This window comes from Papilio machaon, chromosome 5 (assembly GCF_912999745.1).
Source record: "Papilio machaon chromosome 5, ilPapMach1.1, whole genome shotgun sequence".
NCBI classification, from domain to species: Eukaryota; Metazoa; Arthropoda; class Insecta; order Lepidoptera; family Papilionidae; genus Papilio; species Papilio machaon.
The window spans coordinates 722,216-794,304 of NC_059990.1; the positions used below are offsets into that span (position 1 = coordinate 722,216).

The window sequence follows — 72,089 nt, forward strand, 5'->3', positions numbered from 1 at the left end:
TGATTTATTTGATTAATTCAAGCAAATAAACATCATTTTATGTCTCTAAAAGAGCCCCTAAGTATAGATATGACAAACTTAATATCCACTAAAGTTGACAAATAAAAAAATATGGATGCGGAATATTTCTAAAGCAATATAATTAATTGAAAGAATATGAGAACTACTTTAAGTTTAACAGGTTTAATTTTTCAAAAGTAAACTATCTCGCTGCAGCCTTACAAATCGCTAAATTATGTATAAGGGGACTCCTCTCTGTAGTCGCGCTCTGTGATAATTTGATTACGTATGCATTAAGTGCATTTCCATTTCCCCATGGGGCGTGCGTCTGAGATCTCTTTTAAATCTCCTAACGGCCTGTCTCGACTGTTTGATTCCGCGGAGTCGCAACCTGAATTCTAATGCGATGTTTTCCACACATTTCTGAAGTATTTAATGGTAATCTTTTAGAAGTATGCTTGTAGTTTTATTTTTCTTAAAGGTCATCCTTTAAATTATATATCTCACAACCATTTAACAAAGAATTAAGAAAACATTTTGAGTCCTTGGTGAACTTTATTACTTTATTTTAAAGTTGGAAGATGATGGTGATAAATGGCCAATAAGAACAAATGAATGCTTGTAGTAGATAAATTATACAAGTATTGCATCACTTGGTTATTAACATGTAATCAGCATACAAGCTCACAACTATACTCACCCCAGACAGACGCTGCGACGATTATGCCTCGTGCATTGCAAATGCTACGAGTTCGAAAACTGTCTTCACTTTGATAAAATGAATCGACATGTTATTGTGTAATTCATATTCTTGCATTTTCAATATTTCTTAATAAAAACATAAGTTTTCTTTTAAATAGTTGACTTAACAAAATCATTAATGTAACCGTATTTTTAAACGACTTAAAACAGGAGATGATTCTTAATTCGTATGTTTGTTTTTAAAAAAATAAACCCAAAGAATTAATAAAACAAAAAGCAGAGTAACAAAACCAATATCATCTTATTTAAAAATGTTTTAAAACTATTAAAGTTACTGATCTTAAATTATTTTCTTCGCTTCATATTTACAGGGGATTAAAATTGTTAATCCCTAGTCGTAAATGTTTATATACAAATAGTGAAAATTAATCGCTTCCGTTTACAGTAAAGACAGTTAAGTTACTCCCTTCCGTTATAACTGTTTGGCATGCTATGAAGTCATTATTAACCGATGTCATTTAGCTATTTATTACAACCACAAAAAAAGACTTAATTGCTCATATTCCACAGTTTGGTCACGAGACATTACTTTACGACATTACGATAAACGCAACTCAAATATTCAAATAAATTTAATGGTTGATGGTGGTATTAAATGTAAAAACATAACTAAGTTAATATATAACATCTTAGGTGGTCTTATGTTACTTATATTATAAACTAGCTTTTACCCGTGACTCCGTCCGCGCGGAATAATAAATAGAAAACGGGGTAAAAATTATCCTATGTCCTTTTCCTGGTTCTAAGCTACCTGCCCACCAATTTTCAGTCAAATCGATTCAGCCGTTCTTGAGTTATAAATAGTGTAACTAACACGACTTTCTTTTACCTATATAAGAAGATGCGTATGTTTCGATGGATGGATGTTTGAAGGTATCTCCAGAACAGCTCAACGGATCTTGATGAAATTTGTCACAGATATAGAACATAATTTGAGAGAACACATAGGCTACTTATTAAGTTTTTTTTATAATTCCGCAAGGACGGAGTTGCGGACGACAGCTAGTTTTCTATAAATCCACGATCTAGCTTTGTCTACACTTGAAAAGTATTGACTATTTTCATATGATCTTGGTTTTAAATTTCTAACTTAGACTTCACAGTGAAATTATAAACAAAATCAAATTAAATTGATCAACTGAATTAATTTGTAAGTTAACATTACCATATCCTTAATGAAATAATAAAGACAACTTTAATTTTAACGATCATGGTAATAGTTTTAATTTCGTCGGATGCAAGTTTAGAATGTAGCGTATTGTTAAATTTGATTGTACTGCTGTTAAACTTATTAGTTTTTATTATTTTAATTAAACTATTTATCGTTAGTTTCCGAGATCAAAATCCTTATATAAAATATATCGTCATCCTTCTCGTTATCTTTTACAAAACACAGATAAAATATGTTTTATATGGAGATTTTTTAGTCACAGAAACCAACGATTAGTCAACCCTTTTACAATTTAGAAATATATAAAAATCTTTTAATTTTTATGCAGATTTAATAAATAAAGATCTGATTGAAGAATACGGACTTAAACTTATGTACGGCGGTCAACAGGATAAGTGGGTGGCGACAGGCAGGCAAAACGTTAAGGTTTTATAACCTTGTGTGCCGACCCCACGTGAGTGGGAAAAGGCCAGGGATTCAATTCAACACCATGTTTGAAGAATACGGTAAACCGTAAGTCCTCACTTCGGCATTACCGAATATAACATATTTTCATCTCTATTATTTTCTTTGAATTATTACAGATAACAATGTTTTAATGTAGAAATAGGAAGCTATTTATTCCTTATGATTTTTTCTTATGTATTAACTTGAAATCAAGCTATTTCTGCTTATGTAACGAAGAAAAGAAGGGAACGGATATTGAATGTAAACAATTTCCGTAAGCTTTCATGGTTGAAAGGTTTTCATTGAATAAAGCCCGCTAGAGACGTTCAGTTTTAATTGGATAGTTTTTGTTGTACAGTTTGACTGTTAAAACGTCTGTAGCGAGCTTAATAGTAAAATAAGATCATTAAAGTTGTAAGTATTTTTATTGTATAATTTATACGATAACAGTGTTTACAAAAACGTTTATTTTTACGTTTACACTTAGGAGTAAGCACACTTCACTCACATGCATGGATGCTCTTAGCTTAGGTACGAGTACATATACTTATTTCTTATCATTGTTACTTACTGTTTCGAAATAAAAATTATCCGGGAAATATATTTTATACATGGTTGTATTAAGTTTAGAATTTGACATAATTTCATATTATGACCATTTTTTATACAAATTGCACAAAATAGAGAAATGTCGTATATATATTAATTCGTTGAAGTCAGAAACGAGTAGAATGAATTGAATACGTTAATATTCGTGTGCAAATTGAAATCTGTATGTTTCCTTGTTTCACGAAACACCCGCATCCTAACTTTAATTACTTGCTAAATTAGTTTTCTTATCAATATTTGAACAGAATTAATTTTGTAACATCCTTCCTCTGCTCGCTCTACTGATGCTGTGAACTTTTTATTATTCGAATCTGTTTGTCTTTTAGTTATTTACGCACTTTATTAATAGTAAACACATCTTACTACTATTATAAATGGAAATGTTTGGATGTTTGTTTGAAGTTATCTCCGGAACGGCTTAATAGATCTTGTTCAAATTTGGCATAGATGTAGAGCATAGTCTAGATGAACACATAGGGGGGCGTCCATAAATTACGTGAGGTGTTTAAGGGGGGGAGGGGGTCGAGTCAAATCTCATCTAATCTTACGTTGGAGGGTGGGGGGGTCTCGGCAAATATCACGCAATTTTTTTTCTGATTGAAACAAAAAAAAAATTATACTATTTTGGTCCATTTAATCCAGATTGTACATGCATAAGATTTAATCTTAAGCGTAATCGTAATACGATAAAGATCATTCACTAATTCGTTCAATAGAAAATAATTTCATTCATACTTCGACGTTATACATTTACTTACTATCAAACCACCATATTTGTTTTATACACTGAGAGAAAATTTTATTTAACAGTAATAAAAAAGTTTATTTGGACTTGAAAAGAAAACTTAGTTAATAGTAATAAAATTATATTCCATGTGAATAAAATCATATGGACATGTTGGTTCCAATAGTCTCTCTTGAGACCGTGCATGATTCTCCATGGACTGAATTAGAGTAGATACTCTTTTTTAATCTAAGTAGTTACGATTTAAGTATTCTATTGTTAAATTTTTATTACACTTATAATTAAACTCTCAGCAACATTGATTACTAGTCATAACTAGTCGTAAATGAAAGCACGAAGCAAATTTGTTTTTTTCTTTTTACAATGACAATCCAACGCGTTTACGTAAGAAACTCACATTTTGAAAAATCTCACGTGAGATTGGGAGATGGGGGAGGGGGTTGAATTAAATCTCACGACATCTCACCAGGGGGGGAGGGAGGGGCAGAAAATTAAAAAAAACACCTCACGTAATTTATGGACGCCCCCTAGGCATATATTTTCTTTAATTAGGCGTGGACGGAGTCGCGGGCGATAGCTAGTGTAACAATAAACCTTATCATATAACAAACAAATGTAGGTTAATTAGAGTCAGGAAAAATTAATTGACACGTGATTAAGTCATTAATAGAGAAATTTTATTCTGAAATTTTAGTGAGTTATTTAGCTAAAAATAAATCCTGTGATAAATAAAAAGATTTATTTTATTGTGAAATATGGCTTCGAATGCATTACCACTGTAACATCGGGGCGCCTGCTGCGAGAAACGACATTGAGTATATTTCAGTGAAATTATTTGATAAGTACAACACTTTTACACTGCGATGGCACTTTGAAAGCGCCAAAATACACTTCCAATAGGTCGTTAAGTATTCTAGTTCAATTTTCATCTGCCGTAAAATTTAAGTGTCCTTCAATTTCGTTAACAGTCTACATTTTTTCAATAAAAAATTTAATGATTGAAGAAACATTTCGAATAAATGTGTAAATAAAAAAATGAAAATTCTTTATTGGCCAAAAAACTAATTTCACAAATTCAGAAGTGCTCTGTCTCCTGAAGTACTCGTAGTAATAAATGTGTTTTCGACAAAAGTCCAACTCTTATCCTTAATGTTATTTCAAGTAAGTTGATATAATTTATGTTGAAAAATACAATCAACATTAAAAAATATTTGCAGTGTATTTGTTTGCGTGTGTGAGTGTGATTTACTGTGCTGTAAAATATACAAAATAGCCCGACTGGTACTGGTTGCATTTCGAAGCCGATAGTGTACTATTTTTTATTTAAGATATTTTGTTATTGTTTTTTTTTCATAAAATGCATCATATTGTTCAAGTAGCGAACGTATCACCAACTCAAAGGCCGGCAACGCATCTGCGATTCCTCTGGTATTGCAGATGTCTTTGGGCGTCGATGAACACCTTGGTGTTTCCGATGCTCGTTTACCCCCTTCTCTTATACAAAAAAATAGATAATAAGTATTTCAATGATTTTGGATGATTTTACATAATTACAATCATAAACAATGGTAGAACATAGAGTAGAAAAACTTAACATTTCTTTATTAAACTGTATGCCTAATCAATTTTTTCTTTGTGTCACTTTTGCATTTCCTTTCTACATTAAGGTTGGACCTTATCTTCACGTTTATCTTTATGACAACCGTTTACCTTTACCTTTGTACATGAAAAAATTAGGATTATTTTATATACATATATGTACACATATGGAATGTTTTCGTAATAAAACAATAGAAATACTTCAATGTTTTATTCTCGGTACATTCAAAGCTTATGCAGGTGCCTTTAGGTTACACTTATTATTATTATTTACATCTTATTGAAGTAACAGCAGCGGTAAGTTCACACTTTGATATATAGCAGTCAATTAATTATTAGAAAATGATTTATGTACCAGAAAAATTACAAATATAGTCTTTACATACTTTGTGCTTACACCATATTTATAAAGCAAATATATATGAGCATTGTTTAGTAGAATATTAAAGAATATTTTAATAGGATTAATTGCACAGTATCTGATCAAAACAACTGTCTTCATTTTTTTTAACAAAATGGTTACTGTCCAAAATACCACATGGGATTGACGTTAGTAATGACATGTTTTATTATATTAAGTATCAACAGTTGCTCGCGACTTAATCGGCGCAGAAAAAAAAAGCCCAAAATGCCCACGTGCAAATACCTTCCCGTCAAAGTTCTGTTAAAATCGGTCTAGCCATTTAGGAGATTAACCGAAATATACGTGGCCTTGTGGACAGATATTTAGACAAATAGACAAACATTTTTAAAATGATTTTTCGTTATCAGTACGTAAATACGTCATGTATAGGTACATAACAACTTTTGACACATAATAATCAAAATTAATTAACTGAATATCTAATAACAAATATATACTACGTAATGGACATTAGATAGTGAAAAAAGAATCTTAATAGAAAAAAAGGAATATCTGAAAATCAAAAAATTGTAGAAATTGAGAAGATGGTAATAATGAGAGCGATTCTTTGTATCCATAATTATATACATAACTAACGCTAGCGTTAAAAAACAGTGCATCGTGATTGAAACACACCGACATATTCTCTGTCAAAAATATAAGTTTTCTTTTTCATCACTACAAAATGTTATTTTTAAATTATTTATCTATCTAAGATTAAATTTAGATATTTCGAAAATAGATCCTAGTTTTTCAACTAGTGTATTAACAAAAATCTACGTTTTTTCATCCGATTTTGTACTTCAAAGTCTTTTTGAAACTTTCACAATATATGTACTAATCTGTTTACGAAATATCTAAATTTAACGATAACCTTAAAATAAGTTGCGATATTGTCGGCATATTTTTACAACTACCATCAATTATTTTAGACTCGGTATATCCAATTATCAATAGCATCACTTCAGTCAGATATACACAATTCATCACAATATAATTAAAATTATATAAAGCTAGATTTAAAACGTTTTAATTAGAATATGCTCCGATAGAGGGGCTGTGAATTTTGGTATCATATTATTGCCTTGAGAATTTTTTTCCTTTCTATGCATAGAACACCTTTTACCTTTATGTCCAATTTCAGATTTATTATGTATTGTCTTAATTTGTGATGTAAGTGAGGGACCACGTTTTTTTATTTTGCACGTTTTGATATTACACGCTGCACTATTTGTTTTGCCATTGCTAAGATTTTCTTCTTTTACGCTCTTCTTGAATGTGTTATCATTGCTTTTTTCAAGCAAAAGAGCTTCTTGTAAATTCTGATTCTCTTGGTTGACAGATCCCACTTCTATGACTAGCTGAGTATGGTCGAAGCATTTTGTTGACTTCTGCCAAATAGAAAACTTATATTGTTTTACATTTTACAATAAAAAATTACATAATTTGACCTTTCTTAAGTAATAAATTAACTGAATAGGACAGAAAACTAACTGACAAAAATAGAACTGAATCTCAAACCTTGAATCGATGAAAATTCGGTCGTTTTTTATACTTACTATTGGATTCACAGCTTTGCTATAGATCTGTACTCGTCCCTCTAACTCTATTTTAAGCCGCCAATCTCTTAGATACATGTGCGCTGCAGCCGTACTGGGCCAGCCTCTCCTCCATGTATGCCATCTTAAAGTAAATACATTAAAATAAATATACATACAGACTTAATTGTAATTTTAATGTTTATTCTCAAACCTTGTCAAAAGTTGTAAAGTCCTCGACTTCTGTCCCTGCCTCCTGAGCATCAAAGCCGCTGATCGATATGAAATGAGGTCGCCTCTTATCAAACTTTCAATATTTCGTGTTTTAAAAGTAAGTCGCATCGCTTCTAGGTAGTACTTTAATGCTATTCTAATAATACCTGCAGGAAAAAACAAACCTTAGACCGCCACATACTAAAATAAAAAGGTTTATATCTGAAGTAGTCAGTAGGAACATAATTCTTAAGCAATACAAAAAATCTTCAGATTTCATGTTATACTTAATCTATTATTCTTATATTTGTTACTCGTACATTTTAAGATAGTAAAAATAGTTTATTGATTTTTTTTACGAAGGGGCCTAAAATAATGAAGTAAGAAATTACCTTTTTCTCGTAGCCAGTTTCCATATAAAACGTAATATTCCCAATTATTAGGCTCCAGTTGTACCAACTTTGATAAAACCTTTCGCTTTTCCAGTTCGGGTATCATCGTTAGTAGCTCAACATGCGCCTGAACGAATTGTGGCCGCAACATCACGCATTTTTCTAGCATTTTTATTGCTTTATTTGTACGTCCACTCTTCCTATGTAAAAAGAATTATATGAACTTGTATGCTATGACTATTTAAAGTAAATTATTACTCAGAGTCGTCATTTTATCATTATTAATAACAATATAAGAGACAAGATGTACTTGTTGTAACTTGAGGAGTATATATTAAGGTAATAATTGACGAAACATGCATCTCATGCTGTGCAATCTTTTGTTTTATTCATTACAAATGCAAATTTTTAGATGGATGGATGGATGGATGTTCGTTTGAAGGTAACCCCGGAACGGCTCAACGGATCTTCATGAAATTTGGCATAGATGTAGGTCATAGTCTGGAAGCACACATAGGCTACTTGTTATGTTTTTTTTAATTCCACGCGGACGGAGTTGCGGTTGACAGCTAGTGTTAACATAACTTTACTTTTTAAATGTTAATATAAAGAAATATAGATATAGAATTACTATGAAAAACGTGTGTAACATTCTTTTAAAAATAGTCTACATCTGAGCAGGTAAATGTTTCATTGATGTAAAGTCAATTCTCACATCCTCAGAAACAAACGTATAATTACTTTGACATTACTTGTACAACTTCCCGAGATTGTAGTGTGCGTTCACGTGGTGCTTGTTAAACTTGATGGCCTGCAGGAAGTGGTGCTCCGCGTTCTCCACGCCGCTGACTAATGTGCCTAGGTTGTTGTGGGCGCTCGAGTACGTCGGCCATAATCTAATGACAGATATTGCAATGATTTCAGATTGTACTCGATGCTGTTTGCAATAGAAATGGTAAGGACACATTGCTATGTTATTAATTAATATAAAATGCAAGTAATATACTTTTCAAGCTGAATAAGTACAACATAATAATAATACAATAAATATTATATTTATGTCTAGTTCTATTTGAATTAATTTAATTTTCTTCTAAAAAATATTGCATTGACATTATTGCAAAATAAATTTTTAATAGCCATCGGCGTGTGGTGGGTCGAGCGTGCACGATGTTCTGCGGTTTGATCGTTTACGGAAGGACTGACCGAGCTCATATTGGTGTTATCGCTTCGTTAAATAATCCTGCTGGTTTCTTGTGAAAATTATTACGCTTTTATTCACATACAATCTTACCACATCTTTATGTTTTCGGATATTTTATTATGGTTGGTTTATAGTTTTAACACTTAACTTCATTTTCCCTTTAGGCGTCACAAGTTTACACTATATAAATCCCACAGAAAGTTAGTTGAAACAGTTTACTAAAACTTCTCAATACCTAAGCTAAACAAAACAAAATTCGATAGCAATAAAACAAAGATTTTACCTCAAAGCTTCTTTGTAATGTTTGATAGCGTGGTCTTGCTGCTCAGTCTCGCGTAGGAAGTTTGCGAAGTTGTAGTGCAGTTTAGCGTTCTGCGGCAAACTCACTAAGTCCGACCTAAACAAACAAAAACAAACAAAACACATTTATGTGGTGATTTACAACAAAATCCGAGAGACCGTGAAACGTTGTGAGGTGTAAATCGCAGTAAACGTTTCGAGTAACGCTTGATGTTATGACGACGCGGCTAAATAATGTTTTGTGTAAAACGACCAGCAACGATACTCTAATGGGAATTATATTACTTAAATATATTTATTAAAATGTTTATATGCAAAGTATAAACTTAAATAAGTAACGTGTTTATGGTAGAGATTATTAACGTACTACGTCAAATACAACGTAATACAAATGTATTACGTAAAATACAATATTATTTAATTTTGAAATTACGATCGACTCGTGAAATAACATTTCTTTTCGTAACTCCAGTGACAGTTTTTGTCGGTATAATTTTATGCGAACAAAAAATCTGTCATGTCATATTTAGATCGAGTTGACACATGTCAGACAAGTCTTATGATTATTTCGAATATATTCGAAATAATAATAAGGCGCAATTTTGTTCATTGACATTCGAAATTTCGTTATTTGTCATTTCTTACATGCGTATGAAGATATTTTATCATTATTATTTAAGATATTATATCGGACTTCTATCTTTTTTATAACATATGGTCACCAGATTTCTAATATAGAAGTGACGCTGCCCATAAACATTTGAAAGAAGTTAAATTCAAATACGTTACCTACCTTCAATAGACAGAAGAGGGGACGTACAGAATAAGGATATTTACCCTCTCTATAATTCCTTTTCACCGTCATAACCCCTCCCATCGTATCCTTATAAGAAAAGGGTAAATACCTTAGCAATGTTGCTCGATCTTTCCATTCAATGTTCCTACGACAAGTTCTTGCGATACCACTGCCGCCCAGCACAGCTAGACCGACGACCAGAAACACTTTAGTCCCAGGCTTGGAGCACCACATTAACTGGACACCATACGCCGTGATTATCACGCTGCCAACACTGTTACAAAACAAAGATACTTAAAAATGTATAGCAAAATTATGTAAATTACTTGCTAAAGCATATAATTTAATAAAAATAAAATTAAAATAAAAAATCTCACCACACCTAGTTTACCAGACCCCAAGACTAAATGATGAACAAAAGGAACTGTTAAAAAAAGTAAAAAAAAATTAAGAAAATATAAGAACATTAAAATTGAATGTAGGTTTAATATAATATCATTCTTCATTTCGTTGGAATGAATTTTTTTTTGTCCCAGTGAAAGCTACGAAGATAAAATTAACTTAAGATGAAATGAAAGATCAAAGTACCGCTACCACTTATAATCTAAACAGCCTCGTATCTTTTAAGTTAACTCTTAAAGTAACGTCTTATATACTTTTATGTCATGGAGACTTTTAAATAGATCAGCATAAATATTATTTTTTTAGCCATTTAAACAAATATATAATAAAATTGAATTAATAAAACCAAACTTATCAAAAATTAAAAAGAGTAAAAAAACATGTAAAACTTAATAACTTAACACCACTTATATAATAAATACCTGGGTATATAAAGTACTCTTTCGGCTATGACAAAGCCGACTGTGACAAGTAAATTTGAGGCCGGCACAAAAGGTACGACAAGTAATAATACACCAATGACAGCGGGCGTGTGCCGGTGGATCTGAAAATGTAATATTTATTAAAACAATTCCAAAAGGGTTGACAGAAAATTCCAATAAAATCAAATCAATGTACACACACTCTCACACTCTTCAGGCCCGTAGCACAGAGTTAATGCCGGTTTTAGCGCTACCAACTCCGTATGCGAGATTGCTACGCCGTCCCCTTTTTTTTACCATGCCTTTTTGATATTTAAGAGGGTTACGTAAGACTATGTAATTCGAACACCTGAGGCGCCTCTTCCTGTTCAGCGCTTTGGGTGATCGCCCAACCGAACCCTACCCTAACGCCTGTACAGCCACAGCTTAGTGGGTCTTTTGTGGCATCAATGAATGAAGCAATCATCAAAGTTGTAATCTTCAGTAGACTTACCTCAATATCAGCTATACAACGATAGCACAGGAGTAAGAGCGCGCCGAACGCGGCACACGTGAGGAAGTTCCTCGGATCCCAGCCACTGGTGATGAGAGGCACCGAGCCCATCTGCCAATCGTGACTCAATGTCCAGGGGCAGAGGAGCAACCACCAGTTGAACGCAGCCAGGTAACAGAATGTCATTAATCTAAAAAAAAAAAAAAAACTAAGTAAACAGCCATACCATGACGAAGATAAGACAATGAAGATATTTTCATATTGGAAACAATGAAATGATTTACACAATACTGAACATAATATCGCTTTGTTTTTTTGTTGATTTTTGAGTGCTTGATTTAAGCCAAAGCTTGTGTTAGTCAATGTAGAACATTATATTTGGACACAATTCGTATGCAATAAAATTTAACTAGTACTGTAATAAAACATGAATGTTCATTTATTGACACCTTAGCTTTAAAACTTAAAATTTACCTGACAAAGAAGCTAGGATGGAAAGCGGCAGGATTATCTTGAGGGGAAAAAGAAGGCCACGTCCCTTGCAGCAGCGCGAGTCGCAGACATACCAGCAGTGCTAGCGACACCAGCACTTTGAACGTCCGCACCGACAGCCCCGTGCACTTCTTCTCTATCTTCCAAGCAGTGATCGACCTGTTGGTGTCACGGTATAATTAAAATTTTCCCTCATTGGAATTATTTAACAAATAGTCGCCAATACTTTTGTACTAAAGACATAGTAATTGTATAAACTGTCAAGTTGATCCTAGAATCCTAGTGTAATTTTGGCGACATTTGCACAGCTATTATAAAGCCATTTTCATAGTAACTTATTCATATTTTACTGAATAAACTTAACACTTTTGCATCGCTATTAATCAAAATATTTTTAATTAAGTTTTGAAAGAAATCCATTAAAGAAAAGTTTAACGAGAAATCCCCTTCAGCATTTGTATTGTTTCTGAAACACGTTTTACCACGACGGCGTTGGCGAGGCGAGGCGAGGCGAGGCGAAAGCGAAGCCGTATGATAGAATGCATGTGGACCAATGAGAAGAGAAAAACTTTAAGACATTCGCAACAATGCCTTTTAGAAAGCTTCTAACGGAGGAATTTTCATTAGAAAATGTGTGTTACAAAAGAAACACGAATGAATAAGCAATGTACATGTTACATTTTACTGTTAAGGTTTAATTTTTAATTCTAAGATTAGATACTTTGAAAATGGAAACTTTATTAAGCAATTAAGTCAATAATTATGTTTATCATATATTTGTTTTGCTAATAAATAAAACAAGGCGTGTATAGCTGACGAGGAAAAGGCAGAGAAGTACTTGTAGAACACAACGGAAGGCCTATGTTCAGAAGTTGGTAGACAAAAACTGATGATGATGATGACGTATAATATTAGCATATTTTATTAGATAGATAGAAGATATTAGTAGATAGTAAGCTAACAAATATTCAGATCATTAGACACTTATTTTGATGACCATACAATGACAAAAGGCAAACGCATGTATAAATAGAAATTACCTCATAATAGGGCTGTGAATTAAAAGTAAAATATACCGTTAAGACATAAAAGTATGACTTCAATCTAAAGCTCTTAATACCAATCTTACCTCTTCACGAATGGCCAGCATCTATAGAAGTCGATAGCGATGTTTAGCACCAGTATAGTAATTCCCGTCTCCTTGGCGAGCATACTCAGAGCGCCCAGAAATACGCTTAGCCATACGCCTTTCTTTCCACTCGTTGGTCTATAAGCAAATAAGTACTTTTTAATATGTTTGTTATGTTATATTAATAAGTATATTAAATAACTGCGCATGTTAGTTAAATGAATTTACTTGAAAATTACTTTACCTATGGTACACTAAAAGTGATGAAAGAAAAAATATGCAGGCCAGCACGTCTGCTCGTCCAACTACTCCAGCCACCTGTCAAAAAACATAATCTCTTTGTAGTCTTTTAGCTCATGGAAATTTAAAAACAAAATGTTTTAGTCAGTCGCTTTCCTTCAACGAGGTCGAATATCGTAAAGCAAACTGTCACTTTATTGTATTTTGTACGTCGAATTACATATTACTGAGATGGGTAGGAAATAAACGTTCTCATATGTGTCTTTAGTGTTCAACTTACTGCTTCAGTGTGTACAGGGTGTACCGCGAAAAGTAGTGCAGCGAGGGCGGCGAAGGGTCGCTGCAGACGTGCTACAGTGACGCAGGCGCGTGCAACCAGCGCGCAGCACGCCGCGTGCAGGCAGACATTGCACGCGTGCCACCACCAAGGCCGGAAGCCCCACAGGGCGTGATTCAATCTGAGAGAAGGTTCGTGAACTTAGTACTTTGTAACATTTCTTTAATACATTTTAGGAATTACAGCAATGTAACTAATTATTATATTTGTTAGAAATAGATTTAATTTTAAGTGAACTAATATAATATAGTAACAATATATGACCACCAGTAGCCAAATTTCCTAATAAATAATCTGCAAATCCTCGGACAGATACGCTTGGTATTGGCCATTAACAAGTCGCAGTCAGATTAGCTCCACAACTATCTGTGTTGATTTGTGAACGGCGTACTGTTCTCTGAGTTACATATTCGAGAGTATATCAATAGTCTATTTCAGATGAACGTCTATAAATGGTAAACAAAAGATAAACCTCTTTTTACGCAAAACTTATTTTGATTCTGATACTTAAGTTCGTAGAATATTTGTAAATATGTGATGAAATAGTTCAATAAAGCTACTATAAAATGAAAGCACACTGTTGCTTTGATGTTTGGGATATAAACTGCGATGTTTATTTTCTCTAGTCTAGTCGAAGATCAAATACGGGTATATACTGACATCGCGGCAAACAAACATCAAATGCAAATATGTATAGTCATGACCAACTTCCGTAATATATATAGTAAAATAAACAAACATTCAATTTTAATTAAAAATACGGACCGTGTTTAATAAACATATGCATGAAATATTTCAATCAAATTCTCAAACACTTGTAAAACCAGACAAATATACAAATATAATTCTATATTGATATTAGCTGTCGAAATCAAATTAAATCGAATCGTATGTTTGTTCAAATGCAAATGTTTGTGTATTGTACAAAGTTACCAATATAAAATGTTTATAATTAATACATGATTGAATCACAGTGTTATTTAATTTGTAACAAAACAAGCGATTTGTTCAAATATTAGGTCCTTACATATGAAATTGGCGTTTTGTATGGGAGGAACAAAAAGTCGAATATTTTTTAATATAATATATTTAATTAATCAAAGTATGAACCATTATTTTCTATGCACTTTTGCCATCTCATAGGTAGTTCATTGATCCCTTTACTAAAAAAAACCAGTCGGACGGGAATCAATAAAATCTTTGAAGGCGATTTGGACTCCCCCATCGGAGTTGAATTTTTTCCCTTGCAAGAAGTTATCCAAATTTCGAAAAAAGTGGTAATCTGTTGGAGCAAGGTCCGGGGAGTACGGAGGATGTCTTAGACTTTCCAATTGAAGCTCTTCTAATTTAGTAGCCGTCTGTTCCGCAGTGTGTGGTCTAGCGTTGTCGTGAAGCAGCAGTGGCGTGGAGCGATTGACCAGCCTAGGTTGTTTAGCCGCTAGCTTTTCCATCATGGTTTGCAATTGCTGACAATAGACATCAGCCGTAATAGTCTGGCCAGATTTGAAAAAACTGTAATGAACAATACCGGCACTAGTCCACCAAACGCTTACAAGTAACTTTTTTGGGGTTAATTTTCGCTTGGGGCAGGATTTGGCTGGCTGGCCAGGATCCAACCATTGCGCTGAGCGCTTCCGATTATCGTAAAGAACCCATTTTTCATCACAGGTAATGATTCGGTTTAAAATACCTTCATTATTGTGCCGGTTTAGTAATGTAACGCAACAGTCGACGCGCGTTTGCCGGTTTGCTTCAGTCAATTCGTGAGGTACCCACCTTTCAAGCTTTTTAATCTTCCCAATTTGCTTCAAGTGAATTAAAACAGTTTTATCACTAACATCGCAGCCTGCAGCTAACTCGGACGTGGTTTGCGATGGATCCGCTTCCACAATAGCCTTCAACTCTTCATTATCAACTTGAGTCTCAGGCCGTCCACGGGGCTTGTTCTGCAGATCGACATTTCCAGAACGAAAACGTTGGAACCAAAAACGAACTGTGTTTTCTTTTGCAACACGACCGCCATACACATCATTCACCCTTCGAGTCGTTTCCGCAGCACTAGTGCCACGGCGGAACTCGTACTCGTAAATAATGCGATATTTTAAGTTTTCCATTTTGTAAAATGAGTGACGCAAACAGAAAAAAACAGAAGAAAAAAAACAAATGAATGACGGTCATCGAACCACAAATACATGAGTCTATAGCTGTACAAATTTGAATTTGGAATTCCTTACCAAAGAGGAGAAATTCGTGATTAAAGTGGCCAGTACGAAAAACGCCAATTTCATATGTAAGGACCTAATATTATTAAAGTAAGTAATTACATGGATTTTTTTTCTCATCGTCATTTGTTTTTATAAATCCGATAAACTATTCAAGTGAATATCTGTTCAAATATTTCATAGTGAAAACCAAAAACACATTGTAATAAATTAAGGTTTCGACTAAATTGTATGAACTTAGGCTCTTTGTACACAAGGTAAAATTTCGAAGTTCGTACACAACGTGCATACTTTACCAACTTACCAAAACCAGTTGTTGTTTCACGAAGTCACTACGTCTCAGAGCCTACACATATTATAGTTGTATATCATAAGGTGTCAAACGAGAAAGCGGTCACCTGAATCCGCCTAAATAGCAAAGCGACCGCTGCGCATAGACATCCGCAATTGTAAATGCTTTAACTACCTTTATTCGACAGAGGAGGGGGACGCATAGAAAGCGGATATATCCTCTTCCTATAAATCCCCTTCTCTGTTTAATCTACTTCCCCTTCCCATCCTTTCCTAATAAGAAAAGTGTGGGAAGGGTAAAAGGACTAAAATTAGACCTCCGGCACCACACTTGTCAGACGAAACGCGGAATTACTTCCACTTCACACCTGTCTTCTGTGTGGTCTTGGTATTGTACCGGTCGACCGGGCCAATTCGTGCACCCAACAAATATTGTTATTGCGGGATTTACCACTTTAAAGTATTTTAAAGTTGATATTAGGAAAATAGAATTAAAACTCTCACTTATGTACTTAACAACGCGATTAAGAAAATTACAGCTTTTGCTGAATACTTATATAATTTTTCCCCCAACAATGGTATTACGATGAAATGAAACGTCAAATCCATTTCCATTGAACCTCCCGCGCCGTCGCTGTCCCGCCGACCACGATCCGACACTGCCTTTATACTTTATACGGAGACGTTCCTGATTAATGGAACACTTCTGAAGGACGACAGCACTAAAGACTTCTCAAATATACTTCACCAACTTACAAAGGATTGTTATGCATTGAAATGTGACTTTTATCTCGGATATAATTTAAGTTTTTTTGTGTTTTCATCTTTTAACTAGTCTTATAATCATCGAGTCGATTATTTATGTTAATCAAGTTCAATATTATAAGTATAAATTGACTTGGCTACTAAGTAATCACTCTAAACAGTCAGTTCAACGAACTTTAAAATCATAATGAAATTAAATCAGAAGATTCTCTCAATCAAGACGTACGCAGTACAGCTCTAAATATTGTAATTAATTTGATATAATGACTATGTTAATTTCAATTTTACACAAACCATAACTATATCTTACGTAAAACTCTTACTAAGCAAACAGAAAACAGTCGCGTATGAAGACGGGAACAGCCTTGAAACGCGCACTATATATACAACCAGTGTAAACTCCCGCTCTGACAGTATCGTGTTTACTTGTACCAATCCACTAATGTGTGTTTACATAATTATTCTATGCATATGTGGATAAATTTGTTATTTCGTAACGTTCAAAGTTGGCGATGGAATATGTTATTTTACTGTAAATGTAATGTATAGTTTATATTCATAGGCATTAACGATGTTACGTTTAATAAACATTTTAAGTCATTTATTACTAGATGACCGCGACTCCGTCCGCGCGGAATTAACAAAACGTAATAAGTAGCCTATGTGTTTTTCCAGACTATATTCTTACATCTGTGTCAAATTTCATCAAGATACGTTGAGCCGTTCCGGATTTACCTTCAAACAAACATCGATCCATGTACAAATTCATGTTTATAATATTTTTAAGGTATGAGTAGGTTTAACATTGCAGTGTCCTGAATTACGTTTATACGTATAATTAAGTAAAAGATAGGTAACTTGATAAATACGATCAACCAAGAATTCCTACCTTATCATTTAAATATACAAAAGTCGATAAAACAAAATCACAATTTGTATTTGTTTTTAAATTTATTATTTGTAAAGTTCTCATTTTTGGCTTACACGACAACTTGACCTCAGCTCACAATGTTTTAATGAGGTCTATTTCTAGCTAGAAAGGAGGACAGCTTGCAGATAGAACGGGTCAAGGGATACTTGCAAATGCATATATCAGTAATCTTTTGTACTCCATTCAACAAGGATAAATATTAATAATACTTAATACTTAATTTTGTTAGTATAGATGATAATTTTTAATCAAATTAAAAAACAACACTCTTAAAAATAACGGCAGGAGGCTTACAGCGTTGATATAGCACCTCCTTATTACTCTACTATTTCATACATACTCCAATGTTTTATTTGTAATTTAAAAAATGATCCAGAATTTTTAATCATAGAGTATTTAATAACTGATTAGTAGACTCTTTATCACATAGTAGCTTTTACCCGCGACTCCGTCCGCTCGGAATAAAAAATAGAAAACGGGATAATAATTATTCTATGTCCGTTTCCTGATTCTAAGCTACCTGCCCACCAATTTTCAGTCAAATCGATTCAGCCGTTCTTGAGTTATAAATAGTGTAACTAACGCGACTTTCTTTTATATATATAGATGAGAGACTATGAGATGGCAAAAGTGCATAGAAAATAATGGTTCATACTTTGATTAATTAAATATATTATATTAAAAAATATTCGACTTTTTGTTCCTCCCATACAAAACGCCAATTTCATATGTAAGGACCTAATATATAGATAACAATATAACTAATATGTGAAGAAAATCCTTAAAATATTTTGTTTAAGGATTACAAATAGAAAGCAAAGGATTATTCATTTTTATTTGGTAGGCCGCTCTAAATGTCCGCGCGGGATGTAACATGTCCGCCTGATTGCTTTTTAATAGCCACTTACGTCACCGATAGCACCCGCACAATCTATACGCGCCTTAATATCTTCGTTTCTTTTACGTGTTTCCATTTTTCATCTTAAAGCAAAGCTTCGTTTACTGTATATTGGATTTTACGTCGTAAACTACGTCCAACCTTTAACGACCGGCTCGTATTACACTTAGAAACATTAAGCGCCAATAGCTATTAAGTATTAACTTTACTGCCCGTTTTGCGATATACGAAACTATAATAATCTGTGATCCGATAATTTTTGAAAGCTTATAATCTTCTTTACTCTAAACGAAAATATATACGTTATATAAAACGTTTAACATAAGTTTAGTGCTTTTTTAATTATTTGTAATGTCAGTCATTACAAATAAATTAAATGGTTATTTAATCGTAATTATTCATTACTTGTTCTATAATTCTGAGTACATAAAGTCTACTTGTGCACCACGAGAACTATCAATCGCATCGATATCGACATCTTCTAGTGACACTGGGGGCACAGAGGTACGGAGCGCGGGGGCACAGAGGTATGGAGCGCGGGGGCACAGAGGTATGGAGCGCGGGGTCACAGGGGTACGCCACACGGGCGTCCGCTTGATTGGTTTTTAATAGCCACTCACATCGGTCTCGATGCCGTCCCGTACAACCGATCTCACTTTCATATCTAATTTTCTTCCTTGTGCTCAGTTTGTAATAGTTTCCCAGGTGCAATATCCGAGTATAAGAAACGATATCGACATTTTGTGGAATTTTTTGTTAGGTTTAGAATCGCTTGATCTAGATAAACTTTATAAATAAAAAGAATAGTATTAATTATTGCAGACTTTAATTTGGAATTGGAAAGGAGAATAAAATGTTATAGAAAAAAAAAAAAAAAGCTCGATTAATTGTAGGTTTCTTAGACTAAAACCCCCGTTTATGACAGGAATAACGATATGTTTTATACAGAGATTTTGGGCTCAGAAACCAACCGTAAATAAGGTAAAGTAGCTAGCTAGATGACTTGTTAGTGAAAAATTGTTAATCTTTTACCACAATTTAAATTTAAGTATACAAAGAAAATACCTATACCATCGTAAAATTAACAAAGTATAAAGAGAAGTGTATTTTCTTAACAATTTTATGTTTAAATGAAAAGTAACAGTAATGGGGAAGAAAGGCAGATGTATAAATATGGAATAACTGACATATTTCCATGTTCTTTGTCGAGGCGGCCGCGGAGCTTGACAAATGATACGCCGCCTGTCTACTGACGGCCACTTTCTCCGCGACTAACAATTGCTGGCTGACTACGCCTTTAGATTGAATCAAAAATGCCTAGAAGACAAAATCTGTAGATTTCTACATTTTAAATTAATAAATGTGAAAAAGCGTTTATCTATACTCGTAAAGATTTGATTGTTTGTTTGTTTCTTTGCATTGTCTTAGAAACTACTGATCCGAATTAAAAAATTCTTTCACTGATGGAAAGCTGATGGAATAACTAGATTTTTTTTAATTCTACTCGGATGAAGTCGCGGCCAACCGCTAGTAGAAAATAATCATAAAAACAAATCACAGTTGTCCCAAAAATACGACTGACATCAGTTAAACACATAAATTATTAACGCGATCGTAAAATCGGGAACCGTGAATAAGTCAACTATTGAAGTAAAAGTGTAAAAATGCAAGTTGGCAAGCTAACAAAATATGTAACAATCAGGTTTGGCACAAAATTTTCTTCTCGGCACATAGTAAACAGGATGCCAGAAATCGACCGCAACGATTACACTTATACGGTACAATTTTTTATCATGATATATAGTTATTGCCCGGTAGAGGGCGGGGCGGTACCTGAACATTTATTATGGGGACATATTTGCTCCGGCCACTGTTTTGTCACCTCGCGCTATTTCGCTATTATTATTATTTGTTATAACCATTTCCTAAACGTGTGACTCTCAACAGATGACCGTAATATTGCGTTTTGTATATACAAACTTAGTTAAAACATTAGTAAGAAAGTTTTGTTTTTATTGAAAAGAAAATTCGTAACTTTTTATTGTGGGTGTAAAATATGTATTCAAATTTACGAGGACGTTGGTTGGGATATGAAGAAAGACTAAAGTTATAAAAAAAATTAACCATCATATTTTAGGCCAGTTTTAGAAATTTGCCAAATAAAAATCAAATTTTGTTGCCTTTCGAGGAAAGATTTCAGCAGTAATAGAATTTAACAATGAAAGAAAAACCACTATGTTGTTTAACTAAATCGATTTAATATTTTTTAAAGTAAGAAGATTAAGTGTAAACTAAATTTAACGTAGAACTCCACTGCCGTGACACTTGTTTAATACGTGTCCTCCCTTTTTGCCAAAACACGGACTACAATGTGTTACAAATGTCACCGCAATGGAATTGTACGGTTAGACTTTGTAGGTCCATAGAAACGTTTTATGTAAGAACGTCGTCATTACAAGCTGAGGCTATAATCGCAAGCAAGTATTCACGGTGCTTGACTAAGAATTATACCAATTTTATGAAGCACAGCGCTCGCTGACGACACTAAGCTTACAAATATTTTTAAGGTTCTAAATGTAAATTAACTTAAATATTCTTTATAAATATGGAGGCTGGATTTTATAGCGTTCTTTTTCGATTTGATTACAAATATGTATTGTTAAATCTTTACTAAAACAAGTACTCTTCTTCTTTAGGTGCCTCTCCGACTAGAGAAGGTTGGCGGTCAGTTCTCCATATTTCTGTTTATCCCTTGCGAGGCGAAACAGTTAGGCGGCACTTGCAATTCCAGTCCACTCTCTGATGTTGCGCAACCACGATTTAGGCCTTTTGCCGGCAACTTTTCCCATCAGTATAAGTTGCAGGAAAACAAGTACTACTAAAATAAAATAAATCTTTTATTATGTGAACTTTAGTTTCTTCTTCGATGTAATTATAAGTAAATTCTTACAAATATTAAAAAAAAAAATGTGCGACGAAATAATGTTTTGTTAAATTACAATATCTCATATCTTAGCATCTAGATAGAGGCAATATAATAAATACAAATTGATCATTTTAAAGTTATTTTAATATAAATTTCTTTATGTTTAAATATTATCAAGAAGGGTTATAACTTGATTTACTTTTTCATAAACACAATAAATTGTATAAAAGTTAACTACACAACAGAGTTAACAATGGTGGCTTTGTTAGCTCAGGACGTACACCCAGACGACCAACTTATGCCATTTATAATGTACTCGGCCCTCTTCGGTTGTAAATAAATGTTTGAAGCTTCTCTATTCACTATTCGTACAGCGTTCATATAATTCAAAACATTAATGGTTCTTTATCTATGCATGTCAGAAACATTAATGAAAACTAAAACTATGAATAAATCTTACTAATATTATAAATGCGAATGTTTAGATGGATGGATGGATGGATGGATGTTTGTTTGAAGGTATCTCCGGAATAGTTCATCGGACCTTAGTGATATGTGGCACAGATGTAGAATATAGTCTGTAAGAAGACATAGGCTACTTATTACGTTTTTTTTTCAATCCCAGGCGGACGGAGTCACGGGCGACAACCAGTTGGTTTATAAGGAGAAAATAAAATTAGCCATGATAACAAGTACTCAAGAATTCATATCTCGCATACGGTTAATTCTGAACTCTAACAATATTTCTTATTATCAAAGAATAATTTAAACAAAAATAAACTCCAAGTGGAATAAGACTTTACCATTTGCAAACTGCATTAATGATAAAAAATGCCTTTAAATATTAAAAATGATTGTAATTCATTTTGTTTGTACGTTATATTAAAAGTGAGTTTAAAGTAAAACAATTTGGGATTTTTGGTATTAATTAAAGGTCTATCGTTTAATTTAACAAAACGTCCATTTATTATTTAATGACATGGAGGCCAAAAATAAATTATGCGACAATAATTTATCGGCCTCGGGAACAAATTAATTAAAAGCATCGTAACAAAACCCTTCTCATAGAAACATGTGAAACAACACGCTTTGTTAGTAAAACAAAATCTAGGTTGTACTAACATACTAGAAATTCTATAGGAAACTTTTTTCTACACGGATTAAATTGTAGAAAATATATTTTAATTTATTTCTGTCAAGCAAAGCTCGATCACTGTAACACTTTATATAAATGGCCAGAGGAGAAAAAGTAACATCAACGTTGACTAAACCAGAGAACTAAGTCTAATTAACTAATAAAAAAATCTAACATGATTAATGATGTCTGCAAGGTGATAAGCGTTGTTCAAAAGCAAATGTGTACGGTCTACAAAACAATCCGAAAAGAACTGCAAACCAAATAAACACTGCAAAATTAGTCAATCAGTTTACGCTACACCTTTTCATACCCCTTGTTACAAACCCTACATATATAATACATAGATATCAACAAACCTATCGCGTATGTCTATTAAAGATCAAGTATAAATCCTTCGAACGTGATCTCTTCGAGTAACAGTCTTCTTCGATGGGGGCTCAACGTGAAAAGTTTAGTTCGGCTTCATGACGTATGTGCCGCACTTTATTTCGGCGGCTATGTGTAATTTACAACGCTGCGTATGTATGTCTGTGACGTGCATGAAAAATTGCTCACGCGCTCCAAATCGCTTTCTGATAAGATTGAACGAGTTACAGTTTACGGTATTTCTTTTCTGACGTTGTTAACTTAAGAGCCGGTAAACAAGTGTGTTTGACAAACATTGGTAGACGTTAGCAAAAATAACTGTTGCAGGCCCGAAATACCAGGACTAGGCATAAACTGGAAGCAATTCCGAGTATTTTTTTTTTTTATATCATAATGTGGCAAACGAGCAAGCGGTCACCTGAATCGGCATAAATAGCGAAGTGACCGCTGCCCATAGACATCCGCAATTTAAGATGCGTTGCCTATCTTTAGTCGACAGAGGAAGGGATGCATCCACTTCCCCTTCCCATCCCTTCCTTATAAAAAAGGGTGCGAAGGGAAAGTGGACTAAAATTAGGCCTCCGGCACCATACTCATCAGATGAAACGTGGAATTGCTTTCGCTAGACCCCTGCCTTCTGCGTGGTCGTGGTATTGCGCTGGTCTTCCCGGCCCATTCTGCATCCAACAAATGTTTTTGTTGTGGTAAAAATCCACTGTGTCGTCTGATGATGAAAAGTTTAAAGTAGGGTGAAGAATTTCGCGAGATATTTTCAAGGTAAGTATTATCTCCATAAAAGAATCCAAAATTATCAACTTCCAATTTATAACTGTCAATAACTAAGCATAAATTAAACCCCTCGCTTAAAATGTAATAAGTTACGATTCAGTGATTTCAATTAAGGATATAAAATAAAGTTGGTTGATTATAGTTGGATCTCATTTAAAAATTTATCCGTCTTACCGTTATCTCCAGTTAAGCTGTATGCTGTAATTATGGGTTGTAATCGTTTTTGATATTAATTCAATGAGAAATCGCGTTCCTTATAGGGTCTTATTTTGAAAATATGAATTTTAATGGTCAAATAGTTAAGCGTCTTGTGATAATCATCACTATAACAGAAATAACTCTAATATGAAATATTAATAGATCGTTGAAAATAAAATAAACTTTTTCTAATTTTTAGAAGAAGCCAATTTAGACGAACACAATCTAAATTTAACGATAAACTAAACGAGACCGCTCAATTTGAGAGTCCCTTTAACATTTTTACGGTTTATTTGTGGCAGAGGACCGACCCCTTAAAACCTTTCTTGGGTAATTGAATATCCGTAGAATGTAATACCTTTAAAATTTACCCAATTTTTGGGTCGAAGTCGTACGTTACACTTGTCGAGATGGTTCATTTCATTCATTCATTACCATCGTTTCATTTTGTGCAGCCAAACAAAAGAAAACAGTGACATTATTAAACCATGCCCTTTAACATTTTTATATTGATGTGATATATTTTTTAAGCATCTTTCGATGGCTAGTTCGTGAAATAAAAAGAAAAACTAATATTATCTATATATATAAAAGAAAGTCGTGTTAGTTACACTATTTATAACTCAAGAACGGCTGAATCGATTTGACTGAAAATTGGTGGGCAGGTAGCTTAGAACCAGGAAACGGACATAGGATAATTTTTACCCCGTTTTCTATTTTTTATTCCGCGCGGACGGAGTCGCGGGTAAAAGCTAGTTATATAAAAAACTAATATTAACTAATAGTATTTTGCTAGACTGTAATCTATCTCTGTTGCAATTTTCTTCTAGACCTGTCAATGACAATCTTACTTAGTAGGATTATTATGCTGTGACGTCACACGGCATGACGCTCGCTTATAGCATCACGCTATATCTTATAGTACTGAACAGCTTATTTTAATGCAAATATTGTATACTATATCTAAATGTTTATATGTTTAGTTAGCAGGGCTTATTGTAAGTAGGCGTAGAGGCTTAATTCCACGCACATGTCCCTCGGGCTTCGACGGAGCAACAATATTGTACACCGCAACCCGGTACGTCCGCCGCTTTCATAACTCACAGAAATCCATTGCTCGGGATATTTTATCTACGCCGTTTCACATTTTCTAGCTAACAAAGGTCATTTATATATCTTTACAGTACTCGAATATTATCGGACCCATGTGCCTAGTTGTGGTGTATTTACTTAATTAAAATTGGTAGTAAAATAAAGTGAACAAAAATTAATTAAGACGATAATAATAATAATGTTTTTTTACATTAATTTCAATTACTTTATTGGCTTATCTTATCTTAAAAAAACTTAATTGTTAAATTTGACGTTACAACAATCGTATTTACGTCTTGTTTGTTGTTTAGTTGTTTAGGTGAAACATAAGCATAACAATATCAATACAAAATTTCCGTTAAAAGTTATACATATAAAATAATTCGTGATCATATTTATTACTTAAAGACTTAAAATATGGTTAATAAATACTCGCGTGATTTGCAACAGTAAATGGCCACGTACAGAAATATTATTTGTGCCGCGAGTCGGTACTGGCAGGCACGGCGAACGACACTTTGCCAACAAAATGACATCCTAAATCTATTCAGTACGTTAATGTTGCCCTGGTGTAGGACAGCCTCCTTCTACTCCCCACCCCTTCCCCCGGACAGTCTTACAATTTGCCAATTTACACATTTTTGTCACGACATCAAAAATACTATTATACTTTAAGCCAAATAGATATCTTGCAAACATTTTTTTAAAGCAATTCAGGTGGCATCTTGCTCTTTTGCCACTTTATAATATAAAAATACTAGCTTTTACCCGCGACTCCGTCCGCGCGGAATAAAAAATAGATAACGGGGTAAAAATTATCCTATGTCCGTTTCCTGGTTCTAAGCTACCTGCCCACCAATTTTCAGTCAAATCGATTCAGCCGTTCTTGAGTTATAAATAGTGTAACTAACACGACTTTCTTTTATAAATATAGATAAGATTGGTTGACTTCATGCGTCTTCAATAAGTAATATCTGAAAATTCTATTTAATTTTTATATACACTAAAAGGTTATTGTTTAAACTTACATAACTATAAACAAGTAAACCGAGTGGTTTGAAATATCAAAGCTATGTTGTGGACAAGGAAACAACGCTATATAATTTTGTTGTCCATTTGCGGTTAGTCCCGGACCGCGTTATATCCTTTGTGGCGAGAACAAATAATGTTTAGAATTTAAACTGTTGTAAGAGAAGTCAGCGGAAATTTATTAAATTAATTTTACATTAAAGGAACTTGATAAAACATAATTGTTAGCTAAGATTAAAAGCTTAATAAGTTTCCACACGATACAATCAATGTAGGTGGTTACACATCGAAAGAGTATATTGTATCATATTTCATTTTTTTAGCAGATTTTAAATAATATTATCATTAAATTAAGCAGCTAGAAGCGCCACGCGACCGCAAATTATTGCTATTTAAGCACTCGCTTTGTAAAAAGACACCCGACGGTTCGATGTTGTGCCGCCGACGGAGTTTAGATGTGAGTGCGCTGTTTTAAATCTACACACATCAAAAAAGTCTAAGCAACACATATTATTTCAAGTTATTAATAAATTATTTTATCATTTTTTACCAAGTAGGTAATACTTATGTAAACTTTTTTGATCTATAGGACATACTGGCTGGTTGTGAAAAAAAATCGAGTATCATTTGTTTTTTTTTTCACAAATTCAAAAGCGAATGCATTTGTTCGAATTTTACAGCGTTTTCTTTGCTTATTAAAACTTAGTATTCGGTATCAATTTTAAGATTCAAACAATAGTTAAAAAAAGTTTTGAACAAATTTGAATTTTGAGACATTTTTTACGTTATGAAGCGACGTCATTTGAACGCAGATGAAATGCAGAGAGCTGTAGGAATGTTGCAAGCGGGAAGAACTCAATCTCAGGTATCTCGGTATTTTGGTATCTACAGAAGCGTTATTTACCGTGTTCATCAGCGTTAAACTAACACGGGAGATCCTGCTGAGCAGCACCCAGGTCGAGGAAGGTGTACAACAACACGGCAAGATCGATACATACAACTGACTGAAAGACGCCAGCCGATGTTAACCGCCCGAGAGATAGGTTTGAGGCTACAAAATTCAAGTAGTGTTGTTGTTAGCTGCCAAACTGTGTGAAATCGATTGCATGAGTATGGCCTACGAGCACGACGGCCAATTAGGTGCCCACCGATACGTCACGGGAATCGCGCTCGTCGAAATGAATGGTTTAGGCAACACATTATATGGACCCGGAAACAATGGGATAAAATTTTATTTTGCGATGAGTCTCGATTTGGGTTCTAGCCTGATTCTAGAAGGGTAAGAGTGTACCGTTGTCCTGGAAATACTGATAGACTGAGGTGGCTTCAGGAAGTGCATCCATACAACGACTTAACAATTATGGTATGGGCGGGTATTATGAAGAACAGACGAACTGAGCTCGTTTTTGTAAATGGTAACATGAACGTTGTAAATTACGTTGAGGATGTTCTAAGACCTTATGTCCATCCATTCGCACAAGCGCTTGACTTCGATTTCACCTTGATGCATGACAATGCGCGTTCGCATACAGCTTTGCACACACGGGAGTACTTGGCAAGGGAAAACTTCCTGGTATTGCCTTGGCCTGCACAATCGCCAGACCTCAACCCCATCGAGCATGCACGGGACATGCTCCAGAGACGTGTTTTAAATGACTTGGATGGAGTGACAACAACCCAACAACTGATGGACTTACTAAAATTTCATTGGGAGCAATTACCGTAGGATCACATTAACAGTCTCATCGATTCTATGAATAATCGGTGTCAGCAAGTTCTCCATAACAGAGGAGACCACACTTTGTCTTAATTTATGCAATTTTTGTACAACCATTTAATTTTACTTTAAGTTTACTTGATTAGGCACCTTACTTTGTACTACGTACAAACATTCCTTACTCGTAATTATTGGTTATTAAGATTATTAAAAAGTAAATAAAAAAAAAACAATTGTTGTTTAATATTAAAAAAACATTAATAAATAATAAAAGTACGAAAATACTAAGGATTTAATGCGAAAACACATTGTAAAATTGAAATTTATATGTGTTGCTTAGACTTTTTTGATGTGTATATATATGTATATATAAAAGAAAGTCGTGTTAGTTACACTATTTATAACTCAAGAACGGCTGAATCGATTTGACTAAAAATTGGTGGGCAGGTAGCTTAGAACCAGGAAACGGACATAGGATAATTTTTACCCCGTTTTCTTTTTCTTTTTTTTTTATTCCGCGCGGACGGAGTCGCGGGTAAAACCTAGTTATTTTATAATTTTAAATTATATAAGTACTTAGTAAATGAAATATTCCTTATTGAATAATGTTTTATTAAGCCTGTAGAGGTACGTTCATAAATACCGGAGCAGCATTTAATTGACAATGACACCAAAATTAATTTGTGTATTCGAGAAACATGATCGGTACAAAACAATACCCGTTACGGAGAACACCGGCCAAGCTGCCAACTTGTGTCATTTATTATATACCTGGCTCTTGCCGATGCTCAATAAATATTTAATTTATTTGAACGTTCGAAATTGTTGAGCTCCCCCTTCAAGGATGTTCGTATTTAAATTATTATTTATTTACTTACATTGTTTAAAGGTTTAAAAGCCATATTATTGTATTCATATTATACAAAAAAAAAATTGTATCTGTAGAAAAATCTTGCTTATTATTTAATTTTATCTTAATACAAGTATGCAAGTTACAATAAAAGTGGCAGCACTTTCGCATTTTTTCTATAATCTATGTACCTTTATGTAAATAAAAGGTAAGAAAAGGGATGGAATTGTGTTTCATTTTTTACCTTTTTATAAAAGATTCTTCCACACACCAACTTTTTTTAAGGTTCCTTGAAACAAAAATAAATTTGGGCAAACCGCGAGTGCGGGGTTCTCAACATTTTTTACCGCCTCAAGCCCCGGCGTGACAAATGATCCGCAGCGTGACACGTGAAGGCAACTTGCTGTAGGCATTGCGCCTCTAGTATTATCATGTCTTTTTTTGTACGCTTTTATTAATCGGTTATTATTTCCATAAAAAACATGTTTCGTTTTTTTAATTGCGAATAAGGAAAAAATGTATTCTCACATTAATTTTATCACTCACTAAAATCAAAAATATGAACATTATTTCAACACAAGTCGATACTTATTTGAGATATAAATTAAAAAAGTAAAAATATCACGAGTTGATTTTCCCACCTTAAAAATTATTTTTATATTTTGTTAAGTGATATAATCTTGGCCACACATTATGTTCCCTACAAAGTAGACCAATGTGTTTAGTGGGAACGAACTTTAGTTAACTTCTTGTTTATAACACACTCTGTAGAACTGTCTTCTTGTAACTCTAAAAACTACTGTATGGATAAACATTATAAAATAAAATATCAACTTTAATCGTCTAAATATTTATAACATAAAAGCATCGTAAATTTTATATGAATTGCTTGAAATATTTCTTAAGAAGAAGGTTTTAAATAACAATTGCAGGAGTTTGTTATTTCCATCGCTAAGTACAATTTATCGCTTCACTGGTATTGAACAGAAACGTTCGAAGCGATAGATAAATAAATAAAGAGATCAAAAGAATATAAAGAAATATATAAACGCATTACAATTATTTATGTAAACACTGAGCTGTGTTACGAGAATTCTGTTTTATTTTTTATATTTCTTTCTTATGATATTCGTATTTTGTAGACATACAAGTTACATAGTACGGAGACAAAGAAAGTAGCGTATAAATTCATATTTTAAACCATTTAAAACTTATCATTAGAGTTTAATAATTAAATAAACAAATTAGATATTAGAAAATTTGTTTTACTTTTTAACATCGAATTTGTAGAAGAAATAATATTGGTACAACTGTTTGTTTTTAATTGTTGCACTAAAGTGATGTACTTTATCATTTCTTGCGTGATACTGTATAATAAAATGCGACTGTGAAGAGAGTCGGTACCGACGGGTACGGAGCGACACTGCCTTACCAAAATGACGCGGATGTCAATTGTAAGGAAAACTTTATTTAACATTAACCTAAAACTTTTACAAGTAAGTTTGTTGACTCATGTCTTAAGGGCACAAATCGATAAAATTGTAAGCTAAATATTAAATGTTTGTCAAAATTTAAGTAAAGTATGCGAACTTTTTTGTCAAAATGGACTTCGATATGGCGAAGAAAATATAAAGGAAATAACATGGATATATTAAAATGTATGTAAGTTGTAGTATGATCTCTAAAATATATGTATGAAACATTCTAATATATATTTTACATTACCATAGAGTTAACGGGATAATAAATAGACTTTTCGTTCGTTTAATCTTTGTTAAAATAGAATCTACATCAGATGACTTTTAGTTTATATTCGTTACCTGAAATCAAAGGTATAATTTACCACGTAAACCTAATCGCAAATTGAGTCCTAAGATTTATTATAAATGATTTATAACTAATATAGGACAAAGTTATATACAAATCAATTAGAAAATTACCGATTACTTCCTAAAATTAATTAAGAACGGCTTAACAGGGCGAGTGTTTATTTTGCGGACATCACGGTCGCGTCGCGTCTGGCACTGAAGATGGACCACAACGGTTCCGAAACTAGTCGGTGCCATCACCGGACGATCACACGTGAGTTAAGTCGTTCTTAATTTATTTATTATTATATCTCACGAAAGTTTAAACAATTTGACTACTTCCTTTTTTATAATTAATTATCTATTAGATAAATGAAAGATAATAACGACTCTTTACGGGTATTAAATATTAGCTGCCGCTCGCCACTGTGCCTGCGCTGAATTAATAAAAACTTAATTAGTAGCCTATGCGTTCTTCCGGACTATGTTGTACATATGCCAAATTTCATCGAGATCGATTGAACCGTTCTGGAAATACCTCGTACAAACATCCATTCATACATCGAAACTTTTGCATTTATATCAGTATGATTAATATCAACATTTTAGAAATAACAGCCCGAGCCGAGGCTCCTGAGCCATCGAAACTAGTTACTCTTCAAACGAGGTTTAGGCTAAGCGCCATCTGCGCCCGGCCACCTCAAGCCCGGTGAAACTGTAAATGCCTCCTCAAAGCAAACAGTGACTACAAAAAAAAAAAAACAACATTTAAGTAGAAAATGACACAGAACTATGACAGTACAGTCTGTCTTACTGATAAAGACTATTTTGCCCGATTATGCTCGTAAAGAAACAATTGAGACATTTCGTATTTCCATTGCTCAGAACAATTTGCCGCTCCATTGACGTTGAACAGCGCTCTTCGCTGCAAAAACAAAATACACTATCTTTCTCAGTCATCCTTTTATATTTGCACATTTATCTCTTCAATGTAGTTAGTATTCTACGATTTTACTTTGTCATTGAATTTAAGCCATTTAATCTATATATATAAAAGAAAGTCGTGTTAGTTACACCATTTATAACTCAAGAACGGCTGAATCGATTTGACTGAAAATTGGTGGGCAGATAGCTTAGAACCAGGAAACGGACATAGGATAATTTTTACCCCGTTTTCTATTTTTAATTCCGCGCGGACGGAGTCGCGGGTAAAAGCTAGTTTATTATAAAAAAATTGCATGCATGTCTTATGGGATATAACATATACTTTTGCTTTTGAAAATCCTAATTGAGCATGAGTTATAATTTCGTTAATCAAGAAATCCTTCCACAAACATACAAAAGTAGAACCCTCAGCAGTGAGTAGGTAAAGCGGTTAATTACTAAAGCAGTTCAAATTAACTTTTCAGGTATAACATTAATTAATTACGAGTGTAGTTACATGGGGGAAATTTAATTAGGAATTGTTAAAACAGGCCTCATTTGGCCCACAGACATGTACCCGGGGGTGAGGTGGGAGGTACAATCGCAAACTCAAGTTAATGGAATCTCACTAATTAGAGATTAACTTTGCTCCTCGCATTTCGTATTGTGACGAATATTACTGCGACTGACACCGAATGTCACCTCAAGATGTTTGGAAGAAATAAACGTGCACCAAGTCCTCGTATACAATGTAAATTTTCATGGAGGGAAGAAATTATAATCTCTAGATTAGTCTGATGTAGAACTACACATTCCAATATATCGTTTGTAATGCGTAGTCTTTATAACCGTCGCTTCAAGCCTACGTTGTATTAATAGTAACACCTGGCTGTAAATGTTTGGACATAGACCATAACAAAAAAAAAACTGTAAAAAGAAAGCAATATATTTTCGAAAATATGACAGTGATCAGTAGCTTAACTTTTAACTTCTACGCGAGTGGCTTCAGGGAAAAAAGGGTCGCGTGAGCTCCTTCATTAATTAAGTGTGTGAAAAGAGCGCGATGACGGCCGCTTGTCGGCCCCGTGAATGATGGTAATGGATACGCTCTCACTGAGAAATATGACGCACACCTGAATAACTGAAGCTTTTGAACATCTTTTTACCTTGCTAAAATGTTTTTTTCTTTATAATACAGTGAGAATTTTACGTATTTATTTTTTACCAAAACTTACTGTCTCATATAAAAACACTTTAAGAAAGCTAAAGTTTAATTTGGCTTTAAGATTTTAATTTAATGAAACAAATAATTTATGTACGATTCAATAAGTTTGAGGGGATTCAAATAAGAATCGTAACTTAGGATTCCCTGTCGCACGCATTGGGCACCCCGTCTTGTCCTCGACTTTGGCATGTCGCCAACTGCGTAGCTATGATGTCAACGAAATTATTATTGAATTAATAATCTCGTTTGTAACGCTTAGGACTTAATTTATCACACAAGTTTAAATGAAATGGAACGTTACATAGAACATAAATTTTCACGAAGCGCTTTTATAATATTCAAATGAAACGTAATGTATTTTAAAATATATAAAGTAAACATTCCTTAATTTTTTGTTGACGTTATATATTTGCACATAATTCGAAAGAATACATTATTATTTTAAAGTCTCTCTATTCAGATTCTTGTGGATAAAGAAGTACCAATGGTTCTTTCTACTTTTATTTCCGAAAAGGTTGGATCCATACGATATTATTTTTAAGACAACTTCTGTATCAAATATAGATATTTAGTTTATTGACAATATTATATATTTTTTTAAACAAATCATAAAACTTTTCAGATTTAAAAGCCTGCTTAGACTCATTATTTTATGTTCACGTTAAAAATATAATTTAATCGCCATACAAAAAAAGTGATGTCATTAACATTATGATGGAAACAAAAAGCTCCAAATGATAAAAAATTATCTCAATTATTTACTACATAATGTTTTAATGCGGGGTTGTAAATATTTCAAAGAGTTGTTATATAAGCAGAAGCGTAGCGCCGCTGAAACTAAGGATTTCATTAAAATAATGACAACTCTAGTGTTCTTTACATTCTCTAGTGATCGTTAATGCTACCTACACAGCTCCTTTAACAAGAGGAAATATTATATGTATTACATATATATAGGTAGTACCCTTATTTATCAGAAAAAAGAATAAGTCAAATGTTTATGATAATTGGTATGTAACAAACATGAGTGACAGAAGTCATAAGTTTTAAAATCAGGATTAAGTTTATAATAACTGTGATCATCATCTGCACTACGTGCCCATCGAGGGGCTCGGAGCCTACTCAAGGGTGACTAGGTCATAGTCAACCACGCTCGCTGGATGCGGGTTGTTTGACTTTACACATATCGATGTTTTCTTTTACCTTACGGTGAAACCAACATCGGATAGATGTACACATGTTAATCTAAAATCGAATAACACATTGGTACATGGCAGGATTTGAACCAAGGACCAGCAGATTGCAAGTCAAGTGCTTATTACCCCTGACCCACCGACGCTCAACCAGTCAGTTTAATAACCGTGAAATAGCACTGCCAAAATAACTGTGTTAAAACATACTTAATATCTGTTTTATCAGAGAATATTAAAAAAAATACAATATTTTACTCGGATATTTTCATACATTTTTGAAACGAGAAGATCACAAGGTACTCGTATATAAATAGATATCAAAAGCTTTCAATAATAAATCCAAAGCTTACAACCGCAAACTTACTTATAAAATAGCATGTTCAAATAATTAGATTCTTGGCAAGAAACTCCCTTGATACATAAGCCTCGTATAAATCTTTGATCCTGACTCGAAACGAGCGCCCAAAAACGTGAGGAGCTGCGTGTTTTACAGGCTCTCCTCTCCCAGCCCGAATATAACTCTGCCAGTAAACAAACACGGACAAATTAAATGTTACTGGCCCACTTTCTTTGGAAAATATAAGGGTTTTCATTTAAATTGATAGCGTACACTTGAATAGATTGTTTTATTTCAACTTACTAGTATACGTGCTAAGTCATTTCATTACAATAACTAACAAAGTCGAAAGATTAAAAATAGTTTTATTGTTTTTATATGTTAGTACTAATTGTAACAAAATTTGTCAAAGAAGAAAAATTCATAGATATTACGTCATAGATTATATACATTGTGCGATCTGTTTGACGTAAAAAAGTAATCGTGTTAAACATTGACATTTTTTATCTACTATATTTTTGATATACTTTCCGTTATTAATTCATAAAAAAAAAAGATTAGCAAACTCTACTTTAAATACAATATTATATAATCATAATAATCCTTTTAAATAACTAATGTATGGGTTAATGCAGTGCAATAACATTCGTTCCGAATCACAATCGACCATTTATAGCGAAAAAAAAAACATTAAGGTGTTCTTTTCATTATTTCAGCCATACTGTAAGTACTAAAAAAAAGAATTACGTTTTAGAACATAATTAAAATAAAGATTGTTTATATTTCACTTTTCTATATTCGTAGCCAAGTTCAATGTCACCATTGTTCTTAAATATGATCATTATAAAACCATGTAGATCCGATTTGAATCGTACCGAAACCGTATATTAATATAACTTCACTTCCTGTTTTTCTTGAGAAAGGGAGAAAAGTACATTTGATCTAACTTCAATGTTAAACATTTTTAAAATTGATCAACACAAAGATAGTAAGTATTAAAACTTAATAACAACATTAATGTTACTTATTTTAGTGTATCTTTTAGTACATAATTATTAGTATCGCGGTGAAATATCCGTACCGAGTGGTACCATTTGTCAGACATAATTGACGTCGAATTAAATCCAATGGATGTTCATTACTAGATGCCGAGCTTTGTTAACTTTGTATAGCTCGAAATGAAAGCGGCTTTGATACTTGATAAATTGTTACTTTGTAATAGTGATAGGAAGCGTAAAGCATCCGGAAAGCGATCACATTTTTCTTTTCAAATTTGTACCATACATCAAACGATCAAAATATTTCTAATAACTCCAAGTAAAGCCACGTGCTATCAATAGCATAATAACTCACGTAAAATCTGATCATTTTCTAGATGCTACATATGTCATTTTTTTTTTCAGTTGTCTTGTCATAAATACGAAACAAATAAATGAATTTCTTAAAACTGGTGACCGTTTAGAACGCTATACACGGTAGTATTTATATTTGAATAGCTGTAACCCGCGACTCCATCCGCGCGGAATTAAACAAACAACTTCATTAGTAGCCTATGTGTTTTTCCAGACTGTGTTCTACATCTATACCAAATTTCATCTAGATCCACGCAGCCGTTCTGGAGATAGCTCACAACAAACATCCCTCTATCCATCTAAACATTCACATTTATAATATTAGTAATATAAGATTATCTTTTTTATTACACAAAATAGCAAATGGATTGGTCCTTAGATATAAAGAGTTTTTTTGCTGATAGCTTTTCTAGAAATTTACACCGCAGCCGCTTTCTATGGAAAGGAATACAATAATGTATCAATAACCCTAGATTAGGATTTTGTAGTGTTATTTCGTTTCTTAAATCGATTTTAATGTGAAGCAAATATGTTATAAAAGTTAGCTTTCATTACCTTAGATAGGCTAAAATGGCTCTAAATTGATTACTGAGTACATAAAGATTATTATTGAAGCCCATTCAAACTCTTTTCCAAGAATACTCTTCAGTTCTGTTAATTTTGTTGCGAAATATAATGAAGTAGATTTAAGGATCATTGAAATCGTACGGAAAGGGATATATATTTCTTGTGAAATAAAGTTCTGATTTAATTTAAACATAAGCAACTTCCAGTAAGCGTATCTTCGTTTGAAATTTTGGTAAAACGGTACAACGCTAATCTAATTGTGGGCCGGCATGCGATCGTAATTGTTCGAGCTTTCATGCTCGCTCGATCAATTCAAACATAATATTATCTCTTCTCTCAAATATAAGCGCTTCTATCTTATCTGCAAATGTTTCAACTTAACAATATTCAGCGAGAGCTAAATGTTATATACACATAGATTAAGAATATGTTCGAAATAAATACAAATTCTACATTATTGTAAACTTCAATCATGTGTGTGGAATTTTCCAATATTTTAGACAGAATTTCATTTGTAATAGAAAGGCTTGTGTCTAAAATTGTTGTGGCTATATGCATTTTTTTTAGCAAAACGATTAATGTACTAATATGACTTTAATTGTATGGATGACTTTTGTAAACTATTTGGAAAACTACCAAATTATCTGCGCGTAAAACATTGTCACTTAACAATACCCATGACATAGTTAGAAGTAGAGCGTCGGTGGCTCAGGGGTTAAGCACTTGACTTGCAATCTGCAGGTCCTAGGTTCGAATCCCACCATGTATCAATGTTCAATTTTCGATTTACATTTGTACATTTACCCGACGTTATTACGGTGAAGGATCGTGATGTAACCTGCACATATCTGAGAAGAAATTCAATAATATGTGTAAAGTCAACCAACCCACACTGGGCCAGCGTGATTGACTTTGGTCTAGTCAACCCTAACTTAGGATAGGCTCCGAGCTCCTCAGTGGGGACGTATAGTGAGCTGATGATGATGATGAGTTAGAAGTTGAAAATAAAGTGCATATTTAATCAATTTTTAACAAAGGGCTTTCTCCATTACTGTTTTAAATTTAACTCGATTTTGTAAGTAATTTTGTTAGTGGATTGTTAACACTGTATTCGGCGGTCTCATTTGTTCGTAGGAATATTCTCTCAATTACACGTTTATATTAAAATGTGCGATAACACGGCAGTTAAACGCCACCGGCACGTACCCAAGTTACGGATTTCATAAAACTTGTTTTATTTGCAGCCGTAAAAGAGACATTATATTATATCGTTCCCTATACGCAACGCCTCCGCCGTGATTTCTTTACAATGCCTGTTTTATCGCTTTCACGTGCTCTATACTTATAACTGAGTTTCGCTTTCGGTATACTCCCGTGCAAAAGTGACGACGACACGCAATAAAAATTATTACAACTTTTGTTGGAATACAATCGTGATACTTATTATCTGTCAGATTTTGCCCACTTCTTTACAATGAGGTAACACGAATGTTATTCGAATGGTTTAACAATTTTCATTATGGTATAATGCATGCAACTTGATAAATGTAGTTAGCAAATAAAAGAAAAACAGTTTTTTTTTTTTTTTTTCAGTTCAAACTTCAATCAATGTCACACCATGCTAAGACGAAAAGCACGTAATTAATCAATTAGGAAAAGGTTCAGATATTAGGTTATGTCTTTAATTCTTACAAATAAGATAGAAATAATAAAATTCCATCTAAAATCTACATATTCATTTCCTATTAGAATATTAAAGTAACTAATACAATCAAGTCCAATTTCGATACATATTTAATAATTAAATTCTGAATAGAATCCGAAGTTTCGAACCATAAGCACATAATATGTATTTTATTGTTCCCGGCAATCCCGCAGGATTTCCCGAGCACGACTCATCGACTTTATTGCAAGGGTTAAATGTATAATTCAAACTATTAGGTTAAGCGTACAGTCCGTGCTCTAGCCTAGAATAAAATCCCACTTGATTTACTCAAATAGATCTGTTGTAAAGTACACTTATCGCGAACGGTCATAAATATATGAAGCAGTTAGCAAATGACTCTGTTATTTAAAAATATTACCTCGTTATGGAACTATTTTATTATAGTTGAAGTTGTATTTTATAATATTTATTGTACTTTAAAATATCTGTTGCTCATGATGGACGAATGGACGGATAGATGGATATAAATTAAGTCATAATTTTCTTTTCGTCTACATTAGCTCATAAATGTCCCCATCAAAGGTAGGATAAGCATTTGGGTAGGCTCGAAGCATCTCTTATTGGCTTAAAGCCTATGCAAATAATGTGACTAGGTCAAAGTCAACCACGCTGGCTCACGGGATGGTTGACTTCACACATATCTTTGAATTTCTTCGCAGATATGTGCTGGTTGCATCACGATGTTTTCCTTCTTTGTCCAACGTCCGATAAATGTACATATGAAATTCTAAAATCGAAAATAAACTGGTACACGGTGGGGTTTGAAACTGGACGTATAGATTTCGGCTTAATCCGGTCAAGCGCTGATTTAAATCTGACTATATGTAGACATAATATAGACATTTTGAATTTTGCATTATAATATAATATAATTTGTTTTAAACAAGTATTTAATAGATAAATTACAAATGCACACAGATGTATGTTACATAAAATAATGTTTATATCAAAATACCTTTCCGTAATAAAACCGAAGGCAAACTTAAACGTGGACCGGTATCTGAACATAAGGGATAAAGTAGAGGCTATCTGCTGTACATGAAACCTGAGTGGTCTAAGTTAAACGCTATGAGCGTTTTTCAAATAAAAATTCAAGTTACGTCTTTTAAATAAAAATGTCTAAATTATTGCACAAGTATATTCTTCACATAAATCTAGGTGGATCTTATCTCGAAGAAATTCAGGGCGTGCATAAGATGACTGTCAAATACTGAAACTTGTAGCAAATAAATACTGAAAGTCGAATCAAGAAACCCGAAAAGCTTATTCTTACTAATAATATGAGAAAGATTCTTATTATTATTTCATTAAGATAAGATTTATAACACTCTTTTAACTTGTACCAACACTGTTGAGCAGAGGACCGCAAAGCACTTAGGTATATAATATTTTTATTACTGTCCCCGACCCCGCTTAGAAAGCAAAGGCGGCCCACTAAATAAAATATTCTCCACAAGAACGTTTGTGTTATTGCCTGGCTTACTTTACTGCAGCTCGCTACTTTTTATTTTTGCTCTTGGTCCGTCACAAAGATATTTTTTTATTCTTAGTCCAATACTTAAGTCCATGTTTATGTTGCGCATTTTAGTAAGATTATGTTCAAAGAGGGTTGTCTAGATTTGTAAAACGTTAGGATGAAATAATTTTGTTCGACCATAGCCATATATCTTTTTTTGATTCGGACTTTAACATTAGATTTATTAGTATCTATACTGTTATAATAAAGCGTAAACACACATTTTTAACTCAGGATTTTAGCAATTTCTGCATACTTTTTAATGATTATTTTTGTGATAGAATGTCCTATACTTACGACACGCTTTAAGCTACTCGTATATATTTTTACTCAAATAAACTTAGGGGGGAGAGTGAATTAAAAAAAAATATGCTAGAAAAGGACAAAACTGCCAACCAATCGCAACAAAGTTGGATGGTTGCCATGGTAACAGTAATTCTCAGCCAATGGTTGGAAGCCTTCGTTGTCATTTCAGCATTTGAATTTTGACATTTGCAATTGAATGTTTTACGCAATGTAAAGAGTTTTTCTGTGTTACAATTTTGTATGGAATTCCATGCGGATGAATCCGAAAGCAGCTAGTTCATTATATAATACTATATTAGTAAAGATGTAACCCAAAATTTATTATTCCAAATATATCATAGTATTGGATAAGTTGTAGACTTCATTTTTATATCTATATATATAAAAGAAAGTCGTGTTAGTTACACCATTTATAACTCAAGAACGGCTGAATCGATTTGACTGAAAATTGGTGGGCAGGTAGCTTAGAACCAGGAAAAGGACATAGGATAAGTTTTACCCCGTTTTCTATTTTTTTTTATTCCGCGCGGACGGAGTCGCGGGTAAAAGCTAGTATTATATAAAGCAATAAAAAGGGTATTGTCAAGGGCTTCGAAAGGATATCGATATTTCGTTACAAAACTACGAAGTGAAAAAATGGTTAGCCACGTTAATACGTAGGGTTTGTAAAAAAAGTACATTCAATATTGTTATTGCCTACTTCGAATAAGAGACTATTTTAAAGTACAATCGTTATAAAAACTCTACTATTTACAACTAAAACATGCCTGATCTCGTCGTCTTACCGAAACAGTAGCGATTACGTAAAATAATTAACCTCATAGTAGGTTTGATTTTTAATTAAAGTTTCTTAGTTTTTACTAACAAAGTTTGTAAGCAATGTAATTTTTAGTAATGTTATCATCTACTTAGATTATCTAAAGTATCATCTAGTTTATTCAGTTTTTATCTAGTTTTAGAGATTATTAGTCAAGATCATCTCGAGCGAATTGCGCGCTAAAGTTACCAAAAACCAAGTGTCAGATAGCTGTAGTGAGGCGACGTAAGCGTTGATATTTGACATGTCGAGTGCTGCGCCGATACACCGGCACAGTGTTGATTTTTGTCTCTAACACTAGCGATAAAATACATAAGTGTACTACATAAGTTAAAACATAATTTACAACAAAATTGCAGCGAAAGTAACTTATAGAATTTCTATGTAATCATGCAAAGTGCATATTTGTAAATGTCCAAAGTGTTAAAAGAATATAATATGAAAATAACTCTGAACAATTTTTTTTTTTACTTTAATAAAGTTGAATGTATAATTTACTTAAGAATGTATTTATTAAAAAAAAATAAAATATTTCTCTGAGGTGTTTTAAAAAAAAAGCTTCAAAGTTTCTGTTTTGATTAAATATTTTTAATATCATTAGTGAGTTTTATTTTCTAAATATGACATTTATTTATCTTACAATTTTAATAATATACAGATATAAAATACAAAATACTATAATATTTTAAACAATTTCCGGTTAAATACTCGTATGTTCACCCTACTCTTAACCAGATTGTTGATCCTTGAAAAGGTAATATGAAGTAAATTGATAGGATTAAGTTCTGGGATAAGGATTATCTTGTACCCTGGGAAATCGAATGAACCAATTTTGACATATGTAAAATAAAATCGTTAAAACTATGTACTTGGATTTATGTAGTTTTGGTTTCATGTTATCAGTCTTCTACTGACTTTCTATACATTTTAACTTTATTTTATTTTTATTTAAATTATTATATCTAAGCTTGTACTAAAACATTGGTAAATGCAGTATTGAAATGACGGAATTAAACCCACAACCTCATGTTTAACTATAGCCTATTATTCTGGCGCTAGAAATGTAAAGAAATCGTTTTTTAAAATTTAAAAAACATTTTGAAAAACTTAATAAAGTGAAGATATTGCGGTAGCTAGAGAGACATCAAACACAATGACGATCGATGTCTTTAAAGATTCTCCGGCAACATGAGAGAATAGATAAATATCTGTCAGAGTACAGCCTGCGCCGGCCACGGACACCGAGTGAAAGAACCCTTGCGTTGTCTTTTTTTCAGATTTTACTTTGAGACGATTCCTTTAAAACCAAAGTCCTCAAGCGACGAAACTCAAAGAGATAAGAAGAGATTCCAAAAGTCAATTTAATACAATCTAAGTACATCAATTTATCTTATCAACCAACAAATGCGTGGTTCCCATTCCCAATCCTTGAAATAAAATTCAAGAACACTATGTAACGTTTCGTAATCTGAAAGTTTAGAATAATTTTATGAACGTCATAGAAATACTTCACTTCAAATTTTTTATTAAAGCATTTCTTTTAAAGACTAGCCACAATAAAATTTAATTAAATACGTGGCGGCAGTCTAATATAAATTTAGTCATGCTTCGATTCATAAAACGTAGATCAAAGACCTGAATCCTACACTAGTATAGCTTAAATTTTTATGACATAAAATAAAAATAATATGAATAACATAGAAGTAGGTATATTGAAATTAAACATTCGTCAGATTCCGACTATCTCAGTATAACAGTAGACGTATATCCGAGAGACGCTGCCTCGTCTGTACAAATCGTCTACATTAATCTTAGTCACTTATTACTCCATAAACTTCCTCGTGACGAATCGCTCGCCACCTGAATCAAAGCGCTGGGGATTTTAATTACTACGAAATGTCATCTCTGTCATTAGTATTGACGGCGTTTTGTATTAATTGTCATCTTTAGGTCCTCGATGGAAATAGTTATTTAATTAGATTTAAGAATCTGATAAAAAATTCATAAAGCCTTTTATAAACTTCAATTTATAGAATAGTAGCCTATGTGTTCTACGTCTATAACAAATTTCAACGAAATCCATGTTCTGGAAATACCTTGTAACAAACATTCATCCATACATCTAAACATTCTCAATTCAATATTAATAAGATAAATATTTTATTTCGAAAATTACGTACTGTTTGGAAATATTGTTCCTCCCAAGTAGAGTAAAAGCTTTATAAAAAAAGCTTTTACCCGCGACTCCGTCCGCGCGGAATAAAAAAAATAGAAAACGGGGTAAAAATTATCCTATGTCCGTTTCCTGGTTCTAAGCTACCTGCCCACCAATTTTCATTCAAATCGATTCAGCCGTTCTTGAGTTATAAATAGTGTAACTAACACGACTTTCTTTTATATATATAGATTTTGTGCCGATTCCACGTGATTGGGAAAAGGCCAGGGAGATGATGATTTCTTTACAAATAATCTAATCAAATAAAGTTAACATCAAGAACAAGATCTGAAGTCAAATAGTAAATATAATTCTTAGAAGTTATTGCTATCGAAATGTAAATGATGACCTTCCACCTTAAGTTACCACTTAACGAAATTGTGTCGAAAGCGTTCGTAACGCAGACAAAAACACGTCCCCTCGAATAAGTCTGGACTGGGCAAGTAGCCAAAGAGATCGTAAGCTATACAAACGTATTATTACATTTTCTTTTTTCCTAACTTAACCGACACTTCATCACATTTCTTTGTAATAGAAATTGCAAATTCGTAGTAAAAATAAAAAGTTTCATATTTATTACGATACGAATATTGAAGAATATTTTTACTTACAAAGGCCCTTTGAAAAACGAAAGAAAGTTACTCTTAGTTGCCAAAGTTATTAGAGATCAGTCAAATTAAATTAATACGAAGTTATCTTGATATGAAAACGGACTTGGAACTAGCAACGTTCATCGCACCTGTCTGATGTCAATCGATCGATGTCTCCAAGTAGGTGACGTCTACGATGACAAACATATTTTTATTAAGTTACAACAAACTCTACAATTTGTTAAAAAAATATAACTTAGTTTCAATCGTTTTCTAAGCTGTTTTTCTGTGATTGTGACCATATTCAATTACGCTAACGACTATTAAAATTTTATATTTACCATTAAAATTGGAAACGTGAATGAAATTATAATGACGGTGATGATGATGAACAAATTATCATAATAAGAAATAATAATATAATTCCACCACACCATAGCTTACTGGGATAAATTATCAACGAGCTATGCTAATAATGTATCATTAGGGCATGGATATTACCAGCTCGGATATAACATTTTGTAAAACATTAGGCCTGTGGAACAATATCGATAATTTGCCAGCAATTGGTCCGCTGCCAGTGGTTATTAGCCCGGCGTATCGGCTCTGTAATTACGCTCCGAAGCCCAATTGATCTTATTGTTCCCGCACGCTCCGCGCCGCTCTGTAGTTACTATAATTGAAACATTTGAAATGGATATGAGTCTCTAAGAATTTTTGCTTTATTCTAGCTCAAGCTTTTGTTCTATCTAGATTTTGTAGCTAGAAATGCTAGAGTTAGTTTAACTTAGAATGCAGATTAAGAGTTAACTTTTAAAAAGGCATCTATCATTTTATTCCTTAATGTAAGAATACATTGTAATGTAATTGTTTTAACTAATTATAGTTTCTTAGAACAATTAGTAAATTACTTTTGAAACTACGACGAATAGTTTTTTCGTCGTAACCAAGTGAATCGATCTAATTCGAGCTGAATGCCCCACGTCTAATTGAAATAACTTCCTAACAATGTTGGCGACGAAAACTTTACACGTTATCGGGTTGAATGACAAAGTTTCGTAGCTCATGGAACTATAACCGTAACATTGACGGTCCTGTTCACACGCCACAGTTATCAATAATGTCGCAGCAAGACAGCGAAGCTCTTACATTCGTATGGGATGGGTAGGGGAGAAGCGGGTGAGTTTTTATCCATTCGTATAAGAAAATGTTCTACAAAAGCCAAAGCAACGAAGGTAAAATCACAAGGGATTCCGCAGGCACATCAATTATGGATTTATCTTTCAATCTTATCTGCTATCAATTACGATTATCGATGTTTTTTTTTTAATATAACATACACGGATTTCAGATAAATGAAATGAAATTTTATGTTAGTGTTAAATCAAAAGGCCAGTCAAAATCGTAAGCTCTAACCAAAGTAACAGAAGCACAAAATTATTATGTAAATTTCATGCATTAATTCCTTCGTAATATATAATATTTCTACACCTCAATGATTGCAATTATTTTATTTATTTTACTTAAACATCCTCGTAATTGAAGTAAATATTTTTTTTATTGGGTATATACTAAGGTACCATAAATTAAAGGCAACGCGCCTAGTGGTTTCAGTAGTTTGCTCACGGATCCCTAATAAGATTACGGTACCGTCCCAGAGGCGTTCCAGACCTATTGGTTTTTGCAGAAAAGCCCCCCCGTGTAATCCGATTTCAGTTGCTTACGTGTTTGTTTTCATATTCTCGAGCAAAGTTATAAGTTTTGGGCTCTTGTCTCGCTTTGTGAATAGCTCTATTTTATTTAGCCGTCGCCGCTTTATAAAAGAGGTAGCAATGCCGAGTGACTTATTTAAATTTATATTTTATTCAAAATATTTTGTAGTAATTTGGATAGAGCGTAAACACTTGCTCGTCAGTGGTCTTGGGGCGCAAAATCTTGCGTCGTGGTAACCAACCTTTAGCAAGATAGAGATGTAATGGAGAGTTTGGTTAAGGTTATCGATCGGATTAATTTACACAATAGAGCATTATACTGTATAACTATGTATATATTGAATTGTTAAATCATTGAACGGTACATTACACTAAGGTTAAGCTCTATGGAGCGATGTTATAACATAATTACGATCGCGACTCTATTGTTTTCCATGGAACAATGAATGTAAATCGGCTTTAGAAATCGCTATGCATGACGTCTTAGTATTACATATCAATGTTATGTTTGAATATTGTATTAATAATTCAAATTTCGTAATAAATCAATCAATATCGAATATTACCAATCCAACATACTGAGGTGTCGGAGAGATTATGTAGGAAGCCATATTATAAATTAATTACGAAACCAATACAGTGAGAGTGTCAAATTTTGTTTTAGGGATTTTAGATGAGGCTTAAGATAATAAGGAAGGAAGGAGACGAAATTTATATAATTAGCGACGGTGTATTTGAAAAGTACACTTGATTTTGCTTTAGATTTTCGATTTAGATGTAGTGCTTCTTTTTAAATTTTGTAGTAAAATTAATAAACATGTATTTTCAATATATCAATAACTTTCTCTGAAGATGAAGTAGAAAATAACCCCCTGTATTAAAGCGAATTGATTTTGTAGAGCACTTTTAATTCTTAAGGCTCTGATCAATCATTCGGAAACTTTTTATCTAATATATTTTACATATATAAGTGTGTTTTGAACCCCTCTCTTTCCAAACTTAGACAGAAGAGAATTAATTGTAATGTGAATAACCGAAGTAATATTTTAACTTATGTTCTACAATTATTTTATTATTACTCGGATTTACTATTATGTTTCAAAATGCCACTTAAATTAGCGGTTTGCTACGTTTAAGTTAATACATAATTTATAGACCGACAAAAATTATCTAACCCGATGGGCATAAGTCAAACACTAGCGCCCACTCGTCAATGTCAAAAAATGTTACAGGATTCTTTTTGTAATGTATCTGGTATGTCATGTTTTTTTTCTAATGCCATTTTCTATACCCTTGTAGGTTGGTTGTAGGTTGTACATTTTACACCGAACTTACTCTATCAGCACCTTCTTTGTCATCGGGCCAGATATCCTAGTTTGACTATAAACGAATTGAGTAGTCATTTTTTATTTTGTTCCTTACTTATACAGGGTCTGTCGTAAATAATGGATAACCCGTAAACTGGAGTTGGTCCAGATGTGAAACTGTAAGAAAATCGTATCTTCTTGCCAGGCTTTCTAACCATATCAAAATGGCGTAGCCTTTTATACTTTTTTATAAATTTCGCTACTTTTTCTGCTGCCGACAGAGGGCACATCGAGCATTTAGTTTAAGTTATTGATATTTTTTTTTTACTAAAATTAACCTGGTTTTCTTCTGAATATCCTTAACAGTGGCCCGATATTGTTTGTGTAAAGAATCTTGGTAGAATAAAATCATTATGACAAAGTTTTATAACCATTTATAAAAATACTTGGAACATCAAAATTCTGACCTTAATATTGATCTCGCTCCTGTAACTTAATATTGCTTGTAAAGTACACATTGTAATATCTTTTTAGAATCTAGGCATACTAGACAATTTATTAAGATCATGGGCAGCTATAGCGCAGTACTTTTTTTTTTCACAGTAAATTATCAAAAGTTGACATTAAGAAAAAAAAATTATTTAAAAAAGAACTTAAAATTACCATTTTGAAAATGTTTAACGTTAAAAACACCTAAAGTTGTACTAAAATTAAATAATACACGTCTTCAGGAGTATAATACTAAAAAAATCACACTGAAATACCTAAATTTGATGAAATGGCAACGGAATGAATGAAAAAAGTAGCGAAATTTATAAAAAAGTATAAAAGGCTACGCCATTTTGATATGGTTAGAAAGCCTGGCAAGAAGATACGATTTTCTTACAGTTTCACATCCGGACCAACTCCAGTTTACGGGTTATCCATTATTTACGACAGACCCTGTATGTAAATTCTAGAGTCAGTTTTTTTAGAGACTAAGGACTATTTATGTGGCAGTTAATTTATTCGCCATTGATAAAGATAACATAAAATGCGCTAGAGTAGAATTAACAGATTTATGTCCACCACCAGTGAGAGCATATCCCGCAAAAGTGCGAATTGTACGAGATAAGAGTGAATCTTTGTGGGCGAGCGGCGAGTGGTGGCGTTATCGTAATTTATTAGTACCCACAGGTGCGGCTATCTGGTGCCCTCGCTCCTACATATACGTGACACATCGTCGTATTCCCTAACATATCTATACGACCTAATACTGACATTTTTCTCGTCAATTTTTTTATAACTCGATGTCTAATCTATCTACTCGCAGTGCCGTTAAATAATCACTAAGTCACTAAGTATTACAAATTATCTAAGTATTAAAAAACTATTTAAGTACTCTGAGTCAGTTATACTAATTTTATTAGGCCCAGAAAGTTTTTTTTTTTAATGTTAAGAACAAAATCCTAATTTAAATACTAGTTGTATTCATATTTTCTTTTGAATATAAATAAGCTTGCTATTATAGCATTATAATATACATAATGTGGTATTTCAGCATTTGGAAGTGGCCGTTATCCTGTTTGATATATTAAATTCGTTGTCCGCACACGCAGTGATAAATAGACTTGCCACGCGGAATATTTATGTGTGACTTTAAGAAGGAAGAAAAAAATGGGGTACATCAAAAGGTGATAACGAGCAAACGGCTTAATTCACCTAAATTGCAGGCGCGTTGCCTACCTTTAATAAATAGAGAAGGGGACGCACGGAAAGGGGATACTTCCCCTTCCTATGCGTTCCTTCTTTCGCCAAATCTACTTCCCCTTCTCATCATATCCTAAAACGAAAAGAGTGGGAAGGGAAAGAAGACTTACATTAGGCCTCTGACGCGCACACTCATCAGACTGTACACAGAATTTCTTTCACTTGACGCCTGTCTTCTGGTCGTGGTATTTCACCGGTCGACTCGGCCCATTCGTGCACCCGACAAATAATTTTGTTGTTGGGTTATCTACCACTGTTATTAGTATAATTTAAGTAGAGGGTCACATTAAAGTACCAATATTTATTATAGTCTGTTATTCTAGACTTTTAATCTATTTACTGAGAGACATACAATGTGGTAGTCTAATGTTAAAAGAAATTGTTAAAGCTCAGTAGTTTCTTAATCACAAACTTACAAAAATACTTAATTGGCTTTTTATCCATGAAACTATGTACATCGAAACTCAAGTACTTGAAGAACTGAACCACATTAAAGCCATGTTTCCACTAGAAGTATGCCCATTTTTACGTCTAGTTAAGTCTAATTAAATGTCATAGTACATTAGACTTAATCTACAAGCTTGAATAATTGATGACGAAGCTATACGTTATCTTTCTAGGTTGCGAAAATCCAACGGAAATCGCGTGGAAAGTAGCATGACTCGTCCAACTTCCAGCATGTCATATCCTCGTTAATACTGATCCCTTCATATGTACAGATTATACGCGCTGATATGAAATATGAAAGATATTTACAAAATTCTTGAGAAAAACCAACGAGACGTGATAGTTTAGACAGAGAACACAAGTCTTGCGTCATCTCTGAACGTTCATAAACTATGTGCATCAATTTCGTACTTACTAATTCCCTATTAGATGTAGTATTATATTTTTAATATTGTACTTACCGAAAAGAAAGCGTGGTGAGCGGCCGATAAGATTTGTGGCTACTGGGATCCGCCATAGGAGTGCCCCAGAAGTCGTTCAACAGGAGTTGCTTCAGAGAATTCGTGCCGATGACGTCACCATTGGTCACTATAGCTGGGATGTCATCATGCACGAAGTCACCATTCAAACTGTTCACATAACTAAATACGGCAGTGGCCGTCACCATCACATAGATAGCTAAATCACTGTTGCACAAACTCATCCCACGGCTCTCCTCGCGGACGGTTGGCAGCGAACGCCTCTTCATTTTCGGGCTTCTTGTCTTTATTGAAACATTCCTACATCTACACATTTGTTTTGATTTTTGTGTTGTCTGTTTTGTTGATGGTCATACCTGTGGAAGAAGAAAAAGAGTATTAAACTAAATAAGTATTAGTAAGTTTTTAAAAATGAAACAATTTCATATGAGTTTAAGAGACGTCGAAAGACGATGCAATGTTTTTTAAAGTTCTGAAAGATATTTACTTAAATGTTTTATAATATTTGGCACGAGTAACGTTGCGTCACCTTAGCTAACACGACAGCTTACATGCCAGGCATGCTTGCAGTCTGCGCATACCCTGTCATTAATATTGTAAGCATGCTAGCATGCGCCGAGGTACTGCATTATCAAATATTTTGCATCACTGTCACAACTTCATCCTATTACTCGCGCTTTGAGAGTACTTAAATTTTTCGTGCCTTGTTTCTTTTAGAATGTATTATACTAATAATATAAAAATTTCATTGTTTGTTTGTATTGAATAGACTCCGTAACTAATGAAGCGATTTGAATTTTTTTTCACAGTTGCGAAGCTACACTATTCCCGGGTCACATAGGAGATATTTATTAGTAGATTTATTTTATTTCGCGCGGACCAAGTCGCGGCCAACTACTAGTATTCTATAAACTTGATTTCATACTTGTAGTGGTGACTATTATCTTCTTATGAATTTTAACTTTTAAACTACGAATATAAAACTAAAGTATTGCATTTATTTGAATCGGCTTGTTGAGTTGCGTATCCCTTTACATTACGTCTGTTTTGCTAAATTTAATTTCAACTCAGAAAACTAATTCCACGCAAGAGAGAGCGTGTTAAGTTTCTAACGAAACGTATACTCAATTGTATATTGTAATAAAGGTTTTTAAAGTATTGCATTCATCATCAACTTGCTTAAATGCACATATCTTTTGTTTTTGTTTTAATACTTTAATTTAATCATCTATCTATATATATAAAAGAAAGTCGTGTTAGTTACACTATTTATAACTCAAGAACGGCTGAATCGATTTGACTGAAAATTGGTGGGCAGGTAGCTTAGAACCAGGAAACGGACATAGGATAATTTTTACCCCGTTTTCTATTTTTTTTTTATTCCGCGCGGACGGGGTCGCGGGTAAAAGCTAGTATCATATATTTTTTTATTTCTTTTTAATATTGGAACAATTAAGGTTTAGGAAACCCTTAAAAAGAATTACAATTCATTAACTTAATGGAATTAATGGTCTAAGTTAAATTAATATTACAAGCGTATAGTTTTTTTTTCTTTTTACACAATACCGGCAGCAAACTTATACACAAACAAATTGAATCATTGTTGAGTTGTTTTAATGAAAACAAACTATGTATAGCGAAGCCCGCTCGTATAATAACAGGTAAGAACACTCCAAGGTAAATCGTAGGGCTAGTCATGTTTACTAAGCCGTTCCGAACTTAATTATTAAGGCTGCTTAATTTATACGTAGATTTAGTAAATTTATAGGCTATAATTTAGTCAGCTTGTTTACTAACTTCGTCAAATTAATGAGCACCTCCCGCTCGACTCCGCTTTATGATTTTATTACAGCGTCAAATAGTTTCAATGCTAAGTAGCCTGATTGTTTTAAGCTTAGAAATACTTTTATTTTATATTCAAAATAATTGAGTTGCTTCTTTTATTTAATTGTTTTTTTTAGTTGTCCCGTACAACAAAAATACGCCAATAGATTAGATAAATCGTAACAATTATAAGAGTAATTAAATAAAAATGAATAGATAAGAATTGTCTTTACCTTTTAGTTACCTCCTGTTATATGGCTTCTTATACAAATATAGAAATCAGATTATAGCCTTAATACAGTTCAATTCATTAATAACAAAAGATGTAAATAAATCTAAAAATATTTAACGCTATAATAGCGCAACTCCATGCATACAGGAATACTTTAAATGAGAGCATATTAACTTTGCGTATATTTCATTTAATAAAGGAAAATATCCAGTGTAACCACGTTCCCCGCATATTGGGTGCCGCAAATTCGACATATTTATATTTAATGCGCGGTGTGGTTACTCGGCATTTTTTTCTTCAGTATGCCATAACATATTTGAGGCACGTACTACGTTCCTGGCTCGGCCAAATGAAAATTCATAACGCCCGATATTACCGACGATATTGAAAAGTAGAATATTTGTGTAAAACTTATCTGTAATGTAAGATGAATTTACTTATTATATTCCAAACTTATATTAACCTTTAAAAAGTGCCATTACTACCCATTCACTTAATCATTCATATGTTCGAAATACTGGTGTGATTTTTATATTATAAAATATATATTTATTGGCAAATTAGGTTAATTAGTACTTAAGTATTTTTACTCTACTTATTGCACCTTCAATTTGAAAAAAAAAATACAATTATACAAAATTTATCACTATCTTTTACCTCAGAGTAAAAATAGTAAATATATTTTTTTAGAATAGAGTTTTTTTTTATTTGAAGTTTAATGGCGCTCATATTCGATGTAAACCTAATTAATATCTGTTTACGTTGCTTCAATACACATGTTTGGAAAGCGGCCAGTTCCGCTCCATCTCTCTCAAGACTTAGTGTTACCATGCCACGTAAATTCACTATACTACATGCCTTACGGCTGGTTCACACTTGGTGTTTTGATGTTGGTAACACGCGGAAGATCCGCACAATCACTAATAACCGCAAATGCACCTCAAACGCGCACTTGAAGACAAGGCGCGCATCAAAATGAATACATTATGGTAGTTAGATTGCGCTACCCAAGTTTGCTCCTTAAAACACCTAGTGTGTAACGGCTCTTATTCTAGAAGTATGTGTATTCGCCTTAGTTAGGATCATTTAATGTGGTGTCGGATTACATCATGAATACTACTTAATGGTAGTTAGATTGCGCTACCCAAGTATGCTCCTTAAAATACCTAGTGTGTAACGGCTGTTATTCTAGAAGTATGTGTATTCGCCTTAGTTAGGATCATTTAATGTGGTGCCGGATTACATCATCTCCTTGATCTTATTCCACTCACGTGGGATCGACGCACAAGGTGTTATAAACCTTAATATTTTCCTGTTACCAGTCAAATTTGTGACTATTAACTATTCAACTGATATAGTTTAGTTCCATTATACTAGATGTTGCCCGCGACTCCGTCCGCGCGGAATAAAATAAAACTTAATAAGTAGCCTAAGTGTTCTTCCAGATTATGTTCTACATCTATGCCAAATTTCATCAAAATCCGTTGAGCCGTTCTGAAGATACCTTCAAACAAACATCCATCCTTCCATCCATCTAAACATTCGCATTTATAATATTAGTATGATATAGAGTAGTAATTATTAAGCAATACTATAATTATTTCTTCACCGCAACTACATACATATATAATCTTGTGGCTCATATATTCAGCTATTTGCTAGTCACCCCTATTAGGCACATAAGTGATGTCACAGATAAAATCCACATATATTTAAATTTCATGACAGGCGGAGCACGATGTCGGCAGACCTTTCAAGGGTTTGAATGTGTAATAAAAAGTTTTAGTACTCGGCATTGAATTTTATGACACTTGCGTTCGTATTACACGTTACAGGCGATTTTATATCGATAAAAAGTCGATTCCAACTTGTACGACCACTCAATTAGATGTAAGTAATTATTTTTATAAAATTGTACATTTCATGCCAGTACCTACTCTCTATTAAATAAAAAATCAAAATATTTGAAATATACACCAAACTTTATGTTGCGAGAGAGTTTATTGACCTTAATTTAGTCGTAAGGGAATTGAAATATGAATTAGGCTCTTATATACCTAATGTAGCTTAACGTGTTTATGTAGATGTAACAGTAGTATGGCACTGTTTATTTATTATTATTCCAACGTATTTACTGAAACAAAATTTCGTAAAACAAAAAAAAATACATAATTTTTTTATTGAGAATCGAACCTTTGTTTATCAAAATATTTGTTAGCTATTCTAATTGATGTGCTTATGCTCTACTTTGTAGGTAGAATTCAACAAGTTTAATGCCCACGTTCTTATCGACAAAATGTCACTAAAATAACATCTGAAGTACGATGTGTGTTCATGGAAAAACCATTTTATTAAAATTTCAATTAAGCAAATTAATGTTTTTAAATGAAAAAATAAAGAAGTAAGTTATTTTATAAGATTAATATTACGTGTAAAACAGTTTACCTAAGGTAATCCCTAAACCATAGAATAAACTTAAGGCTAGATCAGGGTCTAGATTTCTCGTAAACCAACGAGAGATTGGATAATGGGTCTGCTATGAGTTTGCTTGGTGACATATCTGTTTGACCAGCAGTATTTCCTTAAAACTAATAAATTTAAACTCTATGAAAGCAAATAAAAAAATGTGTATCCAAAATTGCCACTATGACCCCCAATTTTACTTTCGGCAATCAAAAGGTTAGTGTTCTATATAAAAAAACTAGTGTACATACCGCGTGACATCAGTTCACAACATTAACGAGTAATTTGCAACAAAGTGACGAAGGGAAACGGACGATGTGATTACTGAAGGCGGAACCACTTGACTCTACCTCAGGGGCCGTTACCGTTGGAAAGCTTCTGTTAAGTGCTCCTTCAAAGTTTTTGTGTTGTAAATGCAATGCTTTTTCCTGTTGACTCGTTGCGTATTAGAATTTATTTTATTTCCATACAGCATTTTAAGTCAATATTTTTTTTTATATAATAAAGTGGCAAATGAGTATACGGCCACCTGAATTCGCCGAAATAGCGAAGCGATCGCTGCTCAATTACAGATTTAATTACCCTTTAATCGACATAATGATAGAAAACAAAAATTAAATTAAAATCGTATTTCCAAACCGCTATGACTTAGGGTCCTTCAAGAAGCGAGCGTATCGCCATTTCAAAGCCCGCCAACGCATCTGCGGTTTCTCTAGTATTGCAGATGTCCTTGAGCGTTGATGAACACCTTTGTGTTCCCACTGTTCATTTGCCCCCTTCTCTTATATAAAAAAAAAAGTTATAGTAAATAATTCGCAGTTGATGTCAAATCGGGGAAATCATTTTTGTTAAATTATTCTGGAAATTCATCGTATCATTAATTCTTAATTTTTAATGCGTAGTCATTTAGGGAAAATAATACATATTAAATTACATTTTATTCCTGATTGAAGGCTATATTGTTATATGTAATAGAGAGGAGCGTCGTATCCGGCTTAATGCGGTACCTTACGGGCACCGTAATTGAATCTCTGTGCCTCTCAGCCACTCATTGTTACATAGATCGATCAGTTTCATACTGTAACAAGAATTTATAGCTAGGGAACTGATTTAAGCTTATCACTTTTTTTAACTATAGGGAAAAGGTAATGGAAATCTTGTACAGACTTTGCAATATGACGCGGCAATAAATTTGAGATGTTTTTATAGGTGATTTTTTTTTGTGTTGTATAAGACATGCTCAAACAAATTTTATTAAAAATGTAATCTGATTTAAAAATATTTTTCCTCAAACTGGAGTAATCTATACACAAGTATGCGAAGTTTTGAATGGAAAGAGCTTAAATGGTGCTTAATACATTCCATCATAAACGCTACAGATTTAAGAAATAACTTTTGTGAAATTATAAGCGTATGTAAGATTTTGCATAATACAACTACTATTTCTTATTAAATGTTATGAAAAGTCCATTATCTTGAACATAAGATTCTCATTTTACGAAATCAGAATTACTTTCAATTCCATTCAGGAAATCATTCGACAGCGAGCGCTTTGGACTACGAAGACAGTCGCATACACGTAATGCGGTATATAAATGTAAAAACATACAGTATTAAGTTTCTATTTATTCTGAGAATTGTTACTTCCATAAAAGGATTTGTTCCGCGAAATCACTAACTAAATTTTTCCGTAGCATAATAAACGGCAAAAACAAAATGTTACTATTTCAAACTACAGTTATGTTGGTAAACCATTTAAATAAAAGTATAAAATTGAAATAACATCCAGCAAATTGAATTAAGTCTTGTAATCTTGTATTCGAGGCTATCGGCAGTGCTCCGATCTTATTACAACGTCTTCTCTGCGCCAAATGACAGCTTTGATTGATGAGTCGGCCAACTTGAAGGCAGCTAAATGGGGACACAGCGGGATAAAAACTTACATCAAACGAATGCTCACGTTCAAAAGAACGTTATCGAATTTTGCAGTTGTAGTCATTGAAAAAGTTGAATGTTAACATTTTTTGATATTAACTATAACCCTATGTTGTTTAAGTAAATAGAGATCGTTTTTTTAGTACTAACTAGCTTTTACCCGCGACTCCGTCCGCGCGGAATAAAAAATAGAAAACGGGGTAAAAATTATCCTATGTCCGTTTCCTGGTTCTAAGCTACCTGCCCACCAATTTTCAGCTAAATCAGTTCGACCGATCTTGAGTTATAATCTCATCATCATCAACTTGCCCTTATCTGTATGGAGAGTCGGCACAGTATGTATCACTACTCCATACATCTCTATCAGCCGTCATATCTGAATTTACCCTCTTCTTACGCATATCCTCTTTCACACAATCCATCCATACTTTCTTTGGTCTTCCTGTACCTTTATAGCCATGATAGGCTACAACGGTACAGTACCTCTACACTAGGCAAGATAATATGTGAACTAAATAAGTCGATTTTATAAAATAAGCCAGAACTTCGAGCAAAAAATATATTTCAAATAGCAAAACATCCAAGTAGCCGTGAAAGTGGAAATACTGAATATTTTAAAACCTAAGATGGAAATGACTTTCAAGTGCTTAATAATTTGATTAGAGGAAGCTTGACTTTACTTAACTTTATTTATTTCTCTCAACTGGAAGTTTTTATGCCTGGTAATAAAAAAAAATCAACTTAAATAAATGCATATATTTATTCCAAGAATATTACATTTTTTTTCGATTTGTTATAAATAGTTTAGATTTATTTAATATGATTGTAACAAACAAATGTTTCGTTGAAGGTATGTACAAACTATTACAACATCCTTTACAGTCTTTCAAGAAGCGAGCCTACTTCTTTCTCAAAGTCTGACCACTCATCTGCAGTTTCTCTGGTCTTATGCAAACATTTATGGCCAATGAAAGACAGGCATATTTAAACGTAATCAAAATAGAATAAAAGGAAGTAAAACTTTTTATAGAAACCCACAACTCTGTTTTATCTAAAGTATTTTTACGACTATTTCACTGAAATAATTTAAATTACGAATAGGTCTTTTTTGTGGTGACAAAGGTCAACATATTTTTTTTACCCCTAAAATATCGCCAGTTCATCTTATTAAGGTGGGCTTACATTTCCCCACGGACCGCCATGACATTCCAAATTCAAAACATTAAAAGCGTCCCTACCGTGACTTTCATTTTGTTCTATAGAATACGTCAAATTATACTCAATTGTATATATAAAACATTATGCCCTTTCATAGATATTTTTTTCAAGGAAAACATGCTTTTGTGAAGTATCAATTTTCATTACGATACACTTAAAATGTGACCATTAATATAACCACTTAACCATTTATAATAGTGAACTACCACAAAGAAGCAATACACATCATGTGTATATTAAAATTCTGGATGAAAAATAAAAAAAAACAAAACGTTTTTTTCTTCATAATAATCAAAATATACGACCGATACAACGACGAGAACAAGAATAATTTAAGTCCAATATAAATACGGAACTTGTTAAGAACGAAAGCTTTTGTATGGATAATTGTATTTACGTAAGCAAAATAAAATTTACCTTGTAAATGTCCCAGAAGAGACGTCTAAAATAATCAAATAAGAGTAAAGTTGTCTACACAAATAACGTCTACTAAATCTAATTCATTCTTTGAGTCGCATTTCCAAAGATTCGTCTGAGACAGTTCGACTCTCGTTAAAGCTTTATTGAGTTATACGAGAAAAAAAAAAGATTCAACGAAAAAAAATGTCTTTGACGACAAATTTAGCAGATTTCATAAAAAAATCTTAGAGTTTTATCTAATTTATGTGCCGAGTAACGATGTAATTAGTCTTCGGAAACAGCGATAATTTTGGAATCCAAAAAGTATTCCATAATTTTTCCCTTTATTAAAAATACTAAATTGATTACCAGATCACCAACAGACAATTTGTTTTTCTGTAGCTGATGATATATTAATATAGAAAAATGTAGACAGAAGTATGATTCTTAATTTATACATGATTAACTTCAACCTCCTTTATACAATTGAATCGGTCATTTCAAAAACCTCATAAGTCACAAAATTATAATTTTTCAGAAATCAATAAAAACTGTTTCATACACAAACAAATGAGTTTTGAAGAGCTTCTTTATGGTTAATTTAGTATTCGAGGGGTAAAAAATTAAAATAGCGTATAATCTTTTCGCTTTATTAATAGAAATAATGAAAAAAACCTGATAAACAGTTCTTGACTTATGTTGTTTTAGCGAGAAATAGGTTTAGTGGTATATAATTTAACCAAAAAAATTGTAGTAATCATATTTTTTATTGCTTGTAATTAAGAATTACACTTAAAAATAATCTTATTAATATTTCACATGTATTAATTTGTCATGTTTTAATATCTTTATGGTACATAGTCATATTCTCCATCATTCTCATCTGGATTATCTTCAACATTTGCAGTTGGCCAGCTAAAAATGTTGTTATAAAATGGCATATGCTCTTCCGGAATGCTATCTTGAACTAGTTTTAAATCGTCTATTTTATTTTTATTGATGGGCACTTTCAAATTATAGGCTTTCGTTGATGGAAGTGAAACAGAAGTTGTTATTTTCTTCAATAATGAGAATGAATGTTCAAGAGGAAGGAATGTTTTGACTTAAGTTGTTTTCACCCAGAATACACATCTACCTTTGAAAAACCATTTTCTGTAAATAAAGCATGTTGGAAAAAATGTTGACTTAAGTGGTTTTTGAAATGACCGATTCAATTAGAACTGAGTATTGTTTGAGTGTAGACCGTAAACGTAGAGCGTTCGTGGCTTAAGCATTAAGCACTTGACTTGTAATCTGCAAGTCCTAGGTTCGAATCCCGCCATGTACTAATATTTTTCGCGAGTTATGTGTGAAGTCAAGCAACCCGCACTGAGCCAGCGTATTTTACTATAGCCTAGACTACCCAAACTTAGGATAAACTCCGAGACCCTCAGTGGAGACGTATAGTGAGCTGATGCCGATTATTTAATCGTATTGAAATTGTCTTAGTTAGTGGGTACGGAATACAATAGCATATATACGCCTTTAGTAGTACCGTACGCTCCAGTGAACATGAAAATAGGACAAGGAGTTACATAAATATTAACGGCTCGTGCCATATTTAAATTCGAACAAGGAGATATTGTATTACGTTATAATAGTATGTTTATTCAAGAATTTCCAGAATCTGCTTTATTATTACACGAGTATACGCAGATGTGCGTAAAATATTAATTATATTCCCTATATGAATGGGTGAAGGCAGGGAGATGATGATGATGAATCAGTGATATCATTTAAAGCAACTTAAATACATTGATTAAAATAATTTTTGTTTTAATTGTCCCCCATTAAAAAAAAATCGACATCGACATAGACTAGTAGAAACTATCTAAAGTCGTATTTAGGCAAGAATTTCCTCATCGAACAAGAAAGTGGCGTCTTTTCCCCTTTATTACTGCTATTAGCTAGCCACAAGACATGCGATTCTCTGAGGACGCCGAGTGCGCGCTATTAGCACTTTATTGCGATAAAACATGTTTCAAATTCATAACCACAACTGTTTATTATGTTTATGAATATTATTTTAAATACTTAAGTACATTAAATATTAATTAAAAAGAGATTTATTAAAAAATCTAACACAAAAACTAATAATTCCTTAAAAATATTAAGGCTATAAGAAGAATATTAAGCCTTGTATTAGCCGGTTAAAGAGTACCAATAAAAGTACATTCACTTTATGACTCCATATAGCTGATAGCCGTGATTTTAAAGCGTGTTTAATTTGTGGCCTGTTTCGCTTGATTTATGTTGCGCTGCATGATCTAGTGTGTGATTGACGTCATCAAATTAATGCCCCGCTTATATCGAGCTCTCGATTACTATTAGTCGTAACTGGGCGATGGATAGTAACTGGATGTAACGAAATACGACCGGTACTCAATAATCTTCTAATGTTGCTAATAACTTGATATTTGCATTGGTTGTTTAAGAGAGCAAGGGCTTAATGTATCACAAATGACCATATAGATATTGACCAACAAAAACTTCGCACCCTTTTTAAGAAGACCTTAGTTTTTTTTTATATCATAAGGTGGAAAACGAGCAAACGGCCACCTCGATTTGCCGCAATAGCCAGGCGACCGTTGCTCAAAGACATCCGCAAATGCAGATGCGTTGCCTACCTTTAATCAACGGAGAAGGGGACGCACAGAAAGAGGATATTTCTCCTTCCTATGCGTCCTCTCTTCCGCCAAATCTACTTCCCCTTCCCATCCTTTCCTAATAAGAAAAGGGTGGGAATGGAAAGAGGACTAAAATTAGTCCTCCGGTACCACACTCATCAGACGAAACGCGGAATTGCTTCCACTTCACGCCTGTCTCCTGTGTGGTCGTGGTAATATCTATAGGATGAGATTTAAAAAAAAGGAACTTTGTTTTAACATTATTACACAAATCATCAAAGTTCTTCCCACTTCCCAGCCATTCACATCAGAGGCCTTAGCGTCTCTATTAGAGACTAAAAAAGATACGTTCCATTGGTTTGGACACGTCAGGATGATGAATGAGGAGAGAGATATAGAAAATTTATGCTGCGAAAGCGAGTAGCAGTGTCGACATGCTGTGCTTATCTGATTTATCGACCAAATAGGGTCTCACTGAAAAAGGCTACGTATTCAATGAAGCTCCTTACATAGATTACATTATGGGAAGGTGATAGGGTTGAATATTTATTTGCAACTTAAGAGTGGACATTTTTAGCTAGTGAATTTGAATATTCGTGTTATGCACAAATAAAAGATGTTCATTGTTTAGTGAATAAATTATTCAATAGTCTAATTTCTTAACTTTAGTTGTTAAGAAGTTGGAAAACATTACAATGCTACGTTAACATATATATTTTTTTATTATAATCTATTATAACCAATGCGAAAGCAACAAAAAGATACTAACTATAATTGTACGATTTCATGACTGCATTGTATATGATGCTTGCATAATTACCATTTGGGTAATAATTCAGCTTAACGATCTAAAATCGCGTGCCTTTGCACAAATTTGGCGGCTTTAGGTATCTCTGTGTAATAAATATTGCAGTGAAATTAACTAAACGACTCCAACAAGCAAAAGCAGTATATTTTAAACAAAATGCTTTAATGCTTTAAAGCAATTATAAAAATTTAATTGTGTTTACAGTACTTTGTATACATCATAAATAAATGAACTATTGACTTTCAACGTATCCTTTTTTCCAGGAGTACGAAATAAAGCGTATTGTTTCATACACAATGGTGTAAAAATATTTTAACAAACGCCGTAGCGTTTTATGACACATACGGCTGTGTTAAACAGATAACAAAGTATTTATTTGACATCAATTTATCTGGCGGAACTGTTCCCTGCGCTGATTTCGGATTGTTACAATATCGTATTGTATTTTTTAACCTTACGCAATTTGTTTTACGCAAATTATGAATATCATATTTGTAAATACATTATTTACTATATACAAATTTTTAATAATAAAAATAGTTAAATTATAAACCCATTTTAAATGACTTAAAACGATCTTACACTACCTAATACTTAGTAAATCTTGAAAGGATTTAAATAAAGTAACTTAAGTTTTCCAAAGTTTAAATATAAGATTGAAACTTTAATTAAAATTTTCAAATATTGTTTAGAATAGTTCATGATTGGTTTCAAATCCACTTCATTTAATTAATGAGTATCTTACAATGATTCAAGGTTAACTCTCGAGTTGAAATAGAAAATAAAAATGTCGTTATATTTTTATATTAATTTACTAAAGAGCCGAAGTATTTTTTTTGTTTCAAATATAATAACGATGTTGGTTATTTTCCGATTGTGAAAGATATAAACAAAAGACGAACTAAAACATGATTTTATTTAATATATTTAAACGGATACCGTTGAAATATTTATCGTGAAAAAATGGCCACTGAAAAAGTATGTTCCAACAATACATGTTCCAATATTGAGGTCGTGAGTTGGCTGCCAGCCGCACAATTGTCAGATATACACTCTTATGTCCTGAAATATATTTTGTTCGGATATGAAAGAAAAAAAAACTAGTAGCAATATAAATATTTTTATCAAAGCGAAAAATGTAGGTAACATGAAAATTCTACCACAAAAAAAAACACATTTCAAGTGTCGAATTCGAACGAAAAACCTTATTGGGATTAGAAAACTGTGAACAAAACAAATATGAGGATATATGATAAGAAGTCAAATATATTTAAGATAGAAAAAAAACAATTAAAATCACTATGTTACATAACCTAAATCTTACAAAAATTACTCGCTTGGATATGTATCATTAACTATAATGTAAATAACACCAGTTTCGGTGTACCGAGGTTTCCTAGATCGAGTTTTACGACATTTGCGACTGTGTCAAGAGATAAGAAAGGTTTTATTCGGCCTCAGGGAATGCCGGGGCTTGTTAGATACTTTTGTTATTAAGAAAACGGCAACTGCAGTAGTTTGTAGGTACATACATGACAACGAAAATTTTTTTTTTTTTTAGTTTTTGTCTGCTATGTGTGTAACAATGTTATACACACTACTGAAAAACATTATTAGACCTCTTTCTTGTTTTACTAATGATATTCATAAATTATTCCACAGATAAATAATAACATAAATACAATATTCTGAAATCACATATTTTCAACTTGGTACCGATTCCGAGACAACATAAAACGAATTCGTGTCAAACAAAGCGAGTACTGTCCGGAGACAATTAAATTATATAAGTAGCAATGTGAAGTTGCAGCATATGAACAAGTAAACACTCTGAGTTTTCAGCTACAATTCAATTATTTATCAGCGTCTCTGTTTGTGAAAGCTACAAGCGACGTACATTTAAACAATACACAATATCATTTGTTAGAGGTAAGACCATAATTCTTTGTATTTCCCCCTAAAAAACTAGAAAGAAGGAAAACTAGAAAATGGTTTACTAATTCTTATCAACGGTAATCAAGGAAAAGGGTTCAAAATGTAATGCTAACTAAATTTTTTAAAGTAAAGAAATAAAGGAATAGTGTTGGATAAAGGTGGGACCTTAAAGTTATCAATTTCACTTAGCTTTGAAAGCAATTCTTGTTATCAATCTACGGATATCTAAGTTACTATACGAATACAAACCCTAATATATACAATTGAAATTACAAAATAAAACATTTTATATAAGAACTTCCCACCTTATTGTTGGTTTCTATTGAATTTTGCGAGCGATTGTAAAACATTAAACAGAGCTTTGTTAGCATAATTCAAGAGTAAAGTAATAAGTTTCATTAGACACCTGCAGCCAAATGGTTTGCGGTGCCGGTGGCGCCCTCTAATTCCGTCCTCCGTTCACCCGCTTAGTTGCACCTCTCGCGCTCATTTCCGAACATAGTCCGGTAAAAGCTCATTTATGCTAACTGTCGTCCATTTGTTAGTGCATTTTATACTATCTTGCTGTGGACTTCTTTATAAAATATTATTTATAATTAAAAGACCAAGGGTGCATAATTTCCTTAAAAGAAAAGAGTGGAAATAGAATGTGGACTTAAATTTGGCCTACAACTCATCAGAATGTAGCCGGAATTACTTCTACTTGACGCCTGTCTTCTGTGAGGTCGTGGTATTTCACCGGTCGAGCCGGTCCATTCATGCAACAGCTGTTGTTTTTGCTGGCGTCTAACAGTGTTCATTATGAAATTGGATCCTGTAATATATGGCTAAAAATATCTAGCTTCTTGTGTCTGACAGTTCTGATCTGTCTGATTTTCTACTATGAGCAATCTGTTTTTTTTATATCATTGTTTAAATTTTAATACTTATTTAAACCAAGAAATTAAATTTCCATTCTCCTTACATACATTTGAATGTTTAATGCAAATTGACTTACATATGTACATATAGATAGAGTCTCAGAATAGAGGCAAATTATTATAAGTTACGAATAAGTTGAGTCTGTCTGAAAGACGACAAATAGGATAGGAATAGGAACTTGTACAATAGAGCTACGCGGTTACTGCGGTTACATAAGTGGACCAGTTCTAGTTGCGAGCCACAATCGCGTAGAATACTAATATTTTATAGACAACTTGATCACATTTCTACATTATGGGATACGATTTAACTACCTTATCATCTTAAATTAAACATAAATTTAAACTGATGTAATATGTAGTTTTAAGAACATTATTGTTATCTCTGTTTTATTTAAGAGGATGAAAGGGATGACAGCAAATGTTCGTAATTGAAATAAAGTAAATTAAAAAGCACTTAAAATATCTAAAATTCCTGGAGTAAGCTGAACCGCAACAGATATTTTTCGTTGGTTTATTTAAAAAACTATAAAAATTACAACAAACTTTTTTGAAGCCCGGAATTTTTATATGTTTCAAATTAAGTTACGGATGATAGTAATACTTTCTTAAAAGACAAAAACACGATCGTTAACTCCTTACGCTTCGTTACGTCGTTACGTTGGTACGGCAGTACGGTATGGAAGGGTCGTGATAGGGAACTTTGTGGGGATTAAGCAATTTACGTTACGACCCAACTACTTACATATATTAAAGACGAATCCTGGTGTATTAATGTGTACTTGCTAAAGTTGTTCTTATATAAAATTTATAGGCCTATGTACGAGTAAAATTACACAATACATCGAAATAATTATGTAATCAATTTTAATAAATAATAATAAAATAACGCTAAGGAACATTATTGTTAGATATATACATAAAATGCCATAAATATTTAAATATTAAAAATAAAAATCAGATATGAGTAAAAAAAATATTAATGGATATTATAAATCAAAAGATAATGATAGATTGATGTTGAAAGATCGTAATTAATTTGAAAAAATCTTGGATAAGATTAGCAATTCTAAATTGTTAAAGTATCAATCTTAATACATCGTTAAACGTCACGATTATTTTATGTGACATCGAGCTTCCATCAACATCGACCTTCTGAAAAGTCAATTTTCTTCTGCACTCACTTTGACAGTTAATAAAAGTCTGATGGAGACGTAATCTGAATTGCTAATGTTATTTTTCTTTAAATTACATAGCTGCCACGGATTAATGGTGCCATTATATTTGTCTAATCGGTATCGTACGACTTTTAAATACAGATTTTTTTTTTCAAATGTTGTACAAGCTGAATAGCTAGCAACAGCGATAACTGCTTTACTGCCTTTTCGACAGCTAGTTGGCATTTCTAAAAAACACTTTAGAACAGTCGAGTTGGCGAGTCGTGCAAGTTTAATCTTAAGTTTTGATGACATACAATATTATGGAAATTTGACATCACAGATAAAACATGTCAAATAAAACCAAAATTGTAAAATCTTTAAAAATCACAAAAACCATTTTAAACTGTATTCGAATGTGTAAAATATTATGGAAATGTAACCGTTTGAACATTAAAAATGCTTCAATTAAATTAAGTAAAGTACGTCTGTAAATTGTTAATTTTTAAACAAAGTAAGTGATCAGCGGGTACGTTTAAACCCCGTGGGTTTTTGTACTGATTAAACAAAATTGTATTTATATTTTCAAAATTTATGTATAATGGAATAAAAACTAAAGTTTTAATGCGAATGTTTTGATGGATGGATGATTGTTAGTAACTTATCGCATGTGTAATACTTCAAATTGTATATCTTTGTATACATAATTGTATGAAACTGTCTCTTGTATATAACTAAGGACCCATTCCAATGATTTAGCGTCAAAACAGCTGTGATACATGATCGAGTTAAACTTGATAAATATGTTTAAGTCGATTACAATACAATACTGATACACATCATACATGTTTAATTCTTATTGTTAGTAATACATATCTAAATTCTAGCAGTGATAGACGTCAACAACAACAACATCTGTTGCACAAATTGGTCGGCTCGAGCGGTACAATACCACGACCACACAAAAGGCAAGCTTCCAGTGGAAGCAATTCTGCGTTTCGTCTGATGAGTGTGCATGCCAGAGGCTTAATTTTATTACTCTTTTCCTTCCTATCCTTTTCTTATTAATAAAAGATGAGAAGGGGATAGGGATTTAATGGAAGAGGGATCGCGGAAAAAGAAATTTTCTATTTCTGTGCGTCTCCTCCTCTGTTGATTTAAAGTAGGCAACGCATCTACAATTGCGCATGTCTATGGGTAGTGGATGCTTCGCTATTTCGGCGAATTCATGTGCAGTCAATTCATTCAACGTGTATTTCTAAATATTTTGTTTAGAAGTGTGATTATGCACCATTGTGATAATGGTTAAGCATTGGAAAGTGATTTGATCGATGAAAGCACATTTAAAAGAAATTGGTACGTCAATAGTGGAGCGATGTGTTGTTTTGATATGAATATAATTGTTGATGCTTTCCACTTTAATAACGTGCCCGTCGTCGTTATGAATTAGTAGAGCTTTGTGAATAAAATATGATGTTTTCAGTCGCTATATCATTGAACATAAATGCTGATGTGTGGTTTATGCTTTATGTTGTAGTGAAACAGTGATGTCGTGTTAAAATCGATATATTACACCATTAACATAATGTAGAGTCTTTATAAAGTTGCCCGCGACTTCGTACGCGAGGAATTAAAGAAAACATAGTAGCCTATGTGTTCTATCAGACTATGTTCTACATCTGTGCCAAATTTCATCGAGATCCATTGAGCCGTTCTGGAGATACCACCAAACAAACATCCATCCATCTAAAAATTCGCATTTATAATATTAGTAAGATGTTTGTCATAATGGTGAAAGAAGAAAGCACTGAAACAATTGAATGCCTCATCTGTGTCCGAAATATTAAACTAATCAACAATACATAAAATACGAGTTTCATTTATGTATATAAAAAAAAAATTTAGTACAAAGTAGTACAAAAGACCGCATGTATCGCATATCGATTACTAAAATAACAGTAATCCATGACTATTCACTATTTCTCTTATCTAAATGCTGTATCTATGTTCTTTTGTTCAAACTAAGCGGGAATCACAATTTTAACATGTTGAAAAAACCATTTAAAAGCGATTACGAATAGAAGATTTTCGATCGCATGACGTGCTTCCGGATGGACTATATGAATAAACAAATAATTCCGGGTAAGGCAGTTGACACACGTGCGGCTGAGACATAAAACGCGAACGTGAGCTCTGGTAATTGCTGTAAACGATCGCGTGATTGCGAAACGCGTCGCTCGACAGTACACGGCAATACTCGGTTATACCCGGCAATACCCGGCAGTAGTCGGCTAATGACAATACCATTCAAAATTGTATAAAACGAAACGTATGTAGATGTAGGTCGTGCAACGCAAAAAAATAAAATCAATGTGCGAACCGAACCACCTGACTTTAAAGTTTAATTTCAGAAAAGCTATAAAAAATTCTTGTTTTATCTTTACATCTATTTAATTACTAATCTATGCACCATAAATGTCAAATTATTATACGAGTGTTTGTAAATTCATACCCATCTACAATTTAAGTATAACTTCCAGTAATATCTGAAATTATATGCTTGAGTTTAAACTGTGTTTCAATATCCAGTATTCAGTTGAGCGGAATGAGAGTAATCGATGACCAAATATTTGACCGACAATCCGGACCGAAGCTATTCAGTGCTGTCGGTTTACCACTCCAATACCAATGTGGTAGTAAATGGAATAGTTACAATTTTTATTGCAAACGCATTTTGTGACAATCGCCATCGTATCGTTAACGACAAGATTTGTATTAAAATTGGTGCAGCGCACCCTATCGGACGTAAAGTACACCAAAAATCTTATACTAATGTTACAATATTAATGCTAATGTTTAGATGGATGGATGGTTGGATATTTGTTGGGAGGTATCTCCAAAACGCTTCAACGGATCTCAATGAAATTTGCCATAGATGGAGAACATAGAGTAGAAGTACAAATAATCTACTAATAAGTTTTTTTCTTAATACCACGCGGTCGGAGTCGTCAGCTTGTTTTGACATCATTGACGGTGACGACACAAAGGCGATTGTTGATAGATTGACAAATATTCGTGCTACGCCCACTAACAAGATTACTATAAAGATTCCTCTCATTATATTAATTAAAATAAAAAATATAATTAAGTACAAGTTACAGAATGTCATTACTTATGTATTTAATAATATTATTGAACTCGGAATAATTACTTTAGCTTTCACGCTAATGACATTGAAAAAGTCCCCGATAATGATTATATGTTGAATAAAATATTGCGTTTCAATCGACATAGAAACCGAAGTACATTTTATAAATATAGAAAAAGGTATATATCATTAGGTAAATGAATTTAATGTTTTCTAAATGTAGCGCAAAATTCATGTTTATTTTTATTACTTGTGTTGAAATAGAATACTCAGTGTGATTACTAATCTATTTTACCACTCCTTACTTTAAGCACCTCTTTAGTATCCACTTGAATAGTCTAGAAACATCTATTTTATATATAAATATTAAAACGTCAAACGTAGTTAGTCGACGTCTACGAAGTGCGATGAAACGAACAAAAACTGTCATTGCGAGCACTTTCATTAATGCATTTCATCTAACTATGATTTATTTTGTGGAGATCTTAATGACGCTCGCCTTTCATCAATCAAAAGGTTGACACTTCACAAATCTTCTAAACTTCTGTCGTATAAAACTCATTATTATGAATGCTACGTAATGTCTACGGAATGACTACGGCGTAGTCACGTTGAATATGCTACGTTAACGTGTTTAAAATCCACAAACACAAACCATTTGTTTTCTTTTTTATAGTATTTCAACAACATTTTTTGTACTTTTTTAACTTAATATATATAACACAGGAATATAATCTTTGTTTAATGTTCTCATGATAATTAATGATTGTAAAACAATATATACGTTGTAAAGCTTAATTCCACTCATATGTTATTCAATATTTATATCATTAATTAATTCTCATTAAGTTACGTTATATAAACTTGTCAAAATTGATCTTTGATCATCTTCATCCATCCATCCATTCAGCCTCGTAACGCCCACTGCTGGGCATAGGTCTCCCCCAAAGATCGCCACAATGATCTGTCCTGTGCAACCCGCATCCAGGATATTCCCGCAACCTTGACCAGATCATCGGTCCATCGTGCGGGAGGCCTGCCCACGCTGCGTCGACCTGTACCTGGCCGCCATTCCAGTACTTTGCGGCCCCATCGGCCGTCCGTTCTATATTCGTTAATATATCTAAAATTAACAAAATTTTCACTCAAATGAAAGTAAAATGGTATTTTTGCAGTAACATAAATATGAATAGTGTGTAAGTTAAGTTAATATTTACACTGAAAACATGATATAAATGGAATATTAAATAGTTCAATCATGTATAAGACATCAACGTGTGGATGACCGATATTTATTAAACTAACAATAGAACACATACAAAGGGTCGTTGTACGCCTATGTTTTGTGATACTATCGATCTAGTACAACAAATTACTCTGTTATTTCTGAAAACACTTTACTAACATACGAAAACAAAGGAAAGCCAAGATTGATAGGGAAAAAACGCGTATTAATATAATATTTCTGAGAATACATATAATCTAAGTACTCCCGAGTAGGGTTGGCGACAGGCAGGCGGCCGGCCGTAAAAACTTAAGCCAAAACTTTAAGGTTTATAAAACCTTGTGTGCCGACCCCACGTGAGTGGGAAAAGGCCAGGGAGATGATGATGATGACATATAATCTAAGTATACTACCAGAATAATTATAATATGTATAAGTTAATTGTATACTTTAATTTTAAGGCTATAAAATACTTTATTGAAGTTTTTTCCCAATTATTTTTTAAATATTTACTATATATTTTGAAGTCCAAAACATTTCTAACACTGTTCCTTTGAAACTCAAGAACTGCGTTAAAGATTTCAAAAAATAGGCTAGCGACCTCAATAGTCAGACATTTGTCGAGGTTTCCCGACATCGTCACATCTCTTGTAATTAACGGGCACATAGCGGCCGCAATCTTACTTCCAACACACCATTATCCTCGCGCCTCAAATTAACCAGCCGACACTTTATCAGCTAGTAAATGCTCAGGGTTTTAGATCCGCCTACAATCAAGCGAGATTAATGAAGCGATTTGTTTAGTTTCACTTGAAATTCCACTTGGAATTCCAGAATTATTTAACTGAAAAAAATAATTTTCATGTGTATAAGTAAGCTCTAAGCAAATGTTTGGACAATCCATTTTCAAATACCATCTGTTTGCTTTTTGGTCACTTTCTGCTTAACGCAACCGCAACAAACTTGTATAAAGCTTATTACGGTTTGAATTCAAATTTCAGCTTCAGCTCATTATTTGACATCTTGCCATTCAAGTTAATAACTTAAAGAAAACTACAAAACAATATTTAAAAAATGTTCAAACAAAATTCCATTGCAATATTGAAGTTGTTGTCTTGTTGATTTAATTTATATATCATGTACTAAGTGTACATCCTAAATCGGCCCCGGGTAGGGGACTGACTGCGGATATACAGAACAACTCGCACGGGAGGTGCACCGGCAATAATCAACGGTGCACCCCCAATGCGGAGCACGGGGAAATAAAACCACCTAATGCTGGTAACGGAAGAGGTTTATTTGATGTGTATTTCGCCTTATATATGTTCTTAGATGCCTGACCAAGCATGAGCATTTACACGATCTTCATAGGTGTGTGTGTGTGTTACGTGCGCCCCAATCTTTTAGACTTCCTGCTACATATCACGTATGCTCTACATATTTTTATCGTTGCTGTGGAATCTTCCGTTACTATGGGCAGGCTCTGCTCTAGCCATGGTCGTTGATACGAACACTAAGTAATTGAAAATTAAACCAATAAGATCTAAATGACATTTAAATGGAGCATCACAAGTAAAAAGTCGTAACATAAATCTATAGATATAAAAGAAAGTCGTGTTAGTTACATTATTTATAACTCAAGGACGGCTGAACCGATTTGGCTGAAAATTCATGGGTATGTAGCTTAGAACCAGGATACGGACATAGAATACTTTTTATCCCGTTTCTTCTTTTTATTCCACGGAAACGGAGTCGCGGGCAAAAGCTAGTATGCAATAAATAACAACATAAATTTTCGTAATAACATATTTATACTTCAGCATAAAACTTTTCTCTCACCGCATTCAAATAAATATCTAAAAACGCGAAGTTATCGTACAAAAAGATCTGTGATGTAATTAGAAAGCTACCGAAACCCGGACAATACTTGACATGAGAGCTCTTAAAATTTTTCTCGCTAGTGAAAAGTTTTTAATCGAGCTTTCATATTTTCTATTTTAATAATAAAATAGTTTGCAGCTTAACAATGCACACGGCAAAAATAGAAAGCTTCTATAACAAGAGCTTTTATAGATTGGCTACCGAAATGTTTATTTTTGCTGCAAGCTGTAGATAAATGTATTTTTACTCTGTTACAGTTTAAGTTAACAAAACAAAACTTATACCACATGAAAAATGGTTATTTAGATCTTTTAGTCGAATTATATTTTTAATTCTACTTCAAGTTACTACAATCTATATATATCTATATATATAAAAGAAAGTCGTGTTAGTTACACTATTTATAACTCAAGAACGGCTGAATCGATTTGACTGAAAATTGGTGGGCAGGTAGCTTAGAACCAGGAAACGGAAATAGGATAATTTTTACCCGTTTTCTTTTTTTTTTTTATCAGCGCGGACAGAGTCGCGGGTAAAAGCTAGTTTCTTATAAAAGCATGAAATGGATAAATGAAAACATTTAATCTTTATCATTATTTTTCATCCAATGTGTAAACATGCCCTTTTTACTTGGTTCTAAAGTGACGGGCAGTGGCTTACTTTGCCCGTCACTTTAGAATCAAAATGACATCGCAAATATTGATAACGGTTATCGGAATATTCGCACTCAGGAATATTCTCACTGAGGAAGACCCTTAATAAATATAGATTTAATATGAAAACTCTAAACTAAGGGAACAGAATTATCCGAGTATGGCATAAATATATTTGAATTAAATGAACCTTTTACTTATACATAATTATAGCGGTCGTCTTCGTCAGAGCAGAATAAAAAAACCTAAGTTACTCCCACACAAATAAGCTACCTTCTAATAAAAACCCGTCAAAATCGGTCCAGCCGTTTCGGAGTTTACCGGAAATTAAAGCAGATTTGCGAACAGACAGACAGAGACAGACTGACAGCCAAAAATGTTTAATTTGATTTTTCCAAAGTATTTTTTCTAAGTAACGCAAGTACCTAGATGTGTATGAAATAAGATTT

The 72,089-nt window shown here is 33.1% G+C and overlaps 1 protein-coding gene across 1 annotated transcript; it reads right to left on the minus strand.

Annotated features, from left to right (window-relative positions):
• Positions 1-6,636: 6,636 nt before the first annotated feature.
• Positions 6,637-49,528, minus strand: LOC106708724 (protein O-mannosyl-transferase TMTC1). The gene is made up of 14 exons (XM_014500271.2): positions 49,159-49,528; positions 13,638-13,815; positions 13,362-13,435; positions 13,118-13,255; positions 11,971-12,147; positions 11,497-11,686; positions 11,004-11,125; positions 10,289-10,453; positions 9,367-9,480; positions 8,632-8,775; positions 7,880-8,079; positions 7,489-7,654; positions 7,296-7,419; positions 6,637-7,127 (listed from the first exon to the last, which is right to left on the minus strand). Exons 1-14 carry the CDS (start codon positions 49,488-49,490, stop codon positions 6,756-6,758), a joined length of 2,496 nt encoding a protein of 831 aa, XP_014355757.2. The 5' UTR covers positions 49,491-49,528; the 3' UTR covers positions 6,637-6,755.
• Between the last annotated feature and the right edge of the window lie 22,561 nt (positions 49,529-72,089).

What these genes read in the sequence shown, in the direction of transcription:
- LOC106708724 (XM_014500271.2), bottom strand. Translation starts at nt 49,490, where the DNA reads ATGTGTAGATGTAGGAATGTTTCAATAAAGACAAGAAGCCCGAAAATG. An exon ending in ACCCTGTACACACTGAAGCA is followed by an intron (nt 13,436 to 13,637) that starts GTAAGTTGAACA and finishes GTTTTTTGACAG; the next exon opens with GTGGCTGGAGTAGTTGGACG. An exon ending in AATCTCGGGAAGTTGTACAA is followed by an intron (nt 8,080 to 8,631) that starts GTAATGTCAAAG and finishes CTTTTTACATAG; the next exon opens with GAAGAGTGGACGTACAAATA.